The sequence below is a fragment of the Dermacentor variabilis genome, chromosome 5, assembly GCF_050947875.1.
Source record: "Dermacentor variabilis isolate Ectoservices chromosome 5, ASM5094787v1, whole genome shotgun sequence".
NCBI classification, from domain to species: domain Eukaryota; kingdom Metazoa; phylum Arthropoda; class Arachnida; order Ixodida; family Ixodidae; genus Dermacentor; species Dermacentor variabilis.
Window position 1 is genome coordinate 181,958,994 of NC_134572.1, and position 72,089 is coordinate 182,031,082.

The following is a 72,089-nucleotide window of genomic DNA, read 5'->3' on the forward strand; positions in this document are numbered from 1 at the left end:
CCGACTGGGTTCGCCGCTTTCTTTGTGATTTGAGTACAACATGCTTTTGTGGGCACAGGCTCGCCCAATAAAATGTTATTCAAGCAATTAACACTTTTGCTGCTGTGTTTCTTGACCGTCACTACCACGTGACAATAGCGTGTGTGAGATGCGGTTGTAGTCGTTTAAGCTTCGTCATGCCGTCGTCGTGAAGCCGTCGTGTTCATTCCGTCATCATCGTTTTGACTTCGTCATCCAACCCTAGTCATGCCGTTCTCGACATTCCATCATTGTCATACCATTGTTGTCACTCGTCCATCGTCATACAATTGTCGTCAGGCCATAATCGTCACCCTGTCGTTTGGCAATCGTCAATTCAGAAACGCAATCTCATTACTATCATGCCGCCGTCATTATTCTGCCTATGTACTATCGGCGTCATTCCATTTTTCATCGTAATCGTCCTGTCATTTGATCAGGATTATGCCATCGTTGTCATGCCATCGTCGCCATTTAGTCACCGACAGACACTCACGCTGATGCATCCGTTATCGTGCCATTGACGTCATTCCGTCAGTGGTCGTGCAATAGTGGGCATTCCAGCTTTGTCATCAGGATCTCGTCATACCGTTGTCAGGACGCCTTTTTGTGAAACACTTGTCATCGCATTGTCTTCATGCAGGCGTCGTCACAATATCCTCGTTTGATATCGTCGTCATTCCAGAATCATCCTTTTATCGTGCCTTCGTCATCATACGGCCTTTGCTGCTCCATCGGCACCTTTCCCTCTTCGTCTTTGCATCGTCGGCACTGCATCGTCGTACAGTCGACGTAATGTCATCATGCTCATTTTTTACTTTGGCAAGCGAATGCCGCAGAAAAGTCAACCGAGACCGGAGGCAGTGCACAGTCTATATAGCGGGAGCAAGGAAATACTAAGAATGACCAAGAGAGGTAAAAATAAAGTCCACTTTAGGAATACGGTGCGTAGTAACATTGTTCAAATGCAAATCGCATCAGCATCGACAATGACCTTTAGATGGGTTCTGTCGTAATTTTTTCATCCAAAGCCTTTATTTAGAACGCCGCTGGCGATGTTTGGCGAGTACTTGCTCCCGCAAGACGGTGGTGTGACGCATCCGTGGCATCAGCAACCCGGGCCTCGCGCATAGTCTCCTGGAAATAGAGAGAGGTACGTACATGAAAATAAACACATTGGAATAGCATCACATTTTGGAACGATCTACAGCGCCAACCAGTAAAGGAATGGTGGCTGTCTTTTGAACAATATGAACAGCTCCGAAAGCTATCTGCATCACTGCATGGATTCAAACTATATATTTGTGCTCAGGATGACTTTATTCAACACATCCCGCCACAGTTTTATGTGCTTATAAGTAAAAAAGGAAATTGACAGTGACTTTAGCATACGACAATGAGGATGAAGGGATGATGTCCCGTTAGCGCTCATGGTACATTCATTATGTTACTTGACATTCTCATTGAAATGCGGTGTTGCTTCATGTTACTTGCTTTCTCTTTATCTGCTTTAATGCAAAAGTATCATATAATTCTGGGATCCTGATACAGCTGTGGGACATAACGCTCTTCAAGGTGGTTTTTAATGCCCACTGTTAGGTTACGAACATGAAAAGCATTTTTAATAAGGAAATACCATGGTTAGTTGGCAAAAGTTGCGTCTCCGTGTAGGTGAAGGAAAATAAATATCTCTTCATGTTTTCTATGGTAAAAACTGCATTTTATTGCCTAAACGCAGAGATGGAGATGGAACTATGTGTAGGACATCGCCATGTTGATGCCGCGTCAGATATTTTACAGGAATCTGAGCGATTTCGAAGTGTACCTTGAGGTTGCTTCCCGCCGTCTGGGATGACATGGAGACATCAAGTTAGTGTCAAATTATCAAAAGCGTTGATACGAGTATGAGTAAACCACTTCTTTACACATGCACCGTAGTTCACATCCAGAATGAATATTTTTAGTAATGACTTCCGAGTGAATTTCGAAAAAGAATGTGAGAGAAATGTGTCATGTATTGTACAAGTTGTCTTAGGAAGATATGACCCATGAGGCGAAAATCCGCCTAAAATTAAAGGTCGTTTCAGATCCTTTTTTTTCGATGCTCGTGTCAACTAACAGATGGGATTAAGACTAGGCGTCGTCAGTTCTTGCCGGGTTTCCCCTCTTCTTGAATTTCTTTCTCTATATCTTGACAGTGCTTTTGGTTGCTTAGAACAGATGCTGAATCGATGCAGCTTCCACGTGCGACGTGCGGCGTTTGCCCAGACGCGGAAGGCAAAAGCCGCAAAATAAACGAAATCTTAAACTCAGTGGTATTATTTTGCCTTATTTGACTGTTGCTGATAAGGTGTTTGTAGTGGATTAAAACATGTGACTATTTCGAGAAGCACTCTCACTTGTTCCCCGCTTTCGTTCCGTGGCATTTTCTTCATAGCCAAAGAAAGTTGTCCACGAGTTTAAACCTTTAACTGGCAAGACAGGAAATACCTGACCTGGAATGTTTTATGTTGTTACGTGAAGCTGAAGCCTAATACTATTTACAATTTATTTACAGGTAAGCTCACGGAGGCCAAATTAGTGCACGAAGACGACGTGTGTGCCGCTTTGATATAGCGTGGCTAATTTGGCCTCCGTGAGCTTACCTGGCGGCTGTTCCGTAGCATCACCCCCAGCTGTAGAAGCACCGTCCCGGTGCTTAATCTACACATCCGCGGTGAAAGGTGTGTGGTAGGGTTTTAGTCTTGCCACGTGAACGTCATTGCGGAATCAGGGTGTAGACGAGCCGTATGTAAAAATACAGAAAGATATCTATAGCGGCTCCATAGCCACTGTAGTCCTCCCTATAGAAAGCAAAAAAAATCCCAATAAAGAAAGGCGTCAGGCAGGGAGATGCGATCTCTCCAATGCTATTCACAGCGTGTTTACAGGAGGTATTCAGAGACCGGGATTGGGAAGAATTGGGGATAAGAGTTAATGGAGAATACCTTAGTAACTTGCGATTCGCTGATGATATTGCCCTGCTTAGTAACTCAGGGCACCAACTGCAATGCATGCTCACTGACCTGGAGAGGCAAAGCTGAAGGGTGGGTCTAAAGCTTATTCTGCAGAAAACTAAAGTAATGTTTAACAGTCTCGGAAGAGAACATCAGTTTACGATAGGTAGTGAGGCACTGGAAGTGGTAAGGGAATACATCTACTTAGGACAGGTAGTGACTGCGGATTCAGATCATGAGAATGAAATAATCAGAAGAATAAGAATAGGATGGGGTGCGTTTGGCAGGCATTCGCAGATCATGAACAGCATATTGCCATTATCGCTCAAGAGAAAAGTTTATAACAGCTGTGCCTTACCAGTACTCACGTACGGGGCGGAAACCTGGAGGCTTACGAAAAGGGTTCTACTTAAATTGAGGACGACGCAACGAGCTATGGAAAGAAGAATGATAGGTGTTACGTTAAGGGATAAGAAAAGGGCAGAGTGGGTGAGGGAACCAACGCGAGTTAATGATATCTTAGTTGAAATCAAGAGAAATAAATGAGCGTGGGCAGGACACGTAGTTAGGAGGGAAGATAACCGATGGTCATTAAGGGTTACGGACTGGATCCCAAGGGAAGGGAAGCGTAGCAGGGGGCGGCAGAAAGTTAGGTGGGCGGATGAGATTAAGAAGTTTGCAGGGACGGCAGGGCCACAATTAGTACATGACCGGGGTTGTTGGAGAAGTATGGTAGAGGCCTTTGCCCTGCAGTGGGCGTAACCAGGCTGATGATGATGATGATGATTAAGAGTTCCGGAATGGATTCCAAGAGAAGGGAAGCGTAGCAGAGGGCGGCAGAAAGTCAGGTGGGCGGATGAGATTAAGAAGTTTGCAGGGACAACATGGCCACAATTAGTACATGACCGGGGTAGTTGGAGAAGTATGGGAGAGGCCTTTGCTCTGCAGTGGGTGTAACCAGGCTGATGATGATGATGATGATGATGATGATGATGATGACGTGAACAATGTCACTTGCAGCTGATGATGACGCTGAGAGATCTGCGGGGAAGATTTCATACGTGACATCGGTCACTTGACGTACCACACGGTAAGGGCCAGTGTAGCGCCCCAGCAGCTTTTCGGAAAGGCCCACACGGCGAACGGGTAACCAGAGAAGCACCGGAGAACCCGGAGAAAAGTGCACGTCACGATGGTGCCAATCATAGAGGCATCTCTGATGCTCCTGTGAGGAGGCCTCGAGACGGGAGCGGGCGAGCTGGCGCGCGTGGTCGGCGTGGGCGATCGCGTCGCGGGCGTATTCAGTGGCGGAACGTGTGGCCGAGGGCAGCAAAGCGTCCAAGGGCAACACGGTTCTCGGCCATATAGGAGATAGAACGGTGAATAGCCGGCGGTGTCGTGATGCGATGAATTATATGCGAACGTCATATATGGTAAGCGAAGATCCCAGTCGTGGTGGTCGGTCGCAACGTATTTGGAAAGCATGTCGGTGATGGTCCGGTTAAGGCGCTCCGTGAGGCCGTTGGTCTGGGGGTGGTAAGACGTGCTGGACTTGTGCTTTGTCGAGCAGGAGCGGAGGATGTCCTCGACGACGGCCGACAGAAAGCTGCGGCCACGGTCAGTGATTAATTGGCGCGGAGGACCGTGCACTAAAATGATGCCATAGAGCAGAAAGTCAGCAACGTCAGTAGCGCAACTTGTCGGGAGGGCTCTGGCGATTGCGTACCGCGTAGCATAATCGGTAGCGACGGCGACCCATTTATTTCTGAAGGCCGAGAGAGGAAATGGTCCAAGAAGGTCTAGACCAACAAGGAAAAAGGGTTCGGGTGGGATGTCGATCGGCTGGAGACATCCAGCTGGAGGCGTGGAGGGCTTCTTCCGGCGCTGACAGGGCTCACAAGCGGCAACGTAGCGCCGCACGGAGCGGGCGAGACCCGGCCAAAAGAATCGACGGCGTACACGGTCGTATGTGCGCGAGACGCCCAAGTGTCCAGCACAGGGAGCATCGTGAAGTTGCTGGAGGACAGTCGAACGCAGGTGCGATGGAATGATGAGAAGGAGGTCAAGGCCGTGTGGATCGAGATTGCGGCGGTATATTGTCCCCTCCTTAAGGAGAAACATCCGGAGAGAGGCGTCGCCAGGAGTTGACTCCAGACGGTCGATGATGGCGCGTAATGAAGGATCGCGCCGTTGCTTGTTGCCGATTTGAAACAACTGGGACACAGAGAAAACTCAAGCGATGGCGTCTCCGCATCAGCCGGTTTGTCGACGGGATAGCGGGACAAACAATCGGCATCCTGTTGCAAGCGTCCTGTCTTATATACCACGGAGAAGGTATAGTCTTGCAGGCGTAACGCCCAGCGAGGAGTCGTCCCGTGGGGTCCTTGAGCGAGGATAACCAGCAGAGCGTGGTGATCAGTGATGACACAGAAGGGGCGTCCGGACAAGTATGGACGAAATTTCGCAACAGCCCACACAAGAGCGAGGCACTCGCGCTCTGTGATTGAATAATTGCGCTCGGCGGGTGATAAGTCGGCTGGCGTAGGCTATAACGCGGTAATGTCTACGCTGGCGCTGTGCTAACACTGCTCCTATGCCGTGACCACTGGCATCAGTTCGAACTTCCGTTGAGGCGGACGGGTCAAAGTGGGCCAAAATTGGAGGCGTGGTAAAGAGAGTAGTCAGCTGCAAGAAAGATGCGGCATGGTCAGGACCCCAAGAAAAAGGGGCGGCTTTCTTCAAGAGGTCGGTAAGTGAACGTGCGAAGGTCGCAAAATCCTTCACAAAGCGTCAGAAATAAGAGCACAGCCCTACGAAACTACTAACGTCCTCGGTAGACTTCGGAACAGGAAAATTCGTAACGGCGCGAATTTTGTCCGGATCGGGTCGCACGCCTCTGGCGTCTACGAAGTGTCCAAGGACGGCGATTTGGCGGCGAGCGAAATGACATTTTGACGAGTTCAACTAGAGACAGGCGCGGCGGAACACGTCAAGAATCGCTGAAAAACGGTCTAGATGCGTGTCGAATGTGGGCGAATAAACTATGACGTCGTCCAGATAGCACAAACAGGTGGACCACTTGAACCCCTGAAGCAAAGAGTCCATAATTCGTTCGAAGGTGGCGGGCGCATTACAGAGACCGAAAGGCATCACCTTGAACTGAAAAACGCCGTCAGGGGTAGCAAATGCAGTCTTCTCTCGGTCCATGTCATCGATGGATATCTGACAGTAGCCGGACCGTAAGTCGATAGAAGAAAAATAGGTGGCACCTTACAGGCAGCCTAGAGCGTCATCAATACGTGGCAAAGCGTACACGTCGTTCTTTGTGATTTTGTTCATGTGTGCGATAACATACACAAAAGTGCCACGTTCCATCCTCCTTTTTGAGAAGTATGACGGGAGATGCCCAGGGACTACAGGAAGGCTCGATAAGGTCCTTTGAAAGCATCTTTGCGACTTCTTGTTGGATAACAGCCCGTTCCGACGCAGAAACACGGCATGGACGTCGGTGTATAGGGTTCGCATCTCCAGTATTTATCCGATGGGTCAGGACGGACGTTTGACCTAAGGGTCGATTGTCAAAGTCAAAAATGTCGCGAAAGCCTTAAAGAACGCGGCAAAGAGCTTCAGCTTGAGCAGGTGTAAGGTCAGAGGAGACCATCTTCTTAATGTCGATGTCAGTACCGTGCGATGACGTCAGGGTATGGGCTGAGCTGTAACGATCTTCCACTGTGAATGGCTCGACCTCATCATCCTGCAAAGCGCGAATTATAGCAAAGGAGATCCCCTGAGGCAGAACTTGCACGGTTAGCGCGAAATTGACAAGTGGAACGCACGTGCGGTTGCCAGTAATCTTCAGCACAGTGTGCGGCACGGTAACACCATGTGTAAGCATAACGGCCGGAATTGGTACGGCCACGTAATTGCCGTCAGTACAGCTGGGGAGGACAAGTTGACGTGTGTCACAGAGTGAGGTGGTAGGCGAATAAAATCTATGCAGCTGAGATGGCTTTGAGGCGGGTCCACAGGGTCGGCAAGAAGGGTCGGCAAGGTCGCCACAGTGTGGCTGCACTGTCTAGTATACCGGTCGGGGGTGCGGCGAGTAGGTCGGAGAAGGAGCACGGTGTTACGGGGGCGAGCGAGATTGGCGGCGGGAGGGAGAAGGCGAGCGGGAGTAGCGGGGCCGTGTCAAAGGTGTCGCAGGGTCAGATGATGGAGCGGGCTTAGAAGGTGCGAAGGAAAAGGATGCGCTAGAGGGACGAGGGGGGTAATCAGGATTATAGCGCGTCGGAGAAGTCTAGCGGCTGCGGCAGTGGCGAGCGACATGTCCAATGCGTCGGCAGTTCATCTACTCGGCCTAAGGACGACTTCAAGATAGTTATCCGCCCGCACCGACAAATCGGCTTGTCGTCCACGGTTCGCCATTCGGAGGGGTTGCGGTGTCCATAAGAGGAATAAGAAGAGCGCGGTGGGGACGTGCGTCTAGACAAAGGTTCCGAGCGTACGGAACGAATGGATTGCACGCCAACGTTGGACAACTCTTGATGGACGACGGCCTGGATCAAGGAGATTTTCACCGGAGAATGATCAGGTAACGGGAATGAAGGGGCCGCCGGTTGGGCCGCTTCGACCTCACGACGAATGATACGGGTCAAGTTGTCACATCGCGACGGCTGGTGGAAGAGGTCGTCACAGGATGGCGTAGCAGCTGTGTGGGAAAGTCGCGTGATGTGCTGGGATACCCGGCGGCTTTTAGCATGCTCGACACGGCGGCACTCCTTGAGGATGGTATCGATGCTGGTGACATTCGTAAACACCAGTAAATTGAAGGCGTCGTCAGCAATGCCTTTGAGGACGTGATTAACCTTATCGTTCTCAGTCATGTTTGGGTCAGCCTTGGCACAAAGGGCCAACACGTAGAGAATGTACGACACGTAGGACTTGGTCGACGTCTGTACACGTGTGGCAAGGGCTTTCTTGGCCTTGACTTGTCGACCAAACCGATTGCCAAAAATGTCGAGTAGCTTCTCTTTGAAGAGATCCCACCTCGAGATCTCCTCTTCGTGAGTCTGGAACCACGCCAATGGAAGTCCGTCGAGGTAGAAAAGTACGTTGGCAAGCATAATAGTCAGATCCCACCTGTGACTGGTGCTGATACGTTCGTATATGCGGAGCCAGTCGTCAACATCAGGACTGATGACTCCGTTGAAAACACCAGGATCCCGAGGTGGCTAAACGGCGACGTAGGTCGGGGCTGCAGGCGGAGACGCTTGCGTAAATGAAGTGCCCCCAGCAGAAGCCGAAGTTGCATTGTCGCCGTTACGACCGCTGCGAAGCTCCATGTCGGGTACGGGGAACGTCCACCTCCACAAAATTAATATTACGTGAAGCTGAAGCCGAATACTATTTACACTTTATTTACAGGTAAGCTCACGGAGGCGAAATTTCGACGCTATATCAAACCGGCGCACACGTCGTCTTCGTCCTCCTCAGTGCAGCCACACTGTAGTGGCTGTTCCGTAGCAATATTGCTTTATTTCTTCCTAATATTGTTGAAATATGTACGAAATGAAATATGAAAAGGTTTCTGGTAAAACTAGGTGATTAATGTGGGTCAAAAGTATTCTTAACTTATGGGGTTTTACGTGCCAAAACTACTTTCTTATTATGAGGCACGCCGTAGTGGGGGACTCTGGAAATTTGGACCACATGGAGCTCTTTAACGTGCACCTAAATCTAAGTACACGGGTGTTTTCGCATTTCGCCCCCATCGAAATGTGGCCGCCGTGGCCGAGAAAAGTATTCTTGATCAGCTGGTTAGAGCCAATTGTGTGGTCCAAAACTTGTGTTCGGTACTTACTATGGCAAAGGAAACGCGTGTTCGTGAGATGCAGCTCACTGGAGAAAAAAAAATATTAGCTTGATTAAACAAAGGAAAAAAATTCTCATTAGCGATATGACCACAACGTCCGCTAAGACGATACCAACAAAGTCTGGGAGTTTCGTCACCAAAACATCTGCTGCTGCTCACAGTCGACATTTTTGTGACTTACGCTGTTGAGCAGGTACATAAATTATGGTAAATTAAAAGGCAAAGGCTAATATTTGGTTTTGTATAGAGTCTGCAGATATTTTTGTGAGATCAACAATACTGTTGAGCAGCCAGTTAGAGGGTTAAACAGGGTCCGTGGTCAGTCCATGTAGTGCCACTGCCGCTGGACAAAAAAGAAAGGCACGGCGTGCCGCGTGCTTTGAAAGCGCTGTGATCCGCCGCGGCGCCACCAGTTGGGGTCTGTTTTTCTGGGATCGGCATAGCAAACGCGCGCAAACGACGTCGCATCGCATTTTGCTTTTCGATGTATTTTTGGTAGGTTTGAGCTTCCATTCACGGTATCGGGATACCAGTCGACTCGTGAGGATACAAGGAACAGAGGCGTGCTGCCCACATGGCCATTGGTGAAGCTGGCGGAGCCCAGTCATCCTACAAACCCAGACCGTTGGGCAGCGTCGATAACCGCGACGCCAGCTCAGAGCATCAGCCGGTGCTGCTCCAACGCGTCAGGATTGCGAACAGCAGCAACCGTTCTGCCTGGGCATGGCCACGGGAATGCAAGGTGAGACCGCATCAGCGAAAAACATGGATCTAATACATCTAGAAAGAACAGAAGACGGAGTAGCCGGCTCCATTCACCACAACGCCGGGGGACGCCAGCGGAGGGACGATGACTGGCAGCCAGTCCTGGCACTACTGCAAAAGAAGCAGCACGCGCGAGAGCGCAAGCGAAAAACGGACTCAATAGGCAGCACTAACCCGGCGAAACTAAGGAAACGACGAATACGAATACCCAAACTTCCTCCTCTTCCTAAGGACGACTTCAAGATAGTTATCCGCCCGCACCGACTGCCTTTGGAACCTATCAGCATGCCGGCCCTCGCTGAAGCAATCATCACGGCCTGCGACTAACAACTAGCAGGTGATCAATTTTCGCTCCGTATAAAGGCCGGTACCAATATCGCCAAATTTTCGACATCGAATCAGGACTTCGCGGAGCAGGCACGCCGAGTCCACTCCCTTGCTATTTACGGACGTTCGCATGGCTTTAACTCATACGCTGCCCCCGGAGAGGAAGCTATCCGAGGAGTTATACACGGACTTCCACATCGGACGCCACCGAAGACCATCATAGCAAGCATACATATACGGACTCAAGGCGTCGAACTTACCCAAGTAAGAATGATCGGACGACTAAAGAGCGCCGCCTTTACATTTCGTGGCCCGTCGTTACTTCGGGTGGTGTACTACAACAGAAGCGAACTCCCATGTCATCCTTACTGTGCTACTGTTCAGGTGCGCAAAACATGTCATGGAAAAGTGCATCAGACAGACGTCTGTCCACAGCCCGAACGGCGAGTGTGCCGAATTTGCGGACTCAGGAACTCAGTGGCGGCCACCCATGTGAGCCAAAGTGTGCCTCGTGTGAGTTGGTCCACGTCACCGGGGACCGCAGCTGTAAACGACGCCTCAAACAACCAATAAAACCTCAAGTCAGAAAGAGCGCTGACAAGCACAGTGCAGTGCAGAAAAAAAGCACGCTGGTTCGCCTCAGAGGATGAGGAATCGGACTACACAAACGGCCATAGGAGCGATCAAAGCGACCGACAGGAAAGGACGAGATCGCCATCTCCGCACCGAGTGAACGCACGGCCCAGAACGGCGTCACCTCACCAGAGAAGATCCCGCTCACTAAGACGAGAGCATGTCGAGGGAGGAGAAGCAAGGAAGACGCAAAGGTCACCCAGAGAAGCACCGAAGGCGGCCTCTGTTCTGACAAATCCACAGTTAAGCATGGCAGTGGTCGCGTCCTCCACAACCACACCTATTACACAAAACGAGGAATAAAAAAGAAATAGTTCCCGAAAACAGACAAATAAAGGCAAGTGTAGACATTTATTTTATTTTATTTCATAATACTGGAGGCCAGAATTGGCCGAAGCAGGAGGGGCATGAAAACACAAATCATAACAGCGCGTACATGCAAAAAAAAATTACATTGCTTGTGACATACAACAGTACCAAAAATTAAAAGATCACAGAGTAGAAACCAAAGCAATGAACATTGAAATTTTCCATAAGAAAATTCTTTACTTTCTACTGAAGAAACAAATTTTGAAGGACCTGTTCCACGTCAGGAGATCGAAAAACCGATTCAGGAAGCGCGTTTCAATCAGCTATTGTTTGAGGGAAGAAACTGTGCTTAAATGAGTTTGTTTTAGCAAACACAGGCTGTAATGAGTGTTCGCTATAGTGGCGGGTCCTTCGAGTAGTGGAGTGTCTGAGGTATGAGGGGGCAGCAATGCAAAGCTTTCCTGCCAAAATTTTATGAAGGAAAGAAATACGGTTCAGTTTTCTACGTGTACTAAGCAACGGGATATTATTGTTCTTCATAAGCTGTGTTGGGGAGTCTGATTTCCTGTTCTTATGAAAAATGAAACGTGCTTCCTTTTTCTGAACGAGCTCTAATTGATAGATGTCTTTCTTAGTGTGGGGGTCCCAAATTACGGAGTAGTATTCAAGTTTGGACCTGATGAAAGTTTTATAAGCCAAGAGCTTAATATGGCTTGGAGTGTGCTTTAATTCTCGTCTCAAGAAACAGAGCTTCGAGAATGCAGTTGCACAGATCTCAGAGATATGAGTGCCCCAGGTTAATCGGTTGTTAAGAGTTATTCCTAGATGTTCGTATTGTGAGACCTCGCTAATGTGACTATTGTGGAGGCAATATTGGTAATAGCTAACATATCTTTTTCGCGTAACTCGGAGAAGCACACTCGTAACTCAGAGAAACACACAAGCTTTTGCACATGGTAAAACGGATGTTGAAGCACTCACAGATATGAATGAATACTTCACGAACGTCGGTAATTTTCAGATTCCCAGCAAAACGGACCTTAGTACCGAAACTTGTCTTGATTCCGTGCAGAAACGCGCCAGCTTGATACACTCAATATCTTTGTTTCCGACAAGTCCACAAGAGGTGGAATATTTATTGGGTAAAATAAAGAACAGCGTCTGGCCAGGAATTGATGACCTGTGTGTTGTACCAATTAAATATGTTGCGTCTGGTATATCTCTACCGCTAACGCATATAATTAATCGAATGCTGGAAACTGGAATCTTCCCCTCCGATCTTAAGCTTGCCCACATATGCCCAATACAAAAGTGTGGGGCGCTTAGTGACATATGTAATTACAGGCCAATGTCGGTGCTGCCCGTACTATCCAAAGTCTTTGAAAATGTTATTAACACGCGCCTCGTGAATTTTATGACTAAGCACCACGTAATAAATGACGCACAGTACGGTTTTCAGAAAAATAAAACAACAGAGCTAGCGTTATTACGTGTTAAAGATAAAATAATGGATGGCATTGAAAATAAGCTTTATACCGTTGGTCTCTTCATTGATCTGATGAAAGCATTTGATTGTGTTAACCATGAGATTTTATTAGTTAAACTTCATGATTACGGCATTCGTGGCGTTGCCTTAGATCTTTTAAAAAATTATCTTTCCCACAGAAAACAGTGTATAAAAATCGGTAATATTTCCCGAACTACTACAGTAAAGCAAGGAGTACCTCAAGGATCGATTCTAGGGCCCTTGTTATTTATACTTTACATAAACGATATATTTGATATACCTAACTCCCCAAAGTTAGTATTTACGCTGATGATACCAATATATTTTTTCTGCGCGTACACTTGGTGACCTTCAGAACACGATTAACGACTACCTAATGCAGCTTGATAGCTGGCTTCATGCAAATAAATTAGCTTTGAACCTAAAAAAAACACTACGTCTTGTTCAAACCCACCAACAAAACATGTGACAGTGAACTCACGCTGACATTCCAGGACACCGTCATAGCACGCGTTAAATATCAGAAATTTCTAGGTGTGTGGTTTGAAGAAGGTATGTCATGGAATACACACCTAAACAAACTAACCTCAGAACTAAGCACAACAGTTGGTTTATTATTCAAATTATCAGATCTCATTCCTCTGCAGCTAAAGAAAGCCATATATTATGCCCACTTCTACTCCCGTTTATCCTACTGCACACTAGTTTGGGGCACTACAACGACTACAAATTATAACAAACTGATGGTATTACAGAAGAAAATGCTGAGGATTCTTGAGAATTATCATGGTGAACCTAAAGATCTACCAACTAATCCTTTGTTTATTAAACACAATTTGCTCAAAGCGAGTAAAATATATGACTACAAACTCCTGCTGCATATACATAAACATAACCTGCTACATTCAGCACACACAACGTCAGCTCGTTATGCACTGCGTAACGAACGGATAGCAACACCACGAACACGTACAAATTTTGGAAGGGCTGTGCTCGCTTATCAAATACTTGCATTAATAAAGCGTGTGAATTCCCAAATAAATTTCAGCATGAAACTCTACAAATTCAAGTCTCAAATAAGATGTTTTTTGTTGTATGAGTGAAGAACCCTTTAACACAAGTGCAGATTTATTTTTTCATGTTTTTTTGTTTTCATGGTATGTTCGTAGTAGACATATCTGTATTTGATTTCTTTTTCTTGATTGTATATTATTTTCACTATTTGAAAATACCCTGTGATGTAAAGTCTTTCAAACTGTTCTTTTGTAAATATATCACTTTGCCTGCTGTCTGTATGGTCCCCAGGCGCCCTCAAGTTGTCTATGACAACTTTTTGCCTGGAGGACCCCCAACATTTTGTTGCAAATAAATTGAACTGAACTGAACTGAACTTAGCAATGTTTAAATCCATATTCCATTCCTCACACCAGTGACATACTGTAAGCAAAGATTTATGGAGCAATTGATGATATTCTATTGATGTTATTTCTTTACATACAATGCAGTCATCTGCGAACAATCTTATTGACACTGACCGTGGAATTACATTTACTAAATCATTTATATATTTTAAAAAAACAGCAAAGGTCCTAAAACACTACCCTGAGGAACACCGGAAGTAACAGCAAGCCATTCAGAAAGGGCGCCATTCACATCAACAGACTGCGTTCTACCATTAAGTATGCTCTGGCCCATTCCAAAAGATACAGCGGAAAACCAATCAACTGCTATTTATAAAGAAGTCTTGAATGCGGTACCTTGTCAAAAGCTTTCGCCATATACAGAAAAATAACATCGATCTGTCCCGAGTTATCCACTACGCTGAGAAAGTCATGAACCGTCGTAATTAGTTGTTGACATGAATCCATGCTGAGAAGATCCTTTTCCTTTAAAAAGTCATTTATAAAGAGGGCAACGATGGTGTTCTAGGAGTTTGCAGGATGTAGAAATAATTGATACCGGTCGATAATTAGTCACGATTAACTTATCCCCTTTTTTATGGATCGGTACAACACGAGCCTTCCTCCAATCCTTAGGCAACTCACCGGTTCGCAGAGATAAAGTGAAAATTTTAGCAAGATGCTCCGAGATCTGGTACGCATAACGCATTAAAAAGCACTTGGAATGCCCTCAAGATCATGACCTTTCCGAATATTTATTTTACGAAGCAAGGACAAAACGCCTTGTGTGGTAACGACAGGAACCTCGGCAGGATCGATGGATCGTGTCGCTGCATCAAAAACCATATCTGAAAGGCCCCCCCAAAACAGTTTGAAAGTATCCATTAAGGAGCTGAGCTATTTCCTTCTCATTGCTAACGAGGTTCTCATCATCACTTTTAATTTCCTTTATGACCTCTTTTTGATGACCAAGGTAATTCCAAAACTTACAGGTATTTGTTTACAGGGAAGGAAGAGTAACCTTAAAATAATTGGATTTCGTAGTTGACAGTTTCTGTGCTAATTCATCTTTCAAATTCTGCAAATACTGAGAAGATGTAGAATGATGTCGGCGAAGACGTTGAAGTTTCTGCTTCAAACGAATAATATCACGACTCACCCAAGGGTTTCGACGCTCATTTCTCACTTTCCGTTGAGGTACAATATTTTTGACAGAAAATAATATGCTTCCTTGAGCTGTCTACATCACCCTTTTTAGCACGCAGCAGTAAATTATCCAAATAATCAATAATGGAAGCGTCATCAGCGCGGTCAATATCATGGACCTAGGCAACAGACAAATTTCGAGTACTGTCAACGCTATGGGTACGACAAGAAAAAAAAAAGAGCAAATGGTGATTAGAAATACAAGGCTAAACCCTGAGGTCACCATTAGAGAACAATTCACTCACAAAGAACAAATCTAAGACAGCATTTTTACGGGTACAGTCACGCACAATTTGGTTAAGGTTTAAAGCTAACATGGTGTCCGTAATTACATCACCAGAGGCACAGCTCCCGTAAGCTAAACTCCTCCAGTCCAAGCCTGGTAGATTGAAACGCCCCGTCATAATCACATTGTTTTCACGCTTAGTTAACAAGTGTTCATATAAGCTTTCAAGAAATGTTAATTGAGAATTGGGAGCACGATATACCGCGCATAATAAGAAGGTCAAGCCCCAACATGACACATTTAAAAAAAGGCTTCCGTGATCCGGAATTTGGTCAAGAACAGTGACCTGGACAAATGACTTCACAATAACGGCTACTCCCCCGCGCCTTGAACCACGATTCCTTCTAAAAACATGATAGCCAGGGGGAATAATTTCATCATTACTTATTTGATCATGTAACCATGTTTCAGAAAGAACAAGAATGTGCGGGTCATAGGAAAGGAGCGGTAGTTCAAGGGCGTTAGTTTTATTTTTAATACTTCTGGCATTTAGAGAAAATAGCCATAGTTCTTGTGCTTGGTCCTGCAACCGCTATCTTTCAGAACTATCACCTCTGCTGATAGGTGCTGGTGCCCGTGTACTCGATGCATGAATCCGACACGTAGTAGGCGTTATCAATTCGCAGTTTGTCATGAATAAGTGAAACCTTCTTGCCCCTATTGCTTTCATTTTTTGCACCATGCGTGTTTTTGACTGCTTCAGCAGAATAGTCGTTTTGGATAGACATGCCGGTTCCCTTTAGCTTACCAACATTGCGCCAAACGTCCTGTTTTTCAAAGTAATCCATAAAGTACAAGATAAGTGGTGAATTCACAGCTCGGCGACCTAACCTGTGAATGCGCGCCACTGAAGAACAGGAATTCCAAGTTTATAGTGAAAAATATCGTCAATAACCTCATGACGCAATGTTTCTTCAGTCTCCTTTTCGTCTTTTGTGATGCCAAACACAATCAAGTTGTTCCTTCGACTTTTATCCTCTTGGTCAACTAACACTGCTTTGCACAATTCCAGTGTTTCCTGGACTACTGCTATGTTTTCGTGTAGGTGCTCGATTTCTTGCGTCTTTGATGATATTTCATTCACCTGTTTTGTCTAGTTCGATCACGCCCATGTCAAAATTTGCGGCAGTTTTTTCTATATGTTCTAGCCTGCAAATCACGTTGGCCAGATCATTTCGTGTAGCTTGTTGACCTTCAACAAGTTGCTGAAGTAGTTCTGGCACAGAGGTACCGGGACCAAGGTTTTGCTCAACATCTCCGCAAAGCAGTAGCATCAACATGCAGAAGCACTCAGAAGCAATCATCGCAACCATATGTGGGCTCGGCACAACTACAAGACACCTCTCGTCACTTCTGTACAGACAGACACTACCAAACTGGAGAGAAAGCAGGACAATATTTTATAGGCCATGCTGGTGACGTCACTGTCGCAGGAAATTCTTGAAGTTCTACACTGCACATGTCGGGCAGCAAGTCCGTGTCCGATAAAGGGCAGGTTTCACTGATGCAGCCATCTTTGCTGTCATCCGATCCAAAGTGCCGACACGTGCTTGCGAATGTTGACGTACCGGCAGTGGCAAAGAGGGCAACCTGGACAGAAAGCAGGAAACGTTGCAATGGAGACATGATCCCCGTCGCTTCGCCGAGCCCACTGCCGAAGTATCGCTGAGGACAGTTTTTGATAGGCCATGCTGGTGAGGTCACTGTCACAGGAAATTCCCGAAGTGCTACACTGCACATGTCGGGCAGCAAGTCCGTGTCCGATAAAGGGCAGGTTTCACTCATGCAGCCATCTTTGCTGTCGTCCGATCCAAAGTGCCGACACGTGCTTGCGAATGTTGACGTACCGGCAGTGGCAAACAGGGCAACCTCTACAGAAAGCAGGAAACGTTGCATTGAAGACATGATCCCGTCGCTTCGCCGAGCCTACTGCCGAAGTATCGCTGAGGACAGTCTTTTATACGCCATGCTGGTGACGTCACTGTCGCAGGAAATTCTTGAAGTGGTACACTGCGCATGTCGGGCAGAAAGCATGTGTCCGATAAAGGGTAGTTTTCACTGATGGAGCCATTTTGTTGTCGTTCGATCCAAAGTGGCGACAGGTGCTTGCGAATGTTGACGTACCGGCAGTGGAAAACAGGGCAACCTGGACAGAAAGCAGGTAACGTTGCATTGGAGACATGATCCCCGTCGCTTCGCCGAGCCCACTGCCGAAGTATCGCTGAGGACAGTTTTTGAAAGGCCATGCTGGTGACGTCACTGTCGCAGGAAATTCTTGAAGTGGTACACTGCGCATGTCGGGCAGCAAGTCCGGGTCCGATAAAGGGCAGCTTCACTGATGGAGCCATTTTGCTGTCGTCTGATCCAAAGTGGCGACAAGTGCTTGCGAATGTTGACGTACCGGCAGTGGTGAACATCATGAAAAATGAGCTCGGAATGTTTAAACAACAAATGGAAAGCATGAGGAGGCACAGAGGAACCCATAAAACAAACGCACCCGCACAACTGTCGAACAGGCAGACCAAACTACTACCGCAAACACAGCCTATAGTACAAATGCCTACACCCACCACTCGTCTGAAAGGGAAAATAGACCATACGTGCTCGCCAACACAATTATGTTTTCCAGAGCGTCACAATCTTGAACGGTACGTCGACGACTCGCTCAAAGGAGCAAACACAAAACGCGCAAACGTCGTAGCAGCCTCAGCTCGGGCAACCGAGATGCGAAAATAATCGTAACCACGGACACAAAACATTTCGAGAGCCCGTACTCTGGCCAACTTCACAGCTACACACAAAGAGAATCTCATAATTTGGCAATGTGCTATATAGTTTGTAAACAGGGATAAGGTGCCTCAGAAAGGCTGGCAAACGTTTCGATAGGAGCAACTATCTTCGTCAAAGGCGGCCTCGTCATCCTCGGCATGTTAGTTTTAAAGGGTTAGTGCAGTGACATTATGAGCGGGTGTTGTCGGTGGCGGTTGGTTATAAAGGGAGAGACTTCAGGGGTAATGAGCGCTGTCGCCTGACGTCTGTGAGCAATATAACACAAGCAATAGACAGCCATATCACCCACCTCTAGGAGGCTCACAGAAGACTCACCAAACTCTGGAAACGGGAGCGGCTCAATTGCAAACTTACGCGCCGAATAGCCCTGCTGGCAGCGACGCTAACAGCTATGCAAAGGAGCTGAATAATTGAAATTGGCGCAGCTTCTGTGACTCCCTCAGAAGCACCCTCAGTACCTGTGCCAGTCTTCTGTGCATGTTAGTTCCAACTAGCACGCCCACCTTGACGTCTACGTCACGCGAAGACTCATAGGAGAACGGCTCAGAAGAAGATGTACTCGAATACCTAAAACGCACCTACACCGGTGCTTCCCAGATATCCACACGCGTAATGATAGAATACCAAGGACAGGATAACTCGAGTTTCGATGCCCCCATCACCTTGCCAATGCTCTACGCAGCGTCACAAACCTTTAAGAACACGGCTCCTGGCCAGACCAAATCACCAATGCAGTGCTGCGCAACCTTAGTAATGTAAAGCACTTATTCTTCTTCAGTGAAGAGGTCTGGCGAGTGGACGGAAGAATACAGCGAAAATGGAAGGAGGGAGACATCGTGCTTATACCAAAACCGGGAAAACCGCGCGAGATCAACCATCTAAGACCCATATCACTCACGTCTGCACAGTTTCTGCAGGGGAATCAGTGCACAGGACGTGTTTCTTCTATTAAGAGATGAAGTACTCGACCCTCCTTTGGGTAGTATGGAGAGAATCTTGCTATCATTCGACGTCCATAAGGCATTTGATAACATCTCACCCAATACAATACTAGAGGAACTACGAGATGTCGGGTGGGGAGAGAGTATTTCATTACGTTCAAGATATCTTGAGCAGCCACTCTGCGAAAATGGGACTAGGCTCAGCACGTTCTGCTCTATATCGCTTACCAGATAAGGGCACCCTTCAAGGATCCATATTGATACCACTTCTTTTTAACATCGGCTTACGTAGAATGGCCCTAGACTTACAGAACCGAGACCTTTACTGCACCATATATACCTACATTACGCTCTGGGCCTGCAAAGGATCCTACGGAAACATAGAGGACGCGCTTCAACAGGCCATCAACGCCATTCAAAGCTATACAAGGCGAGCAGACTTGAGGTGCGCTCCAGTGAAATCGGAGTACATTCGCTTTAGACCTAGACATGCCCAAGCGACCAGGGCTCCGGATCTGCAGCTTATCTTGGAGTGAGAGCCCATCAAGAGGGCATCCCACCTGCACGTACTGGGAATGCGCATTCAAGAAACGGCCAGCATCCGCATAGCGCTCTCCAATCTCAGACGCACTGTTCGGAGCGTAACCGGCTTATTAGTAGAGTTACACGCAGCCGAGAAGGCATGACCGAAGCAGACACCACGCAACTAATGATCGCCTTCGTCATTAGTCGTCTAACGTGTGCCCTGCCTTTCCAAACGACGCGGCGTAACGACATCGAACATGCGGACAAGCTCATACGAATCACCTGTAATGCAGCACTCGGCCTGGCTGAAAGCACAAGCACGATCCGACTGCATTAATTAGGAATGATGAACACATTCGAGGAATATGCAGCTGTTACCCTAATGGCGCAGCGTGAACGGCTAAACACGACGCCTAAGGAACTTTACAAGTACTTTACAATAGCATCACTATCCACTCATGCCACAATATTGTGGCGACGAGACAATACTACTGCCATCTAAAATTCGAGAAAGGAGGTCCACGAGGCACACGCACCCAGTCCAACATGAGGCACGGAGACGCACGCGGGCAGCCACATTACTAGGGAGGCGAAGCGACCCGGATTTAACAGACGCGAGTTCTGATGACAAGAATACAGGCACCATCAATACATTTGCAGCAGTCGTGACTAGTCAAGGACGAACAACCACAGCAGCATCCATACACACGAAATAAGTTGCAACGGCCGAAGCTAGCTATCATGGCTAGGGCTATCATAGCCCTAGCCATGATAGACCGAGCCTCGGGCCAAACCACCCAAGAGAACACCTCGAAACTCGGTGCGCCAAGAGAAATCTTCAAATTACAACGACTAAGTAGGCGAACCAAAGCCCTTCCTCACCCAGACCTAGACAAGAGACAAGCAAGGGACTGGCGCCGCCTCCAAACAAATGCTTTCCCTCATTGATAAAGGCTACGCAAAATGCACCCAGATTAATACACCAACAAATACCCGTGGTGCGAAGGTGCACCGACATTGGAACACACAGGATTCCAGTGTACGTTATGCCCGGTGGCTGCCACCTCTTTGCTGCTAGACAACACTCTCCGTTAACTGGTCGTGGGAGGTGCGACTCGTGAAAGTGGAATTGGGAAGCGAAGTGGCGACCCGTGACCACGCTCGGCGAACGGCTGCAACTAGTGGGGCCTATAACCATAACCAGACAACCTCAACTACAAGAAACCTTTACTCTCTCTCTCTCTCTCGAACGCCGGTACCCACGGCAACATGCCCGTCCGGTCCCCGAGTTTTTTTTTCTTCTAGCACCGTTCGGCCCAGCCCAGCGGCCGAGAATGCTACTACGGCTATCACGTTCGCTCCCAATGCAGGCTGGCTGAAGCACCAAGCCGCTGCTTTCTTTTTTATGTATTGTTAAACATAACGGCCGTGGTAGTGCAAGTCCGTTGGAAGCGAAGGGGACCAGTAAATTTTTTTCGTCGACTAGCCTGAGCGTGGCGCTACAGACGAAACGTATACAGCCCGCTTGCGCGGCGAGTGTGAAGGCAGATGCCGCTGTATCAATTCACGTTGGCCATGTGAAATGAACGAGGAGCGTAAGTTGTCAGCGGTGGACATGACACACCGCAAGCTTGGTCGTCATGATTTCGCAGATGCGTGAGCCTCCATGGATTTAGCTTGTTCACGTGCTTGTCTGGCCTTGGCCGACTTGCGATCGACGTGCCAGGTTGCACACCTCTGCGTGTGACATCGTCGGTATCACGACAAGAGCGTTGAGAGTGCGCGCCGGAGGTTGGGTTTTGGGACGCGAGTGGCACTCGAGATGGCCAAGAAGGTGTCCTTGGATCATCAATGAAGCCACTGGCCCAGGTGGGAGAAATTCAGCGAAAGTCGGAGCAATATCAGCCGATTCATGTCCTTTGTGAGCTCGAATGGAGACACGGCACGAGCGGCAGGATGAGGTGGTGGATGCGAGACACCGTGAGGACTCCTGTCGCGGGATGGCGGTGTCAGTCTGCCTGCCTTATCCATGTCGTGCGACGATTGTTTACAGCCTCCAATGTCTGGTTTGTCGGATCTGTTGCTAGGGGGGCTGAGGGCAAATTGGCAAAAGGAGAGGACACGCAGCGTGGGGAGAGGTCAGAAACCGCTGCTGCGGCTGCGTCGCTCTCGCTGGCTTGTATGTGCCGTGGTGTAGCGTGGTGTTGAGCATCCTACAGGTGGAGGCGGTGTGCGCTACAGCCCGTACCCTGGCAGCGCAGATTTACATCATTGGATGGAAACTACACTTGGCGACGCAGCAACACATCTTCGTCGTTGACGGTGATGTGGCGGAGCTTTGAGCGAAGTGCGCCGAATTGGTGAAGCCGTCGAACTGCGGAAGAGGGCGTTGAGGTTGGGACAAACGAAGGGCGACTACGACGTAGGGCAAGTCGCGCACTGTGTGGTCAACATAAGGAAGAGGGAAGTACATAGCACCGTAGAAGTTCAGCACTGCCTGTCGTAGCTCGGCGTAGAGACACGGGCCAGGTAATGGAGCGCTGAGGTGGAGTTAGAGGTTAAGTGGTAGGATAAAGAGGAGTACCTAGTACGTGGTCTTTTGGATCGTGATGTACTTCAGCTCCAGAGCGGCCTCAAACTGCGCGAACCGTGCGCCGACGTAGCGCAAGGGGAAGGGCAGTTGTGGTGCGCCGAACAGCGGCTCCGGTCAGTTAGCCGTGCGTCGCTTGGCGAAAGGCGCGTTCTCCCGGCTCACCAATATCGTGGACCGGAGCCTGCCCTGCTTGCGCATCTAGCAGGCGCTGTTCAATTTCATTAGGGCTAAAACCCTTATTTCTAGCATCGGTCTGTCGACTTTCAGCGAAAGCGTGTCTATGACGAGAAAGGTACAAAAGGGCTACGGGCCCTCGAACTTTGATGGGAGTCGAACATACGGACTTTGTTGTTAAGGCTACCGAGCCCTCGACCTTTGGTCTGAATCGAACCATGACTATGTGTGGAAGTGGAACGCATGACCTTCGATGTTAATTAAGGCGAGTTTAATTCAGATGAAGTTAATTAAGTCATTCAAACCCGCGACATATTGGTGGGACTCAAATCCACGGCCATTGGTTGGAGCCGTATCCATCACCTTAAGTCGGAATCAAACCCTAGGCCTCTGATAGTAGTCGTTTCCTATACCGTTGGTGCAAGTCAAACACACCACTTGTTGGTTAAGGCAAAGTTAACTAGTGTACAGATAATTAAGACATAGGTAATTAAGGTAATCGAGCCCACGACCTTTGGCGGGAGTCGAACCCAAGATCATAGGTGGGGGTCGAACCGGCGAACTTTGTTGTTAATGAAGGTAATTTAATTAAGACATTTAATTCAGATATAGCTAATTAGCGCTCTCGAACCAACCATCTTCGGTGAGAGTCAAAGCCTCGAACTTCGAGTTAGGAGGGATCACTAAGCAAAGTATCTAAACGAATTAAGAGAGATGGCTAAGCGAATTAACGAGGATGTGTACTTCATGTACACATCCTCTTCTTCTCTTCTTTAATGCACCAACACTCGGGCTTTTGCCTTTAGGTCGTCTTAGGATAATATAAGAGACCCTCTTAATTTTCTGCGTCCCTGAATTGAGGCGTCGGTGGAGGCTGCACCTTAATTAACTTCACCGTAATTAACACCAATATGTGTGGGTTCGACTCCCACCAAAGGTCGTGGGTTCTAGTGTCTTAATGACATACATCTTAATACCTTAATCAAACAGCGTTAATTATTGTTGTCTTAATTAGCGTCACGGAAAGCGTGTTCGAGTCCTACCTAAGGTCATGGGTTCAAATGCACTAATTAACGATATAATAATTACACGCATCATAATTACTTCGACCTAATTAATACCCAAGGCCGCGGGCTCTACTCCAAGCCAATGTTATGGGTTCTAATGGCCAAATTAAGTCCATGTTAATTAACGGTGCCTTGATTAACCTTCCCGTAATTAACACCAAAGGTCGTCGGTCCGCCTCCTCCCAAGGGTTGAGGCTGTTCATAATGGCAAAGAAATAGCTTGCAGATAAAAAAACGAAGTGCGGCAATCGAGCGCGCGTGGCACGGAAGTTTCCCGTCTTTAGCGTGAATAAATGACACAGTAACACGCGTTTCTCTCGGCTCTTCTTGCGAATTGTCCTTCATTGTGCTGGTAGCCTGGTCCACCGATCAGTGATGTACTCGGTCTTCACAGAGGGTCCGACCCCAAATTTTGGTACCATGGCCCCAGATGGTCAATTTTTCGACCCATGATTCTTCTAACGCTCTCGCTTTAGTTATTCATTTCCAATACTGTTAGCCCTTGCGGGCTGTTACAGGGGTGGGGGAAAAATTTTCCACGAACACGTAACACCAGTTCCGAAATAAACAAACATTGCATTCAGCAAATACATGACAGTTTACTCTCAAATGATTCAGTTGTGTGCGTTTCAATAAATACATCTGCGTCAAGTTTGTTCCAATCGACTATACTTTTCACAAGAAAGGAAAATTTGAAGGCATCAACGGGCGGCACAATGACTGCTTCAAAGAAAATGATACGGTGAAAGGAAAACGCAGGTCCTTGCCTTATGGTTTAAGTAGCTAAAGGGGAGGCGGATGTGTTTGTGTTTAAGCTTGCAACTGTTAGATTCTGGTGTGCATTGACTAACATTTCCTAAACTAATGTGAATGGTTCAGTGTAGAAAGACGGCGAGGTGAACAACATGGCGAGTGAGGCTATCAGATGTCTAGTAAAAATGCAGACGAGTGCAGTTGGGTAAGTCTTGTAATGCGTGCAGCACGTGAACGGTGAGCTTTTCTTCATTGTGACAAAACTCATAAGCAAGGGAAACACAGTGGAGAAAGTCAAATCAATGTGTCGTGCGAGTAAGTTTAGAAATTTAGGAACTATTGTAAAGAATTGGGTAAACGCTCAATATGAACAATATGAACTGCCAGGATAGGCGAAATCTTGCTATATACGCACTTGGTAATGCACTAAGTTATACGATTGGAGAAGTCAGAGTTTTTCCAAAATATAATGAGCCACATTTTCAACACGTGTGACACCTTAAGTCGACCTCCTCAACGACACATGAGAGCGCTTAATACACTACCTAAAAGCGCCGCATGTTTGTTGCCAGCAAGGGTTACAAATGTGTAAAACAAGCTGAAGACAATCACCTTGCATCGTCTCAGCAGCAGAAAGCAGCACTCGCGTTCGAACGCCTCGCTCTCGCCGCTTCGCACATCGCACTTTGTTTCTCGCCTGGCGAGCATCCTCGGGCCCGGCGTGCTTCCGAGGCCTGCCGCTCAATCCGCTAGGCTTCCGGTGAGCCGCCTCCATCGCCGTCTCCCTTGCTTTGGAGGTATGTAGGAAGAAAAAAAGCTGCGGAGAGGCCCTACTCCCTCCGCGCGCTAGGAGAAAAGTGTGGAGAAAGTGACGTGGTATATTCTCCTCTTCTCGCCATTTTTTCACTTTCTTTTGCTGTAACGGACATGCTTTCGGGCCACAATGGCAGCATTGTTAGGGTTCTGTGCATTCACACGTGGTGCTCCGTAGGTATTGCAGCGCGGCAAAGGCACCGTGTTGGCAGCTTTGCGTTAGTCTCCATGTTTTGTTGCGCTGTGTTACCTCAACCGTGCTCTCCTGTATGTTGCTATGGCCAGGTGGGACAGGAGGAACTAAAGCTCGTGAAATGAAGGCGCATCCAACGCTGTACGCAATGTACCGCGCCGCGGCAATGGCAACGGACGAAGGAATATCCGGGGGAAATTTTATCCTCTTCGGCGGTATCATGGTAACGTGCCATCGCAGGCCCGAAACCTATGCGTTTAAGAATCTGTAGAATGAAGGCCTTGCAGGTCAGTGATTCCTGTTTTTGACAGCACATGATACATTTGCGGCACGTAGAAGGTACGTTATGCAAGAATGCATAGCCCTGGGTTTAGAATATTCGTGTTCAATAACAACTTGCTTGTGTGCATAATAAAACACATGTTGCTCAACTCTTGCTTGTTTCTCATAGTACTAGCGACAGCACGAAGCGTTTTAAGCATAGGCACCTGCCGGAGGGTAATGCACACCTGCACAGGTCTACTACAATGCATGTGCTGATAGAGCACATGCATTGCACATATTGCAAATGCAATATGCAATAGAGCACATGCAATGCAATAGAGCACAATATGCAATAGAGCACATGCAAAATGCACATATTGCAAATGCAATATGTGCATTTTGCTGCCCTCGGCACCGTGTGCCGACCAGCCGGCGCTTCATCTGTGAAGATGGGAACGACACGGCGGCTTTGACTTAAGGGGTGAATCCTCCCTACCGCAGGCGTATCTTTTCTGCTGCGCGCCGCGAGACGCACAGTGAGCCAAGGTTAGCGGAGGCGCTGCAAGAGTGAGCAAGGGTCCACAGAACTTACGCCTGCAAACACATCAGACAGCTCTTCCCATGGTCGCACGTAGACCAATTCTACGCGCGTAATGTTCTGCATCGTGCGCCGGCTATCCTAAATCTTTGGTTCTGTGAAGCTTCATTTACCGTGGAAAGAAGGCACCATAGGCCGCAGTCACTGAATCTAAATGCGGAGACCCAAATGACATTCTGCCACATCGCCGGCACGCTGTCGTAGTGATACGCGGCCACCAGAAATACGTTCAATAAAGCACGACGATTCCTCAAGCCCTGGCGAGAATATGTGTTTGTGTTCGAAAACTGCAAATGGATCGCTAAGGGGTCGGTGTGTCGTACGTGCCTCCAGTGCGTTCTTGCAGTGCAGTGAGAATCCGTCGCACTTCTTTCGTATCGCCAGACACCTAGCTCGCATGTCCGTGTGGGAGCCCCAGGAAATTCAAGCAGAGCAAAAGAAGCAGAAGGCAGCGATAAAGGTGACTTTTTTGTAAAACACGCATGAACTGGGCAGCGGCCCGTAGCTGCGGTTGATGAGAACAGTTCAATTGGCTTGCCTTATAAAGCATGTTTATGTTAATAATAAAAGCCGGTAAAATCAGCCGATTCGACCTCGCGGTCCAATTTGTGGAGTTCATTATGAACTTCTCTCAACATGACTTCTGCAACCGTATTGCGATGAGACATAGCGATTATATCCTTTCGTGTAGTATTACTGCGGAGCGCGCTCGTCCGAGCAGCCCGGTTGCGCTCAGCCACGGAGCGCTCAGCGCAGCGTGGTTTCGCGAGGAGTATAAGCAATAGGGGAGAACCGGTCCGACATGATGGCGGAGCAACGCCAATTTCCGGCTTCCCTTATGGCATCTACGGCTGGTCGTTTCTCAGCGTTGTAGAGCGCTCTCACGAGCAGCATTGTCTTCGCCTGGTTGAAAGGTTGTGCGCGCACTGCGTTCGGCTGGTGCTTCTCAATTGCTCTCCTCCATCTTCGAGCAGTCTCAGGGGCTCCGAGCCTTCGTCGACGGAGCAGTCGGCGCGATTGGAGCGGTTTCCCGCAATGTCTTCACAGCGCAACGTCCCTGCCGTTGGCGACGGTCCACCGTAACCTAGGCAACCTAGGCCGCTGCCTGCTGGCGTATAGACGAACGCTCGTCAACCGCGCGCCGGCCGTTTCTCCTGGCAGCGCCGGGAGCTTTGCATAGGCGAACCATCGGACGTTTGCAGTAGTCACGTGGTTTGGCATCTGCCATTTCCCTCCTCCGAGAGCAAGCCACACGTTCGGCTAGCGCGCTTATTTAACTCTGAGTTCGGGGAAAGCCGTATCAGCCCGACTCTGCTTCGGGGTATGGAGGCGACCAGTCCAAGATACCATCAGCTTCACAAAGAGTGATGTCAGGGCCCCTCCGCAGTTTTCCTCTCCCCATGTTCGGAGGTGACTGTCGCCACAAGCGCCGCAGCCGCCGCGTGACGTCAGCTGCGACGCAGCACCTGTTTTTCTGTATGCGTGCTCCGCTGGTTCCCCTCTCCACCCGCCGCTTCCTCGAACGGCACGGATTATTTTTTTTACCACTCGACTAGACGCTGTCTACTTTTCAAAGCCATCCTGCCACGAGCCACTTAAGTCTCGTATCTGCGGTTTTACCGCACTTCAGTGTAAAACCGCAGATATGATCTAAACGAATGATTTCTTGCGCTACTTGGTCGAGCATTGACGATGATTAAAATTAACGCAATAAAATTGAGAATGTGGGCAGTGCTTCTGGTTCCTTCTTGTGAGCATTGTCATTGGTTAGCTGTAATTCTCTTCATCAGCAATACGTATGGTAACTCCTACAATTTGCACTGTACATTCGCAAGATATATTAACAACGCAATGGTACTCATATATTAAAAAAGTAGCCATCAAGGAATACCACATTTACGGTAATCAGGAATGGCCCTCGCGGAACTTCTTAAACTCTTCAGTAATGGCACGTTTGCACATGCTGTGGCAACTCTATCGCCTTCTCGGAGGAGGAGGAGGAGGAGGAAGGAACTTTATTGTGTGCCCTGCGAGTTGGTGGGGAGGTCCAAAGGCCGCGCCTAGGTGACGGCCAGGAGTTCGTGGCTCCTGGCGGCATGCATGGCCCGCTGGACGGCCCTTAGTTGATCGTCGAGGGCGGGCTCAGCAGCGCGGCTTCCCAGCGCGTGCGAATTAAGGCTGCTGCTAGAGGCCGCGTTTTCTTTATTGTTATTTATCCCTCGGCATTCCCATGATCTATGCTCCAGAGTGGCTCTGGATTCACATGTTTTGCATTTGTCCGTAGCATAAACATCCGGATATATGATGTGCGAGAGTGCAGGATTCGGATACGTCCTAGTTTGTAGCTGCCGCCATGGGACAGACTGCTTTTTTGTAAATTTTGAGTGAAGTCGCGGGAATATGCGCCTCTGTAACCTATAATGTTTCGTAATGTCATTATATGTTGTCATTCTGTCCTCCCACTCTCACTCATTTACCGCACCGTCACGTCCGGAGGGTGTCGGGGCGTCACTTGCGACTGGGGCTCTGTCCGTAAGCCCTCGAGCCGCGTCGTGTGCCGCCCCGTTGTTGCCGTCCTCCGCGAGGGTGTGAGCGGGTGTCCAGGTGATGTATATCTTTCTTTTGTAATTTTGGCCTCATGCAAGAAGAATGCGTGGTGCCTCCGGGGAGATTCTGCCGTTGGCAAAGTTTCTTATCGCCGTCTGAGAGTCGCTGACTATCACGGTTGCGTTAGTTTGAGCTACTGCGAGCGCTATGGCTACTTCTTCAGCTATCTCGTTACTTGTGGTGCGTATCGTCGCGCACGTCTTGCACCGTTTCTCCCTATCGATTACGGCTGCCGTAAACCACCGTCTGCGACTGTAGCGAGCCGCGTCTACGAACACTGCGCCGTTGTCGCTGCCTAACTTCTTCTGCATTTGCTTCGCTCTGTTCTCTCTTTAGTCCTTATTTGTGTTCTGGGTGCATGTTCTTTGGTATGGGACGTATTACCAATCTTTCCTTGTCCACCTTGACACCGTACTGTGTGTGGTAACATATGTCTAATTTCTCTAGGATGTGTCTGCCTGCTCTAGTCTTAGAGAGGCGTTCATATTGTGCCGTACATTGCGCTTCAATGAGCTCGTGTATCGTGTTGTGTAGGGCCCTAATTGCTGCAACTTGTCCGTAGCTGGTGCTGATCGGTAGTCCTATGGCTAGTTTGTATATTTTCCGCGAATAAGGCATTCTAGTTTGATCTTTTCCGCGACCTGCCATTTTATGTACGGCGCTAAGTATGACTATTCTACTTATTACGAAGGCCTGTATTAACCTAATCCTATCCTTCCTCATTCATCCGCCTGTATTACTATCTTGTTATCCATCTTCATCCCCTATGTATTTGAGCCTCTTTCTCCATGTTGCCTCGGCTCCAGTCTTCGAGCGTTCTCCGTTGTTGCCCTTAGCCTTCAAACAGGAGCCCCAAACCCTGATCCTATCGACTGGTGTTCTCCCTCATAACTGTATCTCCTCTCTATGGTGAGCTCTTCCACTGTAGTTGCCTGGTTTGCGACCTCTGCGAGTCGGTCTGTACAGCAACAGCTCCGATTTCTCTGCCGAGCATGTTAACCCTGTCCCCTCTAGATATTTTTCGATTGTTTCGACCGCTGTTTGAAGCGTTTGTTCTATCATCCCGTCACTTCCGTTTCTCACCCATAGGGTGTTATCACCGATGCTTATCACCATAGGGTCTTATCACCGATGCTGTTCAATCTGGCGCTAATCGGGCTGCCAGCCAAGCTACAAGAAATCGAGGGTCTAAATCGCCTTCTTGGAAAAAAAAATATTTACGTGTATAACGGCTACCTTGATTACGAGAAATTTCAGGCAGCATCATTCCTGACTATTTCGGCCTTTGCGGTCCCTCATTACCTTAGAAGCGCAGGTGCACACGACACTACTCATGCTGCTTCATGCGAACTACACGTTCAACAGAAATTGACCACCACACAACTTGGGCGACAATACAGTCGTTTGTGAGTTCGACTTCGTCTCAGTTTCTTGCTGGAGCATGAAGCAAGTGTCCAGAAGTGGAGGTGATGAAGGGTAAATGTTTTGCGCTAACGTGTTACAGTGCACGTTGATTTCTCGTTTGCTCTATTTAGGAAATATTTTGCTTGTATCGGGTCGTGCTGCATTCTGGGCTTCCCATCTGAAACAACTCGCAATCGGGCGAATACATATTTGATGAAAATATAGGTTAGACGCCGTTGCGTGAATATATTAGCGAGAATACAGGGTCAATGCTCTTCTTTAGGATATGTTAGCCTCTAAAAGACACGAAGCATCCCGTGATGTAGAAACGGTGGTAGTCTTGACAAGTCGCTTCAATGTCGGCCAAAAACGGCTGGCGTGCCTTGGCCTCGTGTAACGCACAGCTCCAGGCCACTGCGCCACTGTTTGAGTGAACGAGGACGATTTAAAACTTTTCGCGGTCACAAACTCGGAAGCAGCTAAATTCAAACGCACATGTAAGTGCTGCACCTGTATCTTCCTGACGGCGCTAACTGAAAGCCGCACACTTACCTAACTTTGCTGCCTCGCCCACGGTGCAGTTCCTTCACGCAAGCTAAATCACACTTTTAACTTGGCAGTCATGCTATTGTCGACTTTACTTGCGTCTAAATTCAGATTGTCTAGATGCCCTACGTCCCTTCGTGTCACCACGTAGTTAATGCAGGCAAAGTTCCTATTATTGTGCCTTAAAGCTCTTTTAAATTTTATGGCGCCGATCACGAGGACTTCGTCGTTTGATCAATTCTGCGAATGCAACGCTCTCAGTCGCCTGCACGTGCACGACGTGCACGATATTGTGCGAGGGTCATGTGGCATTTCAATATCTTAAGGTCCAGGGTGGAACTGTGTCATGATTTTCGGCCGCCGAGGTTGACAGTTGCGACGTGCATTCGCCGCCGAACTCCCCTGCATGCACCTTCTGAAGATGCACCATTTCCTACTGCCGGCTCACCACAGCTTCGCTTTATGCGCATAGGTAGGCAGTCATAGGTAGGCATGGGCGCCGTTTGTTTGTGGAAACTTGAAACGTGCAACTTAATGCCTACATCACTTTTGCGACGCGCTGGTTTTCTCTTAGGGTAGCATATATGTACATCCGCCGTGCGTGGGGTCTCCGTGACCTTCCAGCTCATGCACGGCGGAGTAGCTGGCCACATAAGAGTAAACGCGTGGAGAAGGAGCCGTTGTCATGCCATCGTCTTCACGCTGTCATCATTTTGTTTTCGCACACGCATGGACGCGAGACAAAGCCATGCACTATAATCATCACTCTCATGCTAGCTGATTGATCGCGTCGCCAAAGTTCTCTCCTGTAACTCTAATAGGAATTTCTATTGTTTTAAAGGGCGTACCCACTAAAGCAAGGTCATGAGTGGTACCATGAAAGTTATGATTCATAATTCTGCATCTTATATGGTTGGCACTCGGGATACTTGGCTCATAATGAGAACCCACCAAACCTAGAGAATTTGCTGCAGCAAGAAATGCAACGTTCTCGTCAATCTGGGGTCTCGCTAGCTTTACAACACAAGTCCTTCAACCATCTATGATGATATGTATAGCCAGGTGTACTCACTTTTCCCTTATCTTAAAACCTAAAGCCTCGGCCAAGGTTAATGCGCCCACATAGCTATCTGTAGGAATATTAACTGCTCCCAAGTCTCGAGGTTTGGGCTGAACAGGCCAGTGCTGCAATAGTTTTTATAAATACACACTGTAAGTAGTCGTCATTCTTTCATCCCTCGTTCGCGTGAGATTTTGGTGGAAGTTGGCGCTCCCCGTCCTCACCACAGGCTCTGTAGCAGCCGCAATGTCAGCTTTCCACCATGGCTGCCGGTGGCTACACTTCATCTTCATCTACACCTGCGACGCCAACTACGACGTATCTCACCATTACCAACCCCAGCGATGTAGCCATATTCTCCGGCCAAAATCATGTTCACATTGAAGTCTGGCGCCGCATGTATGAGCATGCTAGGCAGAATGACCATTGTTATCCTACCATGATGCTGGGAAATTTAATATTCTACTTGGGCAGAACGCCCCCTGTCTGGTTCCGGACACACAAGCACGAGCTGCTTAGCTGGGGTTCCTTCAAGGAGAATGTCCGTGACCTTTCTGGAAGCCCGACCGATCGCCAACTGGCTGCAAGTAAAGAGCTTGCCTTCAGATTGCAGTCTGCAACTAAATCGTGTGTCTCCTACATACAAGCCCTGCTTGCTCTTTGCCGTAAAGTTGACAAGAAAACGGTCGAGGCTCACAAAGTAGGTGATGGTCATAAAGGGATCGCGGACGACGCGTTCAACTTGATACAAAACAATGTTTCCATCATCGACGTCATCGTCAAGGAATGCCACTGCTTCGAGCTGGACAAAACTACCGCGTCATTCCACAGTTCTCTCCTCTCCGTAACACGGCCACGACGTTATCCTGTGTCGACCTTACCACTGCACCCCCCTTCAATGAGAATGAGACGCGTGTCGTTCGCCGCCAGCTCCAGGCTGCAAGTCCAGCACCGCTCTTTCCGCGCCAACTTGTGCACACCACTGACATGTCAGCACCAGCGATCACCCTCATTCTGGCAGTACGGGGGCAAGATTTTGCTAAACTCGGATTTCCTGCTGGCTGCTTTGTCTCTCGACCTGACGCCAGACGTGTACCCACAGCTGTGCCTCGCAGTGCCGTGTTTTATCCTCCCACATTCTGCAACCCTATTGTGTGGATAACTCCGAACAACAAATCAATCTGCTTTCTTTGCCACCCAATTGTCCAAGTAGCTCGCAACTGCCGCGCCTCATTGACATCCCCCTATTAGAGGTATTTTCCCCCTCTCCTCCCCCATAGGTAGACCCTTGCCGATACTCGTCGAGCAGTTTGTCTCCTCCGTCTGACGTTCCTGTAGATGACACTGGTCCCGCTCGCTCTCAGTCACCTCAGCGCCATTGGGTGTATGCAGCACCCTAGCAACGTTCGAACGTATGAACGTATGATATTGACACGTGTACTTATCTTTATCGAGCGACCACGTTTCGCCGCCTAACAAATGTTATCACACAGCGCGGGACGCGCCTGCATGTATCCGAAGTTTCTGGAAAGTTATCGATGCTTCTATTCGCTGTCTGTTGTCGCCGAACCTTATGTGATTTCATCGCCTGGCGCGAATGGTGTAGAACTTTGTGGAAGGCACGCGGGTCTCAACGATTAGTCTGGAACGTTCGACGATGGATGTATAAAAGCCGACGCGCTTGACCCGTTGATCGGGTTTTCGAAGATCGCCGACCGTATTCGCCGCTATCGTTGTGCTATAAGTGTAGCCTGTCTTGTGGGCACAGGTTCGCCTAATAAAAGTTAGTTTTGTCGTTCACAGCATTGCTGCTGTGTTCTTCAACGTTACCACCACGTGACATCTGCGGGAGCTGCTTTGTGTTCATGTACCGGACACCCCCGACAAGCCGTGATCCAAGCCCGGACCGCAAAGAGAACACCAACGTAGTCCCGGACCATAGAGCAAGCCGCCGTCTTCAACAGCTGGCCCCGGAGCGTGGACTTCTATTTGAGAAGACCAAGAAGATTGTGGCCAAGGTAACCCCAATGGCAGCCCCAGCGTCCCCTATCGTGCTGAAGCCAGCCAAGGGAACCACCGACGTTCCGCGGTTCCACATTTGAGGACCCGGAAAGCTGGCTGGAAACGTATGAGAGGGTCACTACGTTTAACAGCTGGGCAAGCGACGACAGGCTGCGACATGTCTATTTCGCATTGGAGGATGCCGCCAGGACGTGGTTCGAGAATCGAGAAGGCACCTTGACGACGTGGGACCTGTTCCGAAGCGGCTTCCTGCAAACATTTACAAGCGTCGTGCGAAAAGAGCGAGCCCAAGCTCTACTGGAGACCAGAGCGAAGCTGCCGAATGAGACGATCGCGATCTTCACTGAGGAAATGAGCCGTCTGTTCCGCCACGCTGACCCGGCAATATCCGAGGAGAAAAAATCCGCCTACTGATGCGTGGTGTAAAGGAGGAACTTTTTGCCGGTATGTTAATAAGCCCACCGAAGACCGTCGACGAGCTTCTTCGTGAGGCGACGAGCATCGAGAAGACACTGGAATTGCGGAACCGGCAATTCCACCGAAGCACCAAGCCAACAAGCTACGCCGGAGTTCAATCAATGGCCACTGACGACCTGCGCGAGACCATCCGGGCAGTCGTACGAGAGGAACTTCAAAGAATCTTCCCTTCATCGCAATCTCAAGTGGCCTCAATCGCCGAAATTGTCAAAGAAGAAGTCCAGCGATCACTCGGAGTTCCCGAGGTACAAACACAATCATCGCATCCCCAGCCAGAAGCGGTGACCTGAGATGTCACGTGGTGGTGACGTTCAAAAACACAGTAGCAATGCTGTGAACGACAAAACTAACTTTTAACGGGCGAACCTCAGTCCACAAGACAGGCCACACTTATAGCACAACGATAGCGGCGAACATGGTTGGCGATCGTCGAAATTCTGATCAATGGGTCAAGCGCATCGGCTTTTATACATCAATCGTCGAACGTTCCAGACTAATTGTTGGGACCTGCGTGCCTTCCACAAAGTTCTACACCATTCGCGTCTGGCGATGAAATCAGATAACATAAGGTTCGGCGACAACAGACAGCGAATAGAAGCATCGATAACTTTCCAGAAACTTCGGATACATGCAGGCGCGTACCGCGCTGTGTGACAACATTTGTTAGGCGGCGAAACGTGGTCGCTCGATAAAGATAAGTACACGTGTCGATATGCAGTCTTTGCTTCAAGGGTTCAAAAGATCAAGGTGTCTTTACTGGCTAGACGACCGTTCTCGTATTTTCCCCTACATATGAGCCACACCTTGAACGGATATCAGCTGCTCTAGAAGTCTTCCGCAAGGCTCGGCTCTAACTGAATTCCTTGGAAGTGTTATTTGGGTCGCCGGAAGACTACAGTGTTGGGTCACTTTGTCGACGCTTCCTTTATTCAGATATAGAGAAAAATCGCATCGTAGCATGTTTTCCTGTACGCCAGTCTGTCAAAGACGTCCGAACTTTTGCAGCACTATGCTCCTATTTCCGATGGTTCGTGAAAGATTTTGCAGTGATTGCCTTAACCACTTACTGGTCTTGGGAAGACAGATGTGTCCTTTAGGTAGGGTCCCGCTCAAGCTGCCGCTTTTTCCCACTTCAACATTATCAGCAAGCCCCCTATATGGACCCACTTTGACCCGTCTTCTCATACAGAGGTCAATACCGATGCCACTGGGCATGGGATTGGAGCCGCCTTAGCCCAACACCAACTGTAACATGTGAACGCCTACGCTATCCACCTCCGAACAGCAGTGGAGCGCAACTATTAGGTTCATCATCACCATCATCATCATCAGCCTGTTTAAGCCCACTGCAGGGCAAAAGCCTCTCCCCTACATCTCCAACTACCCAAGTCATGTACTAATTGTGGTCATGTCGTCCCTGCAAACGTGTTAATCTCATACGCCCACTTTATTTTTTGCTGCCCCCTGCTACGCTTTCCTTCCCTTGGAATCCAGTCCGTGACCCTTAATTACCATTCGTTATCTTCCCTCCTCATTACAAGTCCTGCCCATGCCCCATTTCTTTTTCTTGATTTCAACTAAGATGTCATTAACTCGCGTTTGTTCCCTAAACCAATCTGCTCTTTTCTTATCCCTTAACGTTACACCCATCATTCTTACGATAGCTCGTTGCGTCGTCCTCAATATAAGTAGAACCGTTTTCGTAAGCCTCCAGGTTTCTGCCCCGTACGTGAGTACTGGGAAGACACAGCTGTTACACACTTTTCTCTTGAGGGATAATGGCAACCTGCTGTTCATGTATATTAGATTACAGAGCTTCAATTATAGCTCTTGTCTGAGCAGTTTCCACATTTCGCCTGTATTTGTATGGCACGCACTTTTACGTAATCACGGAACATCACGCGCTCTGCTGGCATTCGTCACTCAAGCATCCTACCGGGCGACTTGGTCGCTGGGCTCTGCAGCTACAAGAATATTTTTATATTGTAGTATACAACTGGGGCCGCCTACATCAAGACGCAGATTGTTTATCACGTCATACAGTGGATGAACTACCGGGCGACCCTGACACCACTACCGAGGCTTGCGTTTTCTTTGTTTCTCAGTGTCTCCATGTTGCAGATAAGCAATGCCACAATGCCACCTTTCGCACCATCATTGATTCCTTGGAATCTTAATTATCGGATTCGCCCCTTCACTTGTTTGTCTTCCGGGATGTTGTCTCATATCGACACAACGTCCGCCCGATGGTTCTGCCCCACTCCTTGTCATGCCAAAGCACCTACGATCAATTGTTCTCCATGAGCTTCACGGCATGCCAACCGCCGGTCACCTCTGCGTCTCCCTCGCTTACCAGCAGATTTGCCGACCCTTCTTCTGCCCGGGCCCTGCCCGCTTTGTCCGGAACTACGTTGCGGCGTGTCAGAAGCGCAAGAGCCGAGAAACACCATCGACGCTCACCGCCAGGAGTCCAATCGCTGGACATCTCGTCGGAGTCGTTCTTTCGCGTTGGCTTGGCCTTACTTGGCCTTCCGTTTGGAGCAGCACTGACGTTCAGGAGAATGGCGGCTAACTATGCACAGGCCATTGCCTGTGCATAGCCAGCCGCCGATTTATCCATTTATCCGCCGATTCATCCATTTATCCGATTTATCCATAGAGAGCCGGGAGATTTATCTACCCAGGGATGACTGTCAGCTAGGGCCTTCTGCTCAGTAAAAATATGCGCTTGTTTATCATGACTCATCGTTGTCCCTGATTTTGCGCGCCACACCCTATTTGCACCTCTGGAAACAAGTGGGTCGCTGTGGCGACGGATTACACCAAGCGCTACGCAATCACCAGAGTGCGTCCAACAAGCTGCACCGCAGATGACGCCGATTTTCTTTTACACGACTTGATTATACAACACGGGGCTCCTCGGCAACAGCTCCCCGACCATAGCCGGACATCTGTTAAAAAGTCATCACCGACATCCTGCAGTCCCGCTCAACCAGGCACAGTCTACTAAGTCTTACCATCCACAAAATAATGGTCTCATGGAGCGTCTGCATTGAAACCTGACAGACATGTTTGTAAAATATGTCCGACCATACAGATCGCAAGCTTACTCTACCCTATGTCGCATTTGCATACAATTTTTCGCGCCATGACACGGCCGGTTTTGAGCAGAAAATCAAGCGACTGGCGTCGCACGTCCCTTCGGCAAAAGCATACCCAACCACTCTTCCACCACCGAAGTTGCGCAAATTTAGTCGTTCATTCTTTACGAAGTTATTCCTGAGAACTTTAAGAACGGCAGTCCACAAACAAATGTTTTAAAAAAGAATACCGACAGCCCATATCTTTTATGTTGGCTCTTCTCAGATTGAAATATTAAAAGTGCGAAACAGTAACAGGACTCGACGCACGCAAGAGGTCGCGTTTCCACCAGAAAACTCGCCTTCGCGCATAGCGTTCGCCGCCAGCGTTTGCTGGTAAACGTTATGACCGCCCCAGATTGAGCGTTTTCCCTGCATTTTCTGACGTTTCGTCACTCGGTCTAAAAAGACGCAATCCTCGATGAGCGGAGACCAACCAGCGCTAGTCCGCGCGCCACGTTTGTGGCTGGACGCCCTCTCTGGTGGCCTTCATGTGACGACAGAGAGAAGCGCAACGCCAGAAAACGCCAGTAAAAACGCTACATGTGGGGCGGCCTCTACGGTAGAAACTGCAGTTGCCAGGAAGCATGAAGCGAGGTTAGGGGTCTTTGAATGCTATCGCGTTCCGCTCCTAAAGGCGAAGCTTATGCGTCCTCCAAAAGGTCCCCGTTCTTTCTGCTGTTCGGCTGAGAATAAACTTTGCAACTGGACACATCCATACTCATCATACTGATCGCAAGCTTACTCTACCCTATGGCACATTTGCATATAATTTTTTTGCCCCATGACACAGCCCGTGTTAACGCCATAGCGTTAAGGACCCGTGTAGCAGAAAATCCAGCAACTGGCGTCGGACGTCCCTTCGGCAAAAACAATTTTAAACATAATTCCGACCCACGCATACCCAACCAAGTGCATATTCGCTAACCGCTGCACCAGCGGCTGCCGAATATACACACAACGCCGTCACAGGGGCAGCCCAAGCTGGCGAAACTGCCCATGCTCGCCTCGTGACCTCCCAAGAGCAGCAACTACGTTTGTATAATCGTAAACATAGAGGCGCGCACTTTTCGCCTGGAATTCTGGTACTGCTATTGTCTCCAACCCGTCACGTCGGGCTGTCACAAAAACTGTCGGTACACAGGCGCATTCCAAGTGCTGTGTGCCGTGACTCCAGTTACATATGTAACCACCCCAGTCAATACAAGTACTTCATCTTCCCCGCTTTCCACTGCCGTTGTGCATGTCACATGTCTCAAGAGTTATTCCTGTTAACACCGATATTTAGACGCCCCGGAACGATGATCCCGCCGCCGGGGATAATGCTACAGGCATAGTGCCTGTTCATTTTCGACGATGCGCGCGTGTACTTCGACGAAGACGAAATGCTCTTGGGTTTTGAGCTGTCGGCGAAACTGGCCAGCGCTGCAGTTGTTTTTGTAAACATACATTCTAAATAGTCTTGAGTGTTTCATTGCTCGTTCGAGTAATAGTATTGTTTTTGATAATTACGATCACTAGTTGCATTCTTTGTAATGTATGAAACAGCGCAAGAACACAAGAAAAGGTAAGAGGGGAGACAACACCGTTTCACTGTTCAGATGCGTGCTATACTCACCTAACGTAGAGCACTGCTACAATGACATCCCCTTTGTATCAAAAGGTTGAAAAATCATTGGGTACCCCGTGCGAGCAACTAACGAATTACCATTCGGCTTATATCTGCATGATTTCGTAAAATTACCAATGTATGTGGCCGATCGCATTCATCTTTCTTTTTCTTTCAATACTGGAATCATATCGTGCTTATTTTCAGCACTATCCCGCCCATTAGCTTCACGCAAGCGCTTCTGAATGGTGGAGGTGAAACGTGAAATGCGAAGACACCGCAGAATTAAGTGAGCACTATCTTAGTTATGGTCAAGCGGGACACGCGTATATACAAACTATAATTATGCGGAATGGCGTCGATATATCGGCGGAAAAATGCAATTAAAAGGCAGCGTGCTTACATCACGCTCTTATTAGCGGTTCGTATCGCTGAAAGCAACGAACAGTACTACACGAAAGGCCGGTGCGGCTTATTTAGATTGCAAATGATGACAAAAAGAGAGAGAAAGATTGACTTAGTGAAGGCGCACGTGCATCGTCGGAATGTCTAGCTAACATGAGGTGTTCTACACGGTGTTGCTGCTAACGTTAGCCAAGCTATTCAACAAAAAAAAACAGACATTAAAAGCACCGTTCAAGATACGATTTCAAGACCTACGGCGTTCGATCGTCAGTTATCTGCCGTCCGAACGCTCCAGATCCTAAAAGCGTATCCTGCAACGTGTTCTTTAAATATTTTTTTTCTTTACTTTGAGCCAATTGAACGGCAGAGGACCGATAATCGAGCGCCTTAAGTCTTCACATCATATTTTGCACTGTGTTTTTAACGTCTGTTTTTTGTTGAATAGCTTGGATCACATTTCATCTATCTCCAATCCTGAAACATTCGGAGATAACCTGAATTCGTTGCGTGTTATTATTGTATAGTTCTGTTTTGCTTTGCTATTCATTCATGCAAGTACTGTTGGCCCCCTTACTCAATGCCCTTCAATGAGCTTGTAAGGTAATATGAATAAATAAATAAATAACGTTAGCTGTGGCAAACGGTAATTTTCGATATGATCTACTTATATAAGTGCTGTAGGCCAAATTGCCTAAGCATTTCAGGACATATATTTATCTGAATGTATTTCATTACATCTGGCGAATAACCCTAACGATCCTACAACCATATTCCAAATTTATAATAAAGGATACCAGTTGTTCGAAAAAGAAACCGAAACTAGAAAGAGTGATTTGCAATTATAATTGCTTGACATTCTCACCTGCTCGTGGACTCCGCCACTGGTTGAACCAATGATACTCGGCTTGTGCGAGGCGCTCCTGTAGGATGCCCAGTTCTCGACCAGCCGCGGCCAATCGTTCTTCCAGGTCCTGAACAAGCTGCAGAAAGCGGAGCTCTTCGGCGACCAGCGTGGCGTAAGCCCTCAGTATTTTCTTGAATCGTGTGGTTAGGCAGTTCTCGACAGGTTTAGGCAGCGGCTGGCCTACCGGGTCCTTGAGGAAGCGCCGGACGGCGGCTATCACGGCACTGAAGCGATAGGTATTGCCAACAGCGCCGGCGCGGCGGGGCAAAATTGAGCGGCCGGCAAGTGCAGCAATTTGCCGCCGTGAATGCAGTGGGACGCGGGTTACCGCACGCGTTGAGGGTACTGCCACTGCAGATGACGTCCGCGAAGAGCTGGGCCGGTCACGAGCCATGTCAGCTTCCGTCGAGCCTCTGCTACACGATCTGGAGAAAGAAATGAATGGAATGTGAGGAAAATTAACACTGAATGGGAAGAAGTCGCCTTTACCAATCTGCGCCCTCCCGTACGCCTGCTCGCAAATCTATTGAAAACTGCTAACCTTTCCCTGAAATCAGCCACAAACGAACGCTCGGAACCGCCGAACACGCTTAGCTCGAGGCAGCTCCAATGATGATGGCGATGGTAGCCTCAGGAAATGGCACGAGCCAACTTGTCTTTTGTTTGCTTGCTTGCCTCCGGGAATGGCTCAAACCCACTACGGCGGAATGGCAAAGAATTGGGTGTTGTAAGCAAAATTATTATACGTATCTAAAAAGAAGGCTCTTTTTAGCGCCTTTCTCTATCTTATCCCCTTGTCTTAGTAACACGTAGGCGAAAGATTATAGGCCGGCAAACCTCCGCGCTTTTAAATAAGGAGGTCTCTTTCTCACACAAGTAGACAAAAGTAGATTTTGGAGAGAAATAGCTATTGCATAGTTCTTTATGCCGCAGTATTATATAGCCAGTCCACGTGCAGAACGAAACACAACAATTTCACGCGACATCTACGTTTAGAAGCCTGCGTTTAGCGTCAGGACACATACCAGGCACTACCCTACCCTACCGACTCTGCCAAGTCTTGGTTTCTGGCCTGGTTTCTGCGACGGTGAGGCCCTATAGATTCTATAACATTGCTCTCTGATGGGCACACATTGTGTGTGCCTCCGTTTCGCGTCAGGGCTCCTAACGGACATTTTTAAGGCCAAAGCCTTTCTAGGCTCATGGTGAAGTTTGTGTCAGCAGACCTGACCGCCGGAGTGTCCGCCGAAGCGTCATCACGCCATATGAAGACAGGTTGAAAACAGATTAAACAATGAAATATGATTGATAGGGACACTTCGTGAATGATAACGTTAGAACAGGGATTGGTAGAGGTTAATAATGACTAGTAATGACTAATAATGACTACTAATGACTTACAATGCCTACTAATGACTGCGAAAGGACCAATATGTCTACCGATGGCTTGTAATGACCTCAATTGATTACAAATGACTAAAATGCTTACTAGTGAGCAGTAACGACTAATAATGACAAATGACTTGTAACGACTAGTAATGAGTAGGAAATGATCAATATGTCTAACGATGAATTGTAACGACTACAAGTGATTAGAAATTACTAAAATGCTTAGTAATAACCAGTAATGACTAACAATGACTGAAATGACTTGCAATGACTATTAATGACTACAAAATGACCGATATGTCTAACGACAAATTGTACCGACTGCAATTGATTAGTAATTACTAAAATGCTTAGTAATGACCAGTAATGACTAATAATGACCGATATAACTTGTAACGACTACTGATGAATAAGATATGACTAACATGTCTAACGCCGGCTTGTAATGACAACAATTGAATACAAGTGACTAAAAATACTTACTGGTGAGCAGTAATGACTAGTAATGACCACGATATGACCAATATGTCTAATGACAACTTTTAACGGCAATTCATCAGAAAACTAAATATGCTTAGTAATGACCATTGATGACTAATAATGACTGACTGACTTGTAATTACTACTAATGACTATGATATGACCAACATGTCTAACGGCGGCTTGTACTGACCACAAGTGATTACAAATGAGCAAAAATGCTTTGTAGTGATAGTAAGCAGTAATGACTAAAAAAGATGTGAAAGTGAAGAGGCGAAGAGAAAGGCGAAGTAAAAAGGAGGAAGGGTAGGCTTTTGCCGTTCACCTCTTTAAAGAGATCTTAAGAGACCCTCGATCTCTACTGACACTGCTACACCTGGGTTTGTGGTCACTATACGAAGCAAAGTCGCAATAAATGACATCACATAGACCAAATCACATCACAATAAAAGACTGCAGCATTATCGGCAAAGCCCACCACTTGGTCTACAGGGCAGGTCACTAAAGCAACTACAGTCTAGCTGATTTCGCAAGAGTTGTTAAATGACACGTACCATGCACTTGTCACCTGGAGCTACGCATGAAGACGAGTATGGTGATGAAGGTTGCAGCATATAGTCGAAAAAACAGTGTAATGCCGAGCTGAAAAGCCTGCTGCCAGAAGGCCATGTGCCATTTCTCAAGAACGCAGATGAGCAACCAAACTGCATACGAAGTGTGGGAACGCACACGGCTCTTGTTTTCTCGAACGTAAGAATCTGCAAAAAAAAAAAAAGATCCAATGCAGCTTCGGCGCAAACTGCTGTACACTGCTCTTTAGCAAGCAGCAGGAGAACACGAACCGACAATTTTCACGCCGTGTGAGGTTTTTGCTGAGGTCACAAGGCATCGACAATAAATAATCATGAGCCATGCTGCTTTGATTCAATAGGGAAATTTTCAGCAGTGAATAATGTTGAGCGGAAAACCGCCGTAAAGAAAGTGCATCCTGAATTCCATTATATGGTGTCTTCAAGAAACCTAGCTAACAGACGTGCTTTTACTGTACCCTAGAACATCATTCCTCCCCATATGATGATGCCAAAAAGGGCAGAGTGCCAATTTGCAATAAAATATCGTGAGCCATTCAACTAGATGAATGACCAGCGAGGCTGTTTAGCGCATGACACTAAGGTGACACAAAATTTTGAACAAAGGTAGGAACTTATTTACCGCGATTCTTATATACATTCGCGCGGACGACAAGACCTCCGTCCCGAGGAGCCGGAGGAAACTATACACGCGTGACATTCCGACGGGACTGCCACCACGAGCAGGTTGATTAAGGAGATCGCGCATTTGGACCATGATCATAATATAGAGCTGAAGAGGCCACATCTTCGAACGATTACTTGGTTCACTGTTTCAAAGGGTTAACCTCTTCGTCCTCGTGACTCACAACGTGGAACTAGTGGGCAAGATGACATGCTCAATTCCCATCAGTTCCCAATCAGCCGAGGTCTACAAGGGCGCTACTACACCCGCTTTGATATGAAGACTGTCTTGTTACAGATGTATGTGCTTGCAGTAAAATCCAAAACCTTTTTCTCGCAAGCTTGCTTCCACTGCAGTTTTTCGTAGCGACGAGGCGCTCACCAATAGTGGCAACTAAGAGTGAACATTTTAGCACCAAATCTACCACCATAGAAAAGGAAGCACACAAAGACAGCACAAACGCTTGTGTCTTTGTAGGCTTCCTTTTATGTGATAGTAGTTTTCACATCATTATCTTTACTGTTCGACATGCACCTACTGCCCCGCTGGGGCGTCTGCGTCAGGAGGAGTTTGGTGTGTGGCGAGATGACGTACCCGAGCAGACCAGGGATCGACCATTCCTCGTTTAACCGTGCCCGGCTTAGCCGCATACGGGGAAAAGGTGATCCTCGGGGTTGAGCCAATGCCTGACGTTGGGTCCTTTGTGGGTCCTTCGCGGCGGCAATACATCTCTTTAGCTTCAGCTTCACGTAGACTGCAACCCTGCACTGACCCACCCGGGGGAAATCAGTTGTTTTGTTTCCTATCCTCCTCTCTAATCTTCGTCTTTCTCTTACTTTCGACTTTTCCTGTCTTTTATTCGCTTCCCTTTACTTCCACTTTTTCCAGGAAGCAAGGTTGAACCTTGTGTGGGATAGCCAAATTTGGTTGTAATACATTTGGTTATAGTAGTGTCGTACAGCTGGCGCATGGAGGACGTGTCTTTTCGCGGTCCTGCAGCGTCGCCTTGTTGGGCTCTACGGTGGGTGGCTGGCGGTGCTACTGAATTTCTGGATATATCTATGGCAAGTTCTTTTTCCCACTTCCTGATTTCCCTCGTAAAAGAGGGCGCACCGAAGCAGTATTTAGGTTCTTAGGCCATCACTGTGAAAGTTTTCCCACATTTCATGTCGTACGCTGTAAGAAAGACGCAGTGTCAGCGAGAATGATCTCACCCTTTCTGCTTTCGAAATCAATAACAGTAGGTGACTTTATAGCCAAGGCTATAAAGTTACCAAACCTGCAGGTGGAGATCTCCTTCTGAAACTTGAAGATAAGAATCAGTATGAAAGGCTGCCGAATCTTGTGTCTTTTGGAGACGTTCCAGTGAATATGACCCCGAATCGTACCATGAACACCAACTGTGGTGTCATATCTGAGAGAGACCTGATTGATCTGACAGAAGCTAAACTATTTGATGGCTGAAGTGAGCAGAATGTGGTCAATGTAAAATGAATCAAAATGAGGCGTGATGGTAAAGAAATACTAACTAAGCACCTTGCTCTCACATCTTACTCTCACAATCGAGGCAGGCTATGTGAAGACTTGGGTCAGGCCGTTTATCCGAAATTCCCTATGATGTTTTAAATGCCGATGGTTTGCAAGTGTTCTCATAAGTGCCGAGACCGGCTAACATGTGCCAAATGTAGCGACCATAAACATCCGTCTGAGTCATGCGAAAGCACTCCACATTGTGTGAATTGTGAAGGGGAGCACGCCGTGTACTCACTGTCATGCCCATCTTGCAAAAAAGAAAAAAAAGAAATACTCGTAAATCAAAATCAACGAGAATATTTCCTTCAAGTAGGAACGCTGGCGCGTATTCTTCCTGCGAAAGAATAGCTTTGCCGAAGTGGCGCGTCAGGGGGCGGCGTCACAACGGCCTCCGGCTGCTGTCCGGCTCACACACAGTGAGGTGACAATGACCTCACTCGCCCCTCGGCGACTGGGGCTGGTACTGCTGCGCCGTCCGAGGAGAAACCTACATCGACATACGGGCTGGTAGCCTCAAGGGCCTCATCCCTTGAGAACAGGCCTTCTCGACAAACAAATCACTCACAAGGGCGGGTGTCCAGCACTTCGGAGGAGGCGATGGACACGACACCTACTCCAACGGCGCCACCAGCGCCCAAGGGGCGGCGAGAATCTCTCGACCGCTCAAAAAAAGAGAAAAATCGCATTCCGGGACCGGCAAAGGGCTCCATCACATAACTTTTCTTACTAGACACAGAGCACTAACCTCGTTCTCATTATCGATACCAAAATATTACAATTGAACGTGAGAGGACTTCTCCACAATTTTGAAGATGTTAAAAACTGCTCCTCAAATTTAATGCAAAAGTGCTGTGTGCCCAAGGCACATAGCTAAAATTAACACAGACAAGCTTTCTAAGGCAATATGCAACTTTTTGCAAATACCGTGATGATACACTCGCCTCCTCGGAAGGTGTAGCCTTTATAGTCGATAAAGGCATTGCATGTCAGCAAATAAAACTCGAAGCTTCCCTTGAAGCAGTAGCTGTCTGAGCTGCGATGTTTGGTAACCTAACCATAATTAGTTAGATGTGCGACCCCCCCTAGCTATAAACTTTCTAAAACAGATTTTCAAAGCTTCATCGATGAACTTCCTCCAACATCTAGTGGTTGGTGATTTAAACACTCATAGCCCCGGTGGGGCGATGCGATATGCGAAGGTGCCTCATATAAAATTTTCTGTTCCCTCCAAGTGCACGTTTACTGAACAGAAAAGAACTAACGTACTACAGTGTTACACATAAGAGATATTCGTCCATAGACTTGAGCATCGTTTCGAGCTCACTATTTCCGTACCTTGAGTGCTCTGTTTTCAAGAACCCCTATGGGTGAGACCACTTCGCGGTTATCTTATACATAACAAAACAAGATGCATGCTCGCCATATTTCCTTCGATGGAACCTCGAATCAGCGAACTGGGAACTGTTTCGAGAACTCATTTAGGCTGGTACGATATTCAGGCTTTTAACATAGACGACGCGGCGGCATACCTAACAAGTTTTACTATTGACGCTGCAACAAATTGTGTTAAACAGACTAACTGACTTGCAAAGAACCGTCGCATCTGATGGTGGAATGACGAATGTCGGAAAGGAGGCACAAATCCAAACGAAGCTTGGAGATTGCTTCGCAAGCCGCCTTTCTCGTGGCGCGACGGCGCATGCGCCGTGCCCTAGCGCATAAGTTGCGAAACGTTTTGGAAGGGTCGCACGTGTCACCGTGCGGTGGAAAGTCCCCCGCAAAAGAAAAAAAAGCGCTTCGACGCGTGCTACTGCCGAGACTCGTGTCATGTACCGAAGTGAAACTCAACTGGTAAGTTCGTCGTTGTTACGGTGCCGAAAAGGTGCGTAGCGTAAGACTGCAACTCCACTTTAAAAGAGAAAGCGGCCAGCGCTTCGTAGTGTTCGTGCACCCGCTAACGGTGGACTTGAACTGAAAAGTAAGTAGTTAGGACGAAGAAACTGCTTTTGTAGTTCAGTTCTGTCCTTAGCGATTAGAAATCAAACACACTTCACTTCGCACGGCACGTACACAATAAGCGCCAAGCGGCGACACAGAGCTGTGCCAACATCTGTACGTCACCGTACTCGGCTGCCGATCGCATTCGCTAAGTAGATGGGTGAGTATTTTCGTGTAGTTATACGGATATATTTCTCACTTCCAGATATATGCGGTTTACCTCGCCGTCGAACAAGAAGCAAGAGACAAAGGTATACAACAGTCAGTCTAGACAACCTTTTCGCTCAGTAATCTAATGGTGTCAATGATCGTGACAAGGTGGCGGGATCGAATCCCGGCCACGGCGGCCGCATACCGATGGGGGCGAAATGCGAAAACACCCGTGTACTTAGATTTAGGTGCACGTTAAAGAACACCGGGTGGTCGAAATTTCTGGAGTCCTCCACTAGGGCGTGTCTCATAACCAGAAAGTGGTTTTGGCTCGTAAAACCCCATAATTTAGTTAATGATTGTAACCGCGTTTTCGCGAAAGAACAAAACGGCCTAAAAATGATCACTTAATTTATGTGAGCACAGTTTTCTCTAATAATGTTTTATGGTATTTGCAAACTGTAAGTGTGATGGAGTGAAAGAAAAGCGAGAATCAGCAGCAACTAAACAGCCCGTAATACGTTATCTCGGTCACAGTTGCGGTTGTTTCTGTTGGTCAGCCGTTCATCTTGACTGGTCTTAGGGTGGAACAGCGTGGCACACATGCGCAGATATCTATGTTTTGCTACGTTTTGACATTATTTCATATCAGCGATGCACCTTGGTCACAATATTTCACTCTAACAACGATCTGTGTCTGTAGACGTAGATGTAAACAAGTGCACTGCTTGTTTACATCCGCGCCGAAGGCTGCACTTGAAGACTTCTTTAATATGCAAAATGCTCAAATTATCTTTAGGAAGAATACAAAAAGCGAGCCCCAAATGCAGAAGTCAGCGACAACATACTTCAATGCATCCGTGTCGGCAAAAAAGGTAACTATGCCTTTAGAGGCCGCACTGTTTGCAGAATAGCGCACTCAGGCCAGGTCACCCAGTAGTCATAGAGTGTTTCATGGCTTCCAGGAACGACATTTGCCCCGGAGAAGCCATTAATAATGACTTACGATCCACGAAACGCCAAAGGGATGGGCACTCGACGGGGGCGCAGGTACACAAATCAGCCGGCGAAAGTCCCGGCACCCTTCCAAAACCTTTCGAGCCGCGTGCGCCAAAGGGCAGCACAGGAAAATGAAAAAAGGCGGACTCTCCAACATCTGAAAATCTTGTTAATTTCAAACAGGTCAAATCATTAGGCAGGACAACACATCAACGTGAAGAGAGAGAGAGAGAGAGACAGAGAGTGCTGGGAGTGGTACACATCTGGGATAAATTCTTACGCAGTCGAGGCAAAGGTGTGTAATAGGGTGAATAAATTAAAAGGCCGGGAAACGAAGCTCCGGCCCTTATTAGGTACCCAAGGAGATAGCCTGCAAGACCCGACAGACTGTCTGGGGGAACATTTTGAATATATCTCCAGTGCATCTTCCTGCACACAATCATGTCTGTGGATGAACGAACGCGCACACCAACAGCCCCTTGATCGGAAATGCGCCCAAAATGAAGATTCCAACCGTCCGTTCAGTTTAGCTGAGCTCAAAACTTCTCTTGCTTGTAGCAACAGCTCATCACCAGGTGGTTACCCTGTCATATATAAAATGATCAAGTACCTCCAACCTGAAACACAGAAAGCACTCCTCTCACTATTTAATGCCATGTGGCATTCTGGGTATATTCTACATTCCTAGAAAGATGCTATAATATTCCCCATACTCAAACAATGTAAGGGCCCCTCCTTACCTATTATTTAAAGATCAATCACTTTGAGAAGCTGCATGTGCAAGCTTTTGAAAAGATAATAAATTGGCGCCTAGTCTAGCTCCTTGTGAGCAATGGACTACTACAGGTTTTCCCTCTCCATTTAATTGAAGCACCAGTCAATTTAATCCGAGCGCCAGTCAATTTATACCAAGTGTCTGTGATTTTAATCCGAAAGTCACTCAATTTGTTCCAAGCACCACTCAATTTAATCCAAATGCCAGCCAAAATAATCGAAACTCCCGTGAATTTAATCCAGGTATAAAGGAATTGATGAACCTTTGAATTTCAAGACTTATGAAAATTTCCGAACATCTTAAGAGTTAACACCTTGAAAATGAAAGAGCGAGGTAATAGACCAATAGTTTTCTTGACACGGGACTAGAGACAACATTTCGAGGTTTTTATTTTCTACTTCTTCGTGAGAGCGACACAGCAGATGAAAATTCTCGAAATTAATTGAGAGGAAACGACAGCGTGAGTACGTTGAGTTAATGATACACATTTGATTTGGTCACGGCTATCGAACGGAACAATAAGTAGTAATTCAGTGATATTCACTAGTCCCTCGCCGGGAGGCTTCGTTGCCTAGCAAATACAATTTACTATTCTACTGCGATATCTGCAGCCTCACATCAAACAGCTTGTCATGGATACATCTAAAACACGCATGAATAACATTTCATTGCACAATGCACCTAACTGATATGTTCAAGTCACTAGTGAGCACAACTGAAATACAATGCGCATTTCAGGGTTCACCATGTTTTTCACAACATAACGGCATATATATCCAATGAAATGCGATGAAACAGGTGACTCACTATGCCTACTATAAACTTGTATGCTTAAATCACTGGCGAATATTATTCACCTATTTTACTATCACTGAAGCATCTTTCACTCGTAAGTGCCATCAGTAGTATCAAAGAAGCTGTACCAACAAGCGCACTCTTGTGTTACCACTGCTAACTGATACCGCCGAGTTTTTAGTGATCCCTAGTGATGCGCTCACTGCGATGTTCTCCAACCTTCATGCAGAATAGTGTCATAGATATCAATTGTAATGTATTCAGGCTGCGATTCAATAACTATAATTTAATACCTTTAGTAGATACTAAGATTGAGTAACTAGTGATGAAAGATCACTTTGTGTAGTGTGATGATCACAGCCATCAGTCATGTGTACTGTCAATTGTATAGATGAAAGTGTCAATAAATGAGAGTTTTAATCAGTCAACATTGCTTATTGACATCACAGAGCCTTTAATGATCACTTACGATAAGCTCTGTCCGGTGCTCTCGTACTTCTATCACAGAGCCATTAATTATCACTAACGACAAGCTCTGTTAGGCGCTCTCGTACTTTGATGCAGCATAGTGTCGTGCTTGTCAATTGAAAACTCTTTATAACAACAATACAATTATGATCGTTTACGATCAATGAGCATTTGTTCTGCCACCATTGCTACCTTATAGTAAAGAGTTAGTAGCGATCACTTGTGAAAAGCTCAGTTCTTTGTTTTCGTACGTCTTACAGCAAAAAGTCGCGGGTATTAAAATAAAATTGACTTAAATGGCAATTGAAGGTTAATAGCTAGGAGGTGCTATGCATTTGACACTAGTGTCACTGTTATGGCAGCGGCAGCCTTCAATCGCGCACGTAGGAATTTATATCTATGAAAATGTTATGGAATTACTTTTTTTTCTGCTACCATTGCTACCTGATAGTAACGAATGATTAATGATTACTAGTGATAAGCTCAGTTCAGCGTTCTCTTCCATTCACAGATTATAGTGTCATGGATGTAAAATGATAATTCGAAGGATGATGCTATCTTTATAACCTGGGGATGCTAAAAATTAGACACTACTAGTAATCAGAAATCACTTTGACAGTGGTAGCCATGCGTTCATTTTGCCATACGTGAACACTTTTCCGCTGAGATTGCAGATGTTGTCGAAATACTGGTGGTCAATGGTGACTCTGTTCAATTTTCCTGACTTCCCACAAATGACAGCTTCATGGCCACAAAATGAACGGTCACTCAAAAGGGGATTAAATTATGACAACTACGAACTGGCATGTTTGAGCCAAGTCATGCAAAGAAGCAGATGTGAGGTTTTAGTTGCCAACTTTCTGAATCTTTAAGCCCTTTTTCACTAGAACGGCGCAACAGGCATCAATTGACTTGAAAAAATAAATAAAAATAAAAACGTTAACGTAGCGGAAGCAACGCTTCGTCGATTTGCTTGTAGTACATTGATGTGCACAACAGCTAATTCGAAATATAGCAGAAAAGATTAGTATGTTTAGGTGCCCTTAAATTCTTAGGAAGCAATTGATTGAGTGGCAAAGGCGACGCCTATGAATCGCTTATGCAAATGCTGACCATAATAGCTATGCGCAGGTCTGTGAAAGGAAAACCTTACTATTATCAACCAAAGGCACTTTGTTGGAAGACTATCAAGTTTCCTTTGAGTGCAGCACTGAGCTGTTTTCACATATCGTGGCAGTCTAGGGCAGCTTGGACAAAAGTGTATTTGTGTCTGTGGTAGGCAGTGCACTATACTCGCAGGATGTGCTGCAATAACTCTCCCGTGGCCTCAACCAACAGTGCCCCGCAGTGCTGTCTCTTGGAGATACCCGGTGGTGCCGTGAAAAGACGGTCGCGCCGTTGGGCGAGAAAAACCTTCAGACGAGCCTTAAACTTCGAAAGAACTTCTTCGATCTGATTGTAGAATGGGCTGTAGGGTGGATGCCGCTTCACTGAGTGCTCATTGGTGGCCAAGAAAACCTCCTCTGCACGATGGTGCGATGGAAACTTGTCAAACAAAAACACAGTTTAGCGGCGGGCTCCTGATGATGAACTTTCTTCGACAGATCATCGAGAAATTAGTTGAATACAGCCCAGTGGTTATTGGCCATCTGCATTCGACATTAGTGGACATTTGCAGACATGCAAGCCAAAACGTTTATATTCGTGCCCTTTGCGCTGGTTGCGAGACGAATAGCTGGGGCACCTCGTTTCGCTCTACCAAAACTTCTTCCGCACCACACATTGAAATTTGTTTCGTCAATATTGTACCTCGTGACTGTGGATGAACTTGCGGTGCTCTTCCTTGTCTTGAGGACGGCTACGGTCAACCGGGCTCTGAGTAACTTACTTAAGTGTCTAGCCATGGCTGTCGAGAAGCCGATCGACGGTCAATTTGCTGATTTCGGTACTGGGAAACATCTCTGTCACAGACATCCTGATTTGAATAAGCGTAAAGGATGGATTCTTTTCTAGGATTTCACGAATAGTCTATACCACATCTCGGCCATACTTTTAACGACAAGCCACCACGTTTATTGGCTGTTTCGCGATCTGCTGCGGCGATTGAGTGCACTGTCTTTATATTTATTCTCACTCTTTCGGCCAATTGCTTCAAGTCACCACCATGTCGGTACGCATCGATGATGCGGGAACGATCCGCGGCAGAAACACGAGCGTACTTGGTCTTTTCTTCATCAGGCATCTTTCTTGGTCGTCCAGCAGATCTCACATTGCCTGATTCCATGGCACAAATTCTCAAAATATTCACGTTATATAAAAGCTGAGCCACGTCTTTCACGATGATCGCGCAACGCCAGGCGCTGGTGATGTGCCTGTACTCTGCACGCAAGTTCCGCACCCCCGAAAGAACCAGCAGCATGCCGTCTGCTTTACTTAGAATGGCTGTCTTTCCTTTGAACATTAGTGCAGGGATTTATGGCTTGTAAAAAGCTGCCATAATTCCCAGACGTTAACTTTTACAGTCTTTATTACCCGATATGAAATATTGCCTCATTTACAATATTCAGACAACCGCGGTAACACCCCACAGAACACTGGAAATTTATTAACCGTCTGCTCGCGCCCTGCAAGAAATGACTTGGGATACCGTCAACCTTCTGCGAAATTTGCGTGACACATTCGGCAAATAGCAGTAATTCTTCGTTTCTCCTTCTTGCATTCTCTGGTCTAACTTGACGCGTGAACACACATGATTAGGCTGATGAGTAAAAATTACTTTGAACTTCTGCCCTACGACATCAAAGCACTTTCATGATCGGAAGCCTAGCTATTCCAAAACCGACTCGGCTTGTTGCGACCCGAAAAATCGGAGGACGCTTAAGCTTCGCCTTCAAGAGTGCAACGCGATAGCGTTATCGCACTCCGTTAGCACGAACCCCTTATTCGCTCGGCATGCTCTTGAGTTACACAAAGACCCGCAGCGAGCGCCGAGCAACACAGCGTTCGGCGGTGCAACGAAACGTGCGCCTGAGCAAGCGGCACGAACGAAAGAACTCGGTGTCTGGGAGGGACGAATGATCTACGCCAGCCAAACGTTGCGATCGGCACGGACCGCGGGGCCGCGACGCGCAATAAAGGCGGACGCGATCATGGGGCTGACGCCTCGATGGAATCGTCCTCTATGTCGCTTGGGAGCACCACGCAGACGCATGACTCCTAGCCAGCAGCGCGGCACACATCGCAGGGGACGCTTTCCCACCAGACGTGCTACGACGCAGCGCTCACGTGAGAGGCGTCCCACATCGGACGCTGCACCTAAGAATCGCGCTGTGAATGGAAAGAGAAGCCGCGTTGCCTAAACACGAGGGTTCGAGTGACGCACGCTGGAAGTTGAAAGAGGAGAGAGCGAAAAAACTTATTAAATGCAAGGGTATTGGGGCGTCTCCGCACCGGTGCCCGCATGGCCCAAATGCGCTCAAACGAGACGAAGTGGAGAAGCGGGCGATTGACGCGCCACCTGTAGGGGCAGCGCCGTATATTGTGAGGAGGGGGTCTTCTATGTTTGCCGCAAGATGCCTCTGCGTGTGCGCCGTGCGCAGAAAAATGCAGCGGAAACGTACTTCACTGCCCGTTTAACTGGGATTTCTGTAATTTACACGCTCATAATTACGGATATACACCGCAGTAAAACTTTCTACTATGGCAACACAGCCTTCACTAGAGGCGGTTTTTCGCGCTTTGAACCATCGAGCTCATGGCTGAGTGGTAATGTCTCCGTCTAGCACTCCGGAGACCCTGGTTTGATTGCCACCCAGCCAATCTTGCAAGTTATTTTTATTTACGAATTGCCTTCCGCCATTTGCCTTCCGCCATTATTTATGAAACGCCGCCGAAGCCGACGACACCGGCTTTTCTGCGACACGAGCTCCTGAACGCTGTCGCGTTAAAATGTATAGGGACGTTCTTTCTTTTGCCTAGTCAGCAGCATATGGCAAATACATGAAGCGAAACTATGATGCTCAAACGGGAAAATTCACTGTGGCCATTCGAAGGGCTTCTTAACGTCCAAAAACGGAAGTGGCAGGCTCATGGTGGTCGCGCGTGTAAGCTTTCCCGCAGTTCAAGATTCGCCACTCTTGTCAGTCATTGATGAATCTCAGCAATGCCTAGCCTTTTCTTTACAAGCGCGTATCCAGCGGACGCACACAGTGAAGAGATTTATACAGGAATATTGGCAAGAAGAGAGCATCCACTACGATGAACCTGACTGATGTTCACAAGCAACAACTGAGAGAGATGATAGGCAAGGCCATATTTACAAATTAAGCTCTCCCTGAAAGAAACCAAGCGCACAAGAACGCCTCAAAGCAAAATAAATACAACAGTTCTCGGCATTTATGATTTAGCTGTTATTAGTACGCTCCTTTTTAAGTGAAGGAAAACAAAAAACTAATTGTAGTGCACAAATGTATGCTTGTTTTTCAAGAGGCGTGAGGCCTTTTTTGTATTATTATTGTAAAGCCGTTCTTACCGATTGCATCTTGAGCGATTATGTGTCCATTTTATCCCTGTTGGACGTTTCGTCCTTTGTTGTCGCCCTTTTTACTAATTTACGAGTTGTAAAGCACCGTGAACCCCGTCGTGTTCACTACTTAGCGTATTACCGCAGTTAACATATGTGCGACGTATGAGAAATGCGATGTGATCTGTCGTCTCCAGAGACTAAGGCACAGGAGATCATACACAGTATACTTTAATTACTCTGCTAACGAGTTTTCATGGGATACCCTGGAAGTTAAGGATTGTAAATACCCTACAGCACAGAACTGTGCAAAATGACTATTTATTCCGAATGACTCATTGATGCTCGTTACATTCTTCAAATTATTTCTGGTTTACTGAAACATTACTCAATTGCAACACGTACAAGTAAACGCTAAAATAGTAAAAAGGTTATTGATATTTACTATTGGCTCAAACTTCTCAGTTCATAATTGTCCTAACTGAATCACCTTTTGAGCGACCTGTCATTTTATGTCCATGATGCTGTGATTTGTGAGTAGGCAAGAAAATTAAAGTGAACATAGTCAGCATTGACCACCAGTAATTCGATCACATCAGCAATCTCCGAGGAAAGTAATTAAGGAAAAACATTCATACCTATTGCAAAGTGAACAAATAGTGACTGCGACTGTCACACCAAAAAAAGTGATTCGTGATCACTAGTGACGATTTCTTAGCATCGCCAGGTTGTTAATCTTGAATCATCGTTCGAATAATTTATCATTTGACATGCATGACACTATGCGGCATAAAAGTACAAGAACACCGTATACAGCTTATTGCTTGTGATCAGTAATGGCTCTGTGATGTCAAACAGCAATGTTGACTGAATAAACCTCTCATTTATTGATACTTTCATTTATACCATTGACGACATGCATGGATGATGGTTGTGACCATCGCACTACACAAAGTGATTCTTCATCACTAGTGACTAAATTTTAGTATATCCTATACTTACTAAACTATAGTTATTGAATCGCCGTCTGAATGACTCTTCATTTGATATCTATGACACTGTTCTGCATGAAAGTTGAAGAACATCGCAGGGAGCGCATCACTAGTGATCACTAAAACTCGGCAGTGTCAGTAAGCAGTGGCAACACAAACGTGATCATATTGCTACAGCTTGATCACAGCACTCACGAGTGACAGCTGCCTCAGTGATAGTAAAATAGGTGAATTATATTCACCAGTGACATAAGCATACGAGTTTATAGTAGGCATAGTAAGTCACTCGTTTCATCGCATTTCAATTTATATGTATAAGGTTATACTGTGCAAAACATTGAGAATCCTGAACTGCGCATTGTATTACAGTTGTGATCACTAGTGACTCGATCATATGACTTAGGTGTATTATGCGACCAAATGTTATTCACGAGTGTTTTAGTGGTATCCATGAAAAGGTGTTTGATTGGAGGCTGTGGATAGCACAGTAGAATTGTGAGTCGTATTCGCTAGTGACCGAGGCCGTCCGGCGAGTGTCTAGTGAATATCATTGAATCACTCTTGACTGTTCCGTTTGACAGTCATGACGAAATTGCATGTGTATCATTAACTCAACGTACTCATGCAGACGTTTCCTCTCATTTAATTTGGAGAATTGCTATCTGCTGTGTCACTCTGATAAGGAAGTAGAAATTAAAAACCTCCAAAAGTTGTCGTTAGTCACATGGCGAGAAAGCTACTGGTGTTTGACCTCGCTCTTTCATTTTCAAGGTGTTAACTCACAAGATGCTCGGAAATTTCCAGAAGTCTTGAAATTGAGAGGTTCATGAATTCCGTTATGCCTGGATAAAATCCACTTGCATTTTTATTAAATTTAGTGGCGCTAGGATTAAAATCACTGGCACTTCGATTAAACTAACTGGTACTTGGAATAAATTATGTGGCGCTCGGAATAAATTGACTAGCGCTTGAAATAAATTAGCGGGAAAACCTGTATATCCTTAGAAGTGTGATTTCAGAGAAGGAAGGTCGACTTCAGACCAGCTTGCGCTCATTAAGGCAAATATAAGGGATGCCTTCATGTACAAACAGTTTTTTCTCTCCGCATTTCTCGATTTGGAGAAAGCATGTGACACCGCATGACGCTCCGTTATTATCCGGGACATTTCCGCTATTGGTGTCCGCGGCAGTATCTTGAGATTCACCCAAAGTTACGTTTCTAATCGCATCTTTCGTGTAAAGGTGGGCCATGCTTTGTAGAGGTCTTTCATCCAGGAAACTGGTGTTCCCTATTGAAAAAATATGTATGACAGTTGTACGAGAACTAGTGTGCGCTATTATTCCTCCCTAGACTTAACTACTTCTTGTACGTTACATCTGTTCGAGTGGACCTCATTGTCACTGAACGAGATTCTCATATGGCTACGTTTAGCGAGATTGTTCTCGTGTGGGTATGTCAAACGACCTTCCTACTGCAGGGAAAGAAGCTCTTGTCCTCCCGATTCTGAAACAAGGCAAAAGACCCCGCATTAGTAACAAGTTACCGGCTAATCGCCCTCAGAAGCTGCATTTGTAAATATTTAGAAAATATGGTAAACCGCCATCTTTTACACTTCCGTCAGTCAAACGAAATTCTTGATTCATATCTGTGTGGTTGTAGAGAAGGACGACCCACAACCGACCATCTAGTGCGCAATGAAGCAAACATCAGCGACGCCATCGTACATAAACAATCCTTCTTATCCATGTTTCTCAATATGAAAAAGGCGCACGATACAACTTGGAGTTACGGAATCCTGCGCGACCTGTAGGCGCTTGGCATCCGAGGCATCCTTAACAACCGTACATTCCGTGTAAAAATAGGCAATGCACTATCGCATACATTAATATAGGAAAATCGGGTACCCCAGGGAGGCGTACTCGGTTGCACGCTCTTTGTCGTTAAGATGGACACGGTTCGTACATCATTACCACCAGGTATTTTTTATTCCGTCTACGTAGACGACATACATATAGGTATGAAATCCTGCTACCTAATGTGAGAGACATGCGCAACCGTGCCTAAACAAGGCTTCTAACTGGGCAGAGGAAAATGGGTTCAAAATGAACCCCAACAAAAGTTCGTGTTCATTATCAGCAGAAAGAAAGCGCTTGCAGCAGATTCCACTGCCAAATGTATGGGCAACAAATCATCATCATCATCATCATCAGCCTAGTTACGCCCACTGCAGGGCAAAGGCCTCTCCCATACTTCTCCAACTACCCCGGTCATGTACTAATTGTGGCCATGTTGTCCCTGCAAACATCTTAATTTCATCTGCCCACCTAACTTTCTGCCGCCCCCTGCTACGCTTCCCTTCCCTTGGAATCCAGTCCGTAACCCTTAATGACCATCGGTTATCTTCCCTCCTCATTACATGTCCTGCCCATGCCCATTTCTTTTTCTTGATTTCAACTAAGATGTCCTTTACCCGCGTTTGTTGCCTCACCCAATCTGCTCTTTTCTTATCCCTTAACGTTACACCCATCATTCTTCTTTCCATAGCTCGTTGCGTCGTCCTCAATTTCAGCAGAACCCTTTTCGTAAGCCTCCAGGTTTCTGCCCCATATGTGAGTACTGGTAACACACAGCTGTTATACACTTTCCTTTTGAGGGATAGTGGCAACCTGCTGTTCATGATTTGAGAATGCCTGCCAAACGCACCCCAGCCCTTTCTTATTCTTCTGGTTATTTCAGTCTCATGATCCGGATCCGTGGTCACTACCTGCCCTAAGTAGATGTATTCCCTTACCACTTCCAGTGCTTCGCTACCTATCGTAAACTGCTGTTCTCTTCCGAGACTGTTAAACAATACTTTAGTTTTCTGCAAATTAATTTTCAGACCCACCCTTCTGCTTTGCCTCTCCAGGTCAGTGAGCATGCATTGCAATTGGTCTCCTGAGTTACTAAGCAAGGCAATATCATCAGCGAATCGCAAGTTGCTAAGGTATTCTCCATCAACTTTTATCCCCAATTCTTCCCACTCCAGGCCTCTGAATACCTCCTGTAAACATGCTGTGAATAGCATTGGAGATATTGTATCTCCCTGTCTGATGCCTTTCTTTATAGGGGATTTTGTTGCTTTCTTTGTGGAGGACTACGGTGGCTGTGGAGCCGCTATAGATATCTTCCAGTATCTTTACATATGGCTCATCTACACCCTGATTCCGTAATGCCTCCATGACTGCTGAGGTTTCGACTGAATCAAACGCTTTCTCGTAATCAATTAAAGCTATATATAAGGGTTGGTTATATTCTGCACATTTCTCTATCACTTGATTGACAGTGTGAATATGGTCTATTGTTGAGTAGCCTTTACGGAATCCTGCCTGGTCCTTTGGTTGACAGAAGTCTAAGGTGTTCCTGATTCTACTTGCGATTACCTTAGTAAATACTTTGTAGGCAACGGACAGTCAGCTGATCGGTCTATAATTTTTCAAGTCTTTGGCGTCCCCTTTCTTATGGATTAGGGTTATGTTAGCGTTCTTCCAATATTCCGGTACGCTCGAGGTTATGAGGCATTGCGTATACAGGGTGGCCGGTTTCTCTAGAGCAATCTGACCACCATCCTTCAACAAATCTGCTGTTACCTGATCCTCCCCAGCCGCCTTCCCCCTTTGCATAGCTCCTAAGGCTTTCTTTACTTCGTCTGGCGTTACCTGTGGGATTTCGAATTCCTCTAGGCTATTCTCTCTTCCACTATCGTCGTGGGTACCACTGGTACTGTATAAATCTCTATAGAACTCCTCAGCCACTTGAACTATCTCATCCATATTGGTAACGATATTGCCGGCTTTGTCTCTTAACGCACACGTCTAATTCTTGCCTATTCCTAGTTTCTACTTCACTGTTTTTAGGCTTCCTCCGTGCCTGAGAGCCTGTTCAATTCTATCCATATTATTGTTTCTGATGTCCGCTGTCTTACGCTTGTTGATTAACTTAGAAAGTTCTGCCAGTTCTATTCTAGCTGTAGGGTTAGAGGCTTTCATACATTGGCGTTTCTTGATCAGATCTTTCGTCTCCTGCGATAGCTTACTGGTTTCCTGTATAACGGCGTTACCACCGACTTCTATTGCGCACTCCTTAATGATGCCCATGAGATTGTCGTGCAGTGCTGCAACACTAAGGTCCTCTTCCTGAGTTAAAGCCGAGTACCTGTTCTGTAGCTTGATCCGGAATTCCTCTAGTTTCCCTCTTACCGCTAACTCATTGATTGGCTTCTTGTGTACCAGTTTCTTCCGTTCCCTCCTCAAGTCTAGGCTAATTCGAGTTCTTACCATTCTATGGTCACTGCAGCGTACCTTGCCGAGCACGTCTACATCTTGTATGATGCCAGGGTTCGCGCAGAGTATGAAGTCGATTTCATTTCTAGTCTCACCATTCGGGCTCCTCCACGTCCACTTTCGACTAACCCGCTTGCGGAAAAAGGTGTTCATTATCCGCATATTATTCTGTTCTGCAAACTCTACTAATAATTCTCCTCTGCTATTCCTAGAGCCTATGCCATATTCCCCCACTGACTTTTCTCCAGCCTGCTTCTTGCCTACCCTGGCATTCAAGTCGCCCATCAGTATAGTGTATTTTGTTTTGACTTTACCCATCGCCGATTCCACGTCTTCATAAAAGCTTTCGACTTCCTGGTAATCATGACTGCATGTAGGGGCATAGACTTGTACCACCTTCAATTTGTACCTCTTATTAAGCTTCACAACAAGACCTGTCACCCTCTCGTTAATGCTACAGAATTCCTGTATGTTACCAGCTATTTCCTTATTAATGAGGAATCCGACTCCTAGTTCTCGTCTCTCTGCTAAGCCCCGGTAACACAGTACATGCCCGCTTTTTAGCACTGTATATGCTTCTTTTGTCCTCCTAACCTCACTGAGCCCTATTATATCCCATTTACTACCCTCTAATTCCTCCAATAACACTGCTAGACTCGCCTCGCTAGATAGCGTTCTAACGTTAAACGTTGCCAGGTTCAGATTCCAATGGCGGCCTGTCCGGCGTATGAACGTATGAACAATACGTATGAACAATATGAACATACGTATGAAATACGTATGAACAAATACCGCAAATTTCGAGGTGTTGTACTTGACTCCAGGCTTACTTTAACTGCACACATTAAATATCTTTAAGCAAAATCTCTAAAAACAATGGACTTACTTAAAATTCTATCCCTGACATGGGGCAGCGACAGGAAGTATTTATTGAAGCTATAGCGGAGCCTAATTCAATTACTATTGAACTATGGTGCCGTAGTATATCACTCTGCCGCCCCGAGCGCGCTAAAGGTGCTAGATCCCTTCCACCATCAGGGTATACGTCCGGCCACTGGCGCAGTTAGAACAAGCCCTGTCGAAAGTCCATACGATGAGTCAGATGAGTGGTCATTCCATTTTCAGAGAACATACATCAGCTTCACCTATTTTCTCAAAGTGCGCTCTCATCAGGAACATCCGTGTTCAGGATTCGTTAAGGACATGACGTGTGCTGCACTTTTTCGTAATAGACCCTCTATGAGACTGCTTTCTCAGAGCGCGTGAGAGCACTTTGCGAAGAAATGGATGTCCCAATCTCGAACATCGCCTAATGCCTCCAGCTAAGCTAGAATGTGATTTATCCTTTGTAGAAGTCACACAGTGCGCTCGAGAGCTCCAAATCGCTATGAATTTCCGTGAACTTAAACCGAAGTACTCTTGCTCCGATTTCTACACCGACGCATCAAACCCACATAATTGCGTATCTTACGTTGCTGCTGGTCCCTATTTTTCTAAATCTGTCGTGTTGAACCCCCTAACAATTAATTTCACTGCAGAAGCTTATGCAGTACTGTCTGCGGTAAAACATATCAAGAAAAATAAAATTGGACAGAGCATTCATATTCACAGACGCGCTAAGTCTTGTAAAAGCGTTAATGTCTTTTCAAAAGCATAGAAATCTCGTTTGTACTCACTTACTCACTCTTGTGAAATATTGATTTACCTCTTATACATGTAGTAACACGCTCGGTTCCTGGCCGTAGAGGAAATGAAGGTAGTGTGCTTGCGGATGAAATCGCCAAATCAATAGTATCGCAAGGTATTCGTTCTGCTGCTGCCCCTGCCACTGACATGAAGCCTTTGCTGCGAAACAAACTGCGACGCCACTGGCAACGTTTGTGGGATGCTGAAACGAGCAATAAGCTTCACGTGATTAAGTCGCAGTTAGGTTTACGGCCCTCAACTACGAAAATACGAAGGACAGATTCACTAGACTCAGACTCAGACTCAGACGACTATCTTAGCTAGGCATTCCAATAAAGTACCAGAATTATCATTGAAGCAGCAGCGATCGCCGATGGCGACTCGGTTAGTAAGCCATCAATCGCACTAACAGACAAAGAACTGGCTTTCCTGAGGTCGCACATGCGCTCTCGTTCATGTTAGGTAACAAATTCTGAATGAATTCTCATAACGGGTTGCTGCTCATTTTTACTCGCCCATAGTTGCAATTGTTCAGTTTAATGCCCAAGCTGGCATAACAAGTAATGTAACGATTAAAAGAGGACATGCGGGGAGCTGTTTACGAGCTCGTTGAAATCTGACATGTCGGAAGTAATGATGAGTGCCATGCGTTGTGCATAATCAGTCTGCCGTTCCAAAATTATGTTTTAAATGGGCAGTAGTCGTAGCAGAAATGGCTACACTGTAGGGAAGACGCGATGGAAGCATTTTGAACACGGAAGTACCTACAACCATTGCATGGGCTGGCTTTGGCTCGTATGGGGGTTCTTGCGCAATATCGGGCCTCGAGTTTTCTTTTAGCTATCAATTAGTGCGAACCATAGGCGTCCACACAAGGCGCATTGCCCCCCCCCCCCCCCCATTGCAAGACCCTGTGCACGCCTATGGCTGAAACAGTCTGCTACTTGTACCAGCGTACGTGTATACTTTTGTGCATATGAATGGCAAAACGGATTTGGAGCATATCTGCAGCGCTATTTTGCATTGCTCCCCATAGCAGGTGTGCAACGCGGAACTTCGCATTCTTGTTGTGGACCCCCGGTTCCCTGGTTCGTGCCACGACTCCTGGGTGTGGCAGCATAACCCACTGCGTGCACGCCTAGCCGCACAACTGCAGCCTGGCGAGTATCTGCTTGGTTAGTATTTGTAATGCGTACCCCTAACTAGGGCAGAGCCCTCAGCTGTCACTTTCTGTAATAGGAGACTCAGGATATCCTCTCGAGCCATGGCTGCGTGTTCCAGTACCTGGCATCCATGCCAGCACCACCTCTGTAGGCCACTACAACCAGGAGCACGCATCCATGCGCAATGTTGTGGATAGATATATCGGGGTGTTGAAAAGCAAGTTCCGCTGCTTGCAGCGCTTTCGGACACTGCTATACAGCCCCGATAGAGCAGCGCGAATCATTTATGCATGCGTTGCTCTCCATAGCATTGCCTTGGACGCGGGCGACTGGAGATGCGACGATTATGGTGGGGAAGTGCCACCAGCTGAGGAGCCAGAGGGGCCAGGAGACATCCAGGTGCTGGCACCACACGACGTGTTCCTCAGAGGAAGGCAGCAGCGCAGCGCCGTTGTCAACCTTTTCTGGAGGACACAGGAATGGTGACTTTTCATAATACATACTTTATTTATACAAAGTCCAGTGCCGTTAGGCTATCACAGGGCTGTGTTTGTACAGCGGAAAATACATTAAAAAGTTTGTATACACAACAAGTGCACCTCCATACGGATGGTCAATGTTCCGATCCGACAGATTATGATAATTTAAACACAAACGAAGTACACTTCGTTTCGCCAAAGACATGAAAAATTATAGACCGATCAGCTTACTGTCCGTTGCCTACAAAGTATTTACTAAGGCAATTGCAAATAGAATCAGGAACACCTTAGAGTTCCGTCAACCGAAGGACCAGGCAGGATTCCGTAATGGCTACTCAACAATAGACCATATTCACACTATCAATCAGGTGAATGAAAAATGTGCGGAATATAACCAACCTTTATATATAGGCTTCATTGATTACGAGAAAGCGTTTGATTCAGTCGAAACCTCAGCAGTCATGGAGGAATTGCGGAATCAGTGTGTAGACGAGCCGTATGTAAAAATACTGAAAGATATCTATAGCGGCTCCACAGCCACCGTAGTCCTCCATAAATAAAGCAACAAAATCCCAATAAAGAAAGGCGTCAGGCAGGGAGATACGATCTCTCCAATGCTTTGCACAGCGTGCTTACAGGAGGTATTCAGAGACCTGGATTGGGAAGAATTGGGGATAAGAGTTAATGGAGAATACCTTAGTAACTTGCGATTCGCTGATGATATTGCCTTGCTTAGTAACTCAGGGGACCAACTGCAATGCATGCTCACTGATCTAGAGAGGCAAAGCCGAAGGACGGGTCTAAAAATTAATCTGCAGAAAACTAAAGTAATGTTTAACAGTCTCGGAAGAGAACAGCAGTTTGCGATAGGTAGTGAAGCGCTGGAAGTGGTAAGGGAATACAATTACTTAGGACAGATAGTGACTGCGGATCTGGATCATGAGACTGAAATCAGAAGAATAAGAATAGGATGGGGTGAGTTTGGAAGGCATCCTCAGTTCATGAACAGCAGATTGCCATTATCCCTTAAGGGAAAAGTTTATAACAGCTGTGTCTTACCAGTACTCACGTACGGGGCCGAAACCTGGAGGCTTACGAAAAGGGTTCTACTTAAATTGAGGACGACGCAACGAGCTATGGAAAGAAGAATGATAGGTGTAACGTTAAGGGATAAGAAAGGAGCTGATGGGGTGAGGGAACAAACACGAGTGAATGATATCTTAGTTGAAATCAAGAAAAACAAATGGGCATGGGCAGGACACGTAATGACGAGGGAAGATAACCGATGGTCATTAAGAGTTACGGAATGGATTCCAAGGGAAGGGAAGCGTAGCAGGGGGCGGCAGAAAGTTACGTGGGCGGAGGAGATGAAGAAGTTTGCAGGGACTACATGACCGGTGTAGTTGGAGAAGTATGGGAGAGGCCTTTGCCCTGCAGTGGGCGTAACCAGGATGATGATGATGATGATGATGATGATGATGAAGTACACTTATACAAAGAATCCTTTAAGTAGAATGCCACAGCCGCGGAAAGAATTGTACGCTCATCACTATGCAAGAGTCTACAAGGCTGCCACTTATTAACAGTAGTACTCGTGAAGCAGTCGTAAGACAATGCTTCATGCCCCTTCATCTGCGAAGAACTGCATTCGCTGCAGCTCCCAAGCTAGAATTGTTTTATGCAATATGAACATCGCAAGGTGCTTTTTTCCTCGTGTAACATTAGAAATACGACGCGACAACAGCTTGTATTTGTTGTGTGCATCCTGTGATATACCGCTTTCTGTAGATGGAGCAGTTGTTACTTTCTACTCATGTCCAAACATGTGTTTGTTTTGCCATAGTTGGTGGTTACAGTAATGGGAAATTGGCACAAAGTACTTCTTTCCTAGTGGAACATGAAACACGGTAGCAACGTGAAAGTGCAGCCTTTTCTTTAAATATCACATGAAATATGAAATAAAAACAACCCTGTACTCTGTACTCATGGTCACCATCATCAAAAGGTTCGAAAAATTTTCATAAAACACATCAGAATGAACGCAACCGCCGCATCCTGTGCATTTTGACGCTCAGTGTACCTTGGTAGGAGCGAGGCAATATGCTTGCTAGCCATCTCTTGTGCTAGGTGTATCAAAACTTCTGTGCAAGCATGAATACGCAGGCGAGGCAAGCAAGTAAAGCATAATGAATGCGGATTCAAACACAAACAAAATGTAACGCCGAGTGTAGTGACAGCATTACACTCGTCACATCATGTCCAAATGGGTAGATGTAAATTAACGTAAAAGCGCAAAAAATAGATAGGTCAACTTTATCACACTCTATGATGACAAGTACATCACAAACCTTGTAGTACAACATGCTTCAGGTAGCAAATCATGTGACAACATTGCAATATCACCGTCACACAATTCGTTTTCACCACGGCACGTAAAACTTGCAGTTACATTTACGTTACCTTCCAAGAAAGTATGACTATCCCAGGTATGTCCGTTCCCTTGTCAGTGTTATGAGTCACAGACTAGAGGCATTCATTTCTCGGCAGCAATTGTAGTGCGATGTTAAACAACAGGTGAATCATAATAGTAAAAAGGTGAGTGCGCTTGCAAGCTGTGATGAAACATGTTACATAAAACATGAATAATTGGCTCTACAATCTCAGAGCACCCAGGAAGTGTCACGCGTGAAAGTTATTCTTGCAATGACTCCCTTGGAACGAAGACTAGAGGAAACCGATCACTGGTGTGGTGCAATGATCATGGTCATTTTTATTTGTGAAACTATGCAACTTAAAGAGTGACTAGTTGGGTGCTCTGAAAAAAAAGACGACATTGTAGTCGTTGCACCTTAGCCTCACTATGCCGAAATGAAAATATCACAGTGCAAACACTTTGCGGTAACGCTTCATAATGAGTGCAGTAATCTACAACACAGTGAAGCAATGTAAATATCGCAGTACAAAACCCATACAGAGGAATCGAGAACTATTTGTAACGATTCCAGTGAGAATGACTAGGCGCCTTCGAAATGTGTAAAGAAAGAAAGCACGCTGGCATTGCAGCTGGATAAGCATAAATAGAAAGAGGCAAATACCACAGAACAAAAATGGGTGCACGTATTGCGCCTCTCAACCAAAAAATCCTCCTCTATTACTCAAAGGAAACTCAAACAATAAATAAACAAAGCAAATGGAACTGGTGAAACAAATGAATAAAATGATAAATTAATTCCTCTCTTCCTGCAGGTGCGCAGCGATGTCTTGCGCTATGGCGCGCACCTGCTCCAGGATCCCCTCCTGGGCTGCTGCCGACAGCTCTGCCGCGACAGCGAGGTGGGTTGTAGAGGCCTCGATTCTGCGCAGCACCTGGAATGAATAATCATCGTGGAACTGTTCGCATCAGTTGCTCATTACTCGCAACCACCTCACGGCTGCAAGCTGCTGTTGTGAAGAATTGCAACGTGCACAACGATTCCCTCTCTGCTGAAGAGCCACAGGCCTGATGGCATTCTTTGGCAGTGTCAAGGGTCGCGTACAAGCTATACCCTCTCCGTTTGGACAGACAAAGACCTGCTGGAACTACTCTTCCGTCATCTATTCTAATGCATCTCTCACCACCAAACAGCCCTTTTCAGGGCTAACCAACCTTTCGTCCGGCGGCTGATCGTTGGCAAGACACGTTACCGAGCCCTCTATACAACGCATATTTCTTGTTTACATCCTAAGCTGATTTGTTTTTCAGATTCATTATTTACTTATAACAAAGCATAAAGAATATTTATGTCCATGTATAATGGCACCAAAGGGCCTACCAACCTGCAGCACCTCGTCGCCCTGTTCCAGGTTGCGGGCGCACTGCGACGACATCGTCGTCAAGGTATCCACCCGTCGCGGTCGCTATCGGCGTGGTGGCCGAACAGGGCGCTGCAACACTGAAAGCATACAGCATTTTCTACAGTTGCACTGCATTTTATGGTACGAATAAAAGTGGCTATGGCCATGTTATGGCTTATTGGGATAGTTCAATAAAATACAAGAGCTCATTTTATTTAACAGCTTGAGGATCAATAACTTACCAGGTGCAGCGGCCACCCTTTCGGTAGGCGACGCGCCGCGCGGTGGATCCTCTGCCGCTGTAGAGTAAACACATTAAATGTTTACGAACTGCACACACACTTCGCGATAATTAAAACACTCATTCCCCTGATGCTTACGTGTCGCGGTGCTCACGCCCGCAGCCTCGTCTTGGATGACGACTTCCATGGCGGAGGTGGGGACGTCAGCCTGCTGGAAAGTGTCATAAGCGTGGCTATTTGTTACAATGCCTATGTTACAAGTTTTTGTACTAATTTGCGAAAATATTGTGCAATTATTGAGTGCTTAATGATCCCATGTGTTACCGTCCTCGTGCACTTCCGTGAAGGCATTTTAATTGTGTGTTAATCACTTAACCCCCACTTTCCCGAAAGCGCAGCCAACTGACATTCTAGTTGATTAACCTACCTGCTTTTCCATTCTATCCTACGCTATTTTCCTTGTTCACCAACGGTGTCGCGTTCCGCTAAAGGCACCACTTACAGATAATGGCAAACTCTAAACCGGCACCGTTCAGGAACCCATGATATTACGGCGGCAGTGTGCTTACCTCTTGGTAGGGGAGGTCGGCCACGCCGTGGAGGGGGACCGTCCCGGTGAGCTGCAGGACTCGGCCATGAAAACCATGTAGCCGCTCCCCTCCCGCGCTTCTGAATATACACGCCAATGTCGAAGGACAAATGCCCAGGCCATTGGACGGTCACTCACCTTTGTTCTTGGGTAATTGCGGCAGCGTTGCGGCGGGCCTCAAACACTTGCTTACGCCACCACTCTTGCCACTGCTCGGTGGTTTTCGCGACGGGTCCTTGCGTGTTCAGAGCGTCGGCTAGCTGCTGCCACAGCCGTCGGCGGTCGCCAGCAGTGAAGCGCGGCCCCAGCTAGCTGGATCTTATAGCCAGCTGGGGATGCTGTTGCATGAAGGCGACCACCGTCTCCTTCTGTGCCTCCGACACGCGCGGCCCCTTCGCTGGTGCTTCCACGTTTAGCGCCATGGCTTCAACTGAATGACTGAACCAACCGCTGCAAAATTCGCGCCGTGTGCTTGAAACGGGGTGGTAGCTAGCGCCATCACTAAACGTTTCGCAAAACTGCGACACCACCTAGCGCCATTTGAAGACATTAACCGCAATATTTTGTTTCAGTCGTTTTGCCTTCCAAATTGAACCTTTGAAAAGCAAAACCAACATATTTTGCTACTCACTCATAATAGCAAAATATTTCTCAACATGTTGCACACGCTTCTCAATATATTATACGGTCCCCGAGCAGACGTCAAAAGCGTGACGCAGGCTTCCACTTCGCTCATTGGCTATTTGCTTCCTCTCGTTCTCGCGAACACTGCGGACCGCCTATTTCGTGACGTTTAGAACGGAGGCGGTCCGTTCTATTTTGGAACGCGTACAAAATCGCACCCTTGATCTTCGAGCACACTCAAGGCGTGGTGACTAGGAGGGCTCTCCGGAGGTATCCCTTTATCTTCCGACAGAGTTATTGACTTCGACTTCAGATCGATGATTGCGCCGTGTTGGTTCAGGAAGTTCATACCGAGAATGACGTCTCCCGAACACTGTTGGAGGATAACGAAGGCGGCAGGGTAAGTCCGGTCATGAACGGTTATTCTCGCCGTGAAGATTCCACTCGGCGTGATGAGTTATCCTCCAGCCGTCCGAATTTGAGGGCTTTCCCATGCGGTGTTAACTTCCTTCAGCTGGGAGACGATGTGTCCACTCATGACGGAGTAATCGGCCCCTGTGTCGACTAAGGCAGTGACTGTGTAGCCGTCGAGAAGCACGTCGAGGTCGGTCGTTCTTTGTCTTGCGTTACAGTTAGGTCTTGGCGTCGGATCACGGCTGTGTCGCGTTGACCTGTGGCTGGTATGGGACGTGGTCAGGCCGTCTTTCGTCGTCGTATTCTCTCCTTCCACACTTCGCCGGGACGGCGGCGTGTCGTTATGTCGTCGAGGTAGTTTCTTCGGCATCGTCTTCGGCGGCGGAGGATCTTCGTCAGTTCGACGAACAGCAACCGCACCTCCATCGGTTGCTGCTTTTAGTTTTCCGGATATGGGATCGCAAACCGGCCCCGGGCTGGGCCAGTGTATGGACGGCCCTGCGGCGAGAGGTAGCGGCCTGGTGATGGCTAATGCTACGGTCGTCGAGAGCTCCACTGAGTAGCGGCGAGGTAGTCGGCGATATCGCGAGGGCGGTCACCTTGCTGCGGGCGCGGAGCGTCGAAGGCGAAACCTCGCAGTCCCATCTCCCGGTACGGGCATTGTCGGTAGACGTGACCCGCTTCCCCGCAGTGGTAGCAGAGCGGGCGGTGGTCAGGAGCGCGCCAAACGTCTGTCTTCCTCGAGTAGCTGCGCTAGGGGACGGGTGGGCGTGCTGGCGGCGGCAGTGGTGGTCGACGAAATTGCGGCGTAACGGGGCCCTGGCGCGGTCGTGGAGGGGGACTTTGACGGCTGGCGACGGCGGCGTAGGCCATCGCTTGTGGTTGAGGCTGCGGCGATTCAGGGGCTACTTCGAGTTGTTGTTGGAGCTGCTCACGTACGGCGTCGGCAATCGAAGCCACTTGAGGCTGTGATAATGGGAACAGTTTCTGTAGCTCCTCCCGCACGACCGCTCGGATAGTCTCGCGTAGGTCGTCGCTTGCGAGTGACTGAACAACGGCGTAGTTTGTCGAGTTCGTGCGGCGGTCGAATTGCCGGTTTGGCATGTCGAGTGTCTTCTCGATGCTGGTGTCCTTGCGAAGAAACTCGTCGACGATCTTCGGTGGCTTTGTGCCATTCCGGAAAACAGTTCCTCCTTCACACCACGCATGAGTAGGCGGACTTTCTTCTCTTCAGACATTTCTGGGTCGGTGTGGCGGAAGAGACGGCTCATTTCCTCCGAGAATATCGCGGTTGTCTCATTACAAAGCTGCACACAGGTTTCTAATAGCGCTTGGGCTCGTTCTCGGCGTAAGACACTTGCGAATGTCTGCAGAAAGCCGCTTCGGAACAGCTCCCAGGTTGTTAATGTGGCTTCTCGGTTCTCGAAACACGTCCTGCCCGCGTCTTCCAATGCGAAGAAGACATGTCGCAGTTTGTCGTCGCTCTTCCAGTTGTTAAATGTAGCGACTCTCTCATAGGTCTCAAGCCACCTTTCCGGGTCCTCGAACGTTGAACCGCGGAACGTCGGACGCTCCCTGGGCTGCTGTAGCACTACGGGGGACGCTGCGGTTGCCGTTGGGGTGCACTTGGTGGCGATCTTCCTGGTCGTCACAGGCGAAATTCTGTGTTCCGGGGACAGTCCTTGCAGCCTACGGCTACCTCGATGGTTCTTGGCGAGGTTGGTGTTGTCTTCCGTGTGCGGGCTTGGGTCACGGCTTTGTGGGGGCGTCTGGTACATGAACGCAAAGCACCTCCACCAGATGTCAAGTGGTCGTGACGTCAAAGAACACAGTAGCAATACTGTGAAAAGCAAAACTAGCTTTTATTAGCCGAACCTGTGCCCACAAAACAGGCTACACTTAACGCACAACGAGAGCGGCGAACACAGTCGGTGATCATCAAAAATCTGATCAGCGGTTCCAGCGCGTCGGCTTTTCTACAGCAGTTACCCAATGTTCCAGACTAGTCTTTGGGACCCGCGTGCCTTCCACAAAGTTTTACACCATTCGCGTCACGCGATGAATTCAGATAACACAAGGCTCGGCGACAACAGACAGCGGATGGAACTATCGATAACATTCCAGAAACTTCCGATACATGCAGGCGCGTCCTGCGCTGTGCGATAACATTTGTTAGACGGTGAAACATGTCGCCCGATAAAGACAAGTACAAGCGTCAACATGCGTATAATGAACGCCTTCTTCCGCAAGCGCGATAGCCGAAAGTGTACTTGGAGGAACCCGAATGGCGAGACTAGAAATGAAATAGACTTCATACTCTGCGCTCGCATTCATACAATGTGTGGACATGCTCGGCAACATGCACTGCAGTGACCATAGGATGGTAAGAACTCGAATGAGCCTAGACTTGAGGAGGGAACGGAAGAAAATGGTACATAAGAAGCCGATCAAGGAGTTAGCGTTGACAGGGAAAATAGAGGAATTCCGGATCAAGCTACAGAACAGGTATTCGGCTTTAACTCAGGAAGAGGAGCTTAGGGTTGAAGCAATGAACAACAATCTTATGGGCATAATTAAGGAGTGTGAAACAGAACTCGGTGGATACCAGTAAGCTATCGCAGGAGACGAAAAATCTGATTAAGAAACGCCAATGTATGAAAGCCTCTAACCCTACAGCTAGAAAAGAACTGGCAGAACTTTCGAAGTTATTCAACAAGCGTAAGACTGCTGACATGGGGAAATGTAATATGGATAGAATTGAGCATGCTCTCAAGAACGGAGGAAGCCTAAAAGCAGTGAAGAAGACACTAGGAATAGGAAAGAATCAGATACATGGGTTTAGAGAAGAAGCCGGCAATGTCAGTACTAATATATATAAGATAGTTCAAGTGGCTGAGGAGTTCTATAGAGATTTATACAGCACCAGTAGCACCCACGACGATAATGGAAGAGAGAATAGTCTAGACGAAATAGAAATCCCACAAATAACACCGGAAGAAGTAAAGAAAGCCTTGGGAGCTAAGCAATGTAGGAATTTAGGCATCTAGGGAGGATCAGGTTACAGCAGATTTATTGAAGGATGGTGGGCAGATTGTTCTAGAAAAACAGGCCACCCTGTATACGCAATGCCTCATGACCTCGAGGGCACTCGAATCTTGGAAGAACGCCAAGATAAT

The 72,089-nt window shown here is 47.2% G+C and overlaps 1 protein-coding gene across 1 annotated transcript; it reads right to left on the reverse strand.

Annotated features, from left to right (window-relative positions):
- Positions 1-1,042: 1,042 nt before the first annotated feature.
- Positions 1,043-40,803, reverse strand: LOC142582054 (uncharacterized). The gene is made up of 3 exons (XM_075691476.1): positions 40,746-40,803; positions 40,163-40,629; positions 1,043-1,155 (listed from the first exon to the last, which is right to left on the reverse strand). Exons 2-3 carry the CDS (start codon positions 40,596-40,598, stop codon positions 1,127-1,129), a joined length of 465 nt encoding a protein of 154 aa, XP_075547591.1. The 5' UTR covers positions 40,599-40,629; positions 40,746-40,803; the 3' UTR covers positions 1,043-1,126.
- Between the last annotated feature and the right edge of the window lie 31,286 nt (positions 40,804-72,089).

What these genes read in the sequence shown, in the direction of transcription:
- LOC142582054 (XM_075691476.1), bottom strand. Translation starts at nt 40,598, where the DNA reads ATGGCTCGTGACCGGCCCAGCTCTTCGCGGACGTCATCTGCAGTGGCA. An exon ending in GTGGCGGAGTCCACGAGCAG is followed by an intron (nt 1,156 to 40,162) that starts GTGAGAATGTCA and finishes CTCTATTTCCAG; the next exon opens with GAGACTATGCGCGAGGCCCG.